Source organism: Wyeomyia smithii, chromosome 2 (assembly GCF_029784165.1).
Source record: "Wyeomyia smithii strain HCP4-BCI-WySm-NY-G18 chromosome 2, ASM2978416v1, whole genome shotgun sequence".
Lineage (NCBI taxonomy): Eukaryota > Metazoa > Arthropoda > Insecta > Diptera > Culicidae > Wyeomyia > Wyeomyia smithii.
In genome coordinates this window covers 123849064-123901034 of record NC_073695.1, presented here as the reverse complement: position 1 = coordinate 123901034, position 51971 = coordinate 123849064, and the positions used below count along the sequence as shown (strand labels likewise).

Genomic DNA, 51971 nt, shown 5'->3' with positions numbered 1-51971 from the left:
TCTGTCTGTCTGTCTGTCTGTCTGTCTGTCTGTCTGTCTGTCTGTCTGTCTGTCTGTCTGTCTGTCTGTCTGTCTGTCTGTCTGTCTGTCTGTCTGTCTGTCTGTCTGTCTGTCTGTCTGTCTGTCTGTCTGTCTGTCTGTCTGTCTGTCTGTCTGTCTGTCTGTCTGTCTGTCTGTCTGTCTGTCTGTCTGTCTGTCTGTCTGTCTGTCTGTCTGTCTGTCTGTCTGTCTGTCTGTCTGTCTGTCTGTCTGTCTGTCTGTCTGTCTGTCTGTCTGTCTGTCTGTCTGTCTGTCTGTCTGTCTGTCTGTCTGTCTGTCTGTCTGTCTGTCTGTCTGTCTGTCTGTCTGTCTGTCTGTCTGTCTGTCTGTCTGTCTGTCTGTCTGTCTGTCTGTCTGTCTGTCTGTCTGTCTGTCTGTCTGTCTGTCTGTCTGTCTGTCTGTCTGTCTGTCTGTCTGTCTGTCTGTCTGTCTGTCTGTCTGTCTGTCTGTCTGTCTGTCTGTCTGTCTGTCTGTCTGTCTGTTCTGTCTGTCTGTCTGTCTGTCTGTCTGTCTGTCTGTCTGTCTGTCTGTCTGTCTGTCTGTCTGTCTGTCTGTCTGTCTGTCTGTCTGTCTGTCTGTCTGTCTGTCTGTCTGTCTGTCTGTCTGTCTGTCTGTCTGTCTGTCTGTCTGTCTGTCTGTCTGTCTGTCTGTCTGTCTGTCTGTCTGTCTGTCTGTCTGTCTGTCTGTCTGTCTGTCTGTCTGTCTGTCTGTCTGTCTGTCTGTCTGTCTGTCTGTCTGTCTGTCTGTCTGTCTGTCTGTCTGTCTGTCTGTCTGTCTGTCTGTCTGTCTGTCTGTCTGTCTGTCTGTCTGTCTGTCTGTCTGTCTGTCTGTCTGTCTGTCTGTCTGTCTGTCTGTCTGTCTGTCTGTCTGTCTGTCTGTCTGTCTGTCTGTCTGTCTGTCTGTCTGTCTGTCTGTCTGTCTGTCTGTCTGTCTGTCTGTCTGTCTGTCTGTCTGTCTGTCTGTCTGTCTGTCTGTCTGTCTGTCTGTCTGTCTGTCTGTCTGTCTGTCTGTCTGTCTGTCTGTCTGTCTGTCTGTCTGTCTGTCTGTCTGTCTGTCTGTCTGTCTGTGTCTGTCTGTCTGTCTGTCTGTCTGTCTGTCTGTCTGTCTGTCTGTCTGTCTGTCTGTCTGTCTGTCTGTCTGTCTGTCTGTCTGTCTGTCTGTCTGTCTGTCTGTCTGTCTGTCTGTCTGTCTGTCTGTCTGTCTGTCTGTCTGTCTGTCTGTCTGTCTGTCTGTCTGTCTGTCTGTCTGTCTGTCTGTCTGTCTGTCTGTCTGTCTGTCTGTCTGTCTGTCTGTCTGTCTGTCTGTCTGTCTGTCTGTCTGTCTGTCTGTCTGTCTGTCTGTCTGTCTGTCTGTCTGTCTGTCTGTCTGTCTGTCTGTCTGTCTGTCTGTCTGTCTGTCTGTCTGTCTGTCTGTCTGTCTGTCTGTCTGTCTGTCTGTCTGTCTGTCTGTCTGTCTGTCTGTCTGTCTGTCTGTCTGTCTGTCTGTCTGTCTGTCTGTCTGTCTGTCTGTCTGTCTGTCTGTCTGTCTGTCTGTCTGTCTGTCTGTCTGTCTGTCTGTCTGTCTGTCTGTCTGTCTGTCTGTCTGTCTGTCTGTCTGTCTGTCTGTCTGTCTGTCTGTCTGTCTGTCTGTCTGTCTGTCTGTCTGTCTGTCTGTCTGTCTGTCTGTCTGTCTGTCTGTCTGTCTGTCTGTCTGTCTGTCTGTCTGTCTGTCTGTCTGTCTGTCTGTCTGTCTGTCTGTCTGTCTGTCTGTCTGTCTGTCTGTCTGTCTGTCTGTCTGTCTGTCTGTCTGTCTGTCTGTCTGTCTGTCTGTCTGTCTGTCTGTCTGTCTGTCTGTCTGTCTGTCTGTCTGTCTGTCTGTCTGTCTGTCTGTCTGTCTGTCTGTCTGTCTGTCTGTCTGTCTGTCTGTCTGTCTGTCTGTCTGTCTGTCTGTCTGTCTGTCTGTCTGTCTGTCTGTCTGTCTGTCTGTCTGTCTGTCTGTCTGTCTGTCTGTCTGTCTGTCTGTCTGTCTGTCTGTCTGTCTGTCTGTCTGTCTGTCTGTCTGTCTGTCTGTCTGTCTGTCTGTCTGTCTGTCTGTCTGTCTGTCTGTCTGTCTGTCTGTCTGTCTGTCTGTCTGTCTGTCTGTCTGTCTGTCTGTCTGTCTGTCTGTCTGTCTGTCTGTCTGTCTGTCTGTCTGTCTGTCTGTCTGTCTGTCTGTCTGTCTGTCTGTCTGTCTGTCTGTCTGTCTGTCTGTCTGTCTGTCTGTCTGTCTGTCTGTCTGTCTGTCTGTCTGTCTGTCTGTCTGTCTGTCTGTCTGCCTGTTCCATATAGGCTCGAAAACTACTGAACCGACCGGCGTGAAATTTTGTATATAGGGCTTTCAGGGGCCCAGAAAGGTGATGAGGATGGTTTGAGACCCCTCCCTCTTCTGGAAGGGAGGGGTCCCATACAAATGAAACACAAATTCATGCACATCTCGAAAACTAACCAAGTAAATGAAACCAAATTTGGCATGTGGATGTTTTAAGGAGTAAAAAATATGCCCATGTTGATTTGACACCCTTCCCTCTTCTGGAAGGGAGGGGTTCATAACAAATGAAACACAAATTTCTGCTTATCTCGAGAACTAACCAACTAAATGGAACCAAATTTGGCAGGTGATTGTTTTTAGGGCTAACAAATATATCCATAATGGTTTGACACCCCTCTCTCTTCTATAAGGGAAGGGTCCCATACAAATAAAACTCAAATTTCGCACAGCTCGAGAACCAATCAAGCGAATATAACCTAATTTGGCTGGTGAATGTTTTTAGGTGTAACAAACATGTCCATAATGTTCCGACACCCTTCCTTCTTCTGGCATGTCTCCAAATACCATTTCGAAATTCAAGATGGCGACTTCCCGTTTCTGAAAAATAGCGGCAAATGACCAAATACCACCCAATATGGATATTTCCGGGATTGTTATGATGCACTTAAGCCACAAATTGACCTCAAACAACATTTTGAATTGTAAGATGGCGACTTCCGGTGTCTGGAAAACAGCCGAAAATGACCAAGTACCATCCAATATAAGTGTTTCTTTAACCAGATTGACGCTCAGAGGCCAAAAGTTGTCTCCTAATGCCATTTTGAAATCCAAGATGGCGACTTACGGTTTCTGAAAAACATTGTCAAATGATCAAATACCACCTTATTTGGGTATTTCCGGGATTGTTATGATGCACTGAAGCCACAAATCGACCTCAGACAACATTTCTTATTGTAAGATGACGACTTCCGGTGTCCGGAAAACAGCCTAAAGTGATCAAATACCATCCAATACGAGTATCTCTGGAACGAGAATGAAGCTGAAAATTGACCTCAGACACCATTATGAATTATATGATGGCAACTTCCGGTTTCTAAAAAACAGCCAAAAATGGCCGATTTCTATACAATATGAGTATCTTCGGAACCAGAATGATTCACAGTAGCTAGAATCGACCACCGACACCATTTTGAATTCGAAGATGGTGACATTCGGTTATATATATATATATATATATATATATATATATATATATATATATATATATATATATATATATATATATATATATATATATATATATATATATATATATATATATATATATATATATATATATATATATATATATATATATACATATATATATATATTTGTATATATATATATATATATATATATATATATATATATATATATATATATATATATATATATATATATATATATAATATAACAAAAGAAACTTGGTTCTGGCTTCCTGCTATCAAGTTTCGTTTTTTCCATATGGGTCATTCCATGTCAAGTGTCCGAGGAAATGCATCGACCATCTCGGGACCCTGAAGAGCTACAGGTGATATTGACATATCATTCTGAAGGGTTTTGGATGTAGAATCGAACTACGTGATCAATTTTTTCTGCAGTGTTGCCAACAGTGCATTTTTTCCGATTCAAAACTTAATTTGCAATTTCCTCAAAAAACCCCCCCCCCCTTCGATTTTGATTTAGACCACGCCAATGTGTTTAGCAGACGATTTTTTCATAGGAATCACCTATCCGCAAAAAAACAAAATGTAGAGTTCCAGATAACAGCATTTTCAAAATTGCAAGATTTTGAATCAATGAATCAATCTTAATGATATCCTAGCAGGTGTTTGTGAATTCGAATAGTTGTTCCTTAGAGGAGCATCTTTTAATGATGTAACGCAAAAAATTTAGTTCTAGAATCATTTTCACGAAAAGTTACAGAAGAGTTTTGGTTACACTTTCCACATGAATCTCCATTTTATTGGTTTATCACATTGTAGAAATTATCCTCTCTCAATTTAAAACCGTTTCCTAACAGGCGAATGGTCATGTTTTTTCCTGATTTAAGGTTTGCTATGATTTCAAAATTGTAAACAATGTGTCTCATCACGGGTGCAGTCATTTCATTCTTGAAGATGGTGTGTTTAATTGGATTGTATTTAAAACAAATTTGTGTCGCTGGAAAATGGTATTGGTTATCACAGCAGCTTACGTGATGAGGTTTACTAGCTACTAAGGGAGCATGCATAAATGACGTAGTTTTTTTCTGAATTTTGTTTTACCCCTTTCCCTCTCTTCCACCATAGCATTCCGTCACAAAGTCAGACCTCTATAGATAATTTCGTAGAATTATAACAAACTCCTTACCCCGCACCCCCTACCCTCACCTCACCCCAATGACTTTTTTTTGTAAATGTTATTATTAAAAACATACATTGTATCATAAGTGAATAAGACAAGACAAAGAAATAAAAATGACCATAAACAAACGAAGTCGTGAAAAAAACAATTGGAATAAATCCAAATTTTTTAATTTCATATTTGCTACGTAGCTTGGCTTGACCCCGTAGCCTCCCCCTCGTCAAATTTCGTCACAAAACTGCTAGTCGTTGCATGTTCGAGTCTCGGCTCGGGAGAAGACTGTTATTATCAGTAGGAATCAGTGGCTGCGAAGCCTGTGTCAAATAAACAGAACAGAAAAATCCACCTCTGCTCTAATCCTGGGTAAGAAGAAGAATCCGAAGAAGAACATAGGCGGATGAATGTTATGATAGGCTTTCTTGCTCTATGACGTGCTATGATATGAGCAAATTGAGATATTCGGTTATGATAAAATATTTTGGATGCGTTCGCAGATTTGTTTGAACATGTGGTCTTGAATGTAAATATGCAAAATTATGAAATGGAATCTGAAATCAGCATTTTTTTCACGTTATTAACAATGTCACAAGTTGATTTCAAAATTCGAATCATGGACTAATGTCTACATTTAACAAAAAACAGTTTGAATTTAAATACAAGAAGTGTAGCCAAAACTCTCCTGTAACCTTTCGTGCAAATGATTCTAGAGCGGGATTTTTTGCGTTACATCATTAACGGATGCTCCTCTAAGGTACATCTCTTCGATTACACAAACGCCTGCTAGGATACGATTGAGATTGCAGCAATTTATGTAGAAGCGCTTTCGTGCGTAGACAAAATCCAAAATCTTGCAATTTTGAAAATGCTGTATCTCTGGAACGCTACATTTTGTTTTTTGCTGACAAGTGATTCATATGTAAAATCGTCTGCTAAACACATTGGCGTGGTTAAAATCAAGATCGAAGGGGGGGTATTTTGAGGAAATTGCGAATTAAGTTTAGGAAATGCATCGACCATCTCCGATTTCGACCAAAATGTGTGAGTCGCTGTATTTTGGGCCGGAACTTATAAGTACAAAGTGTTGTACCGATTGGTGGACCCCTCGGCCAATGGGACTGCCTCCACTTTTTGCGAATTTAGCAAAACACCTTTTTTTTTATTTTGTGAATATCTCGGGACCCCGAAGAGCTACAGGTGATATTGACATATCATTTTAAAGGGTTTTAGATGTAGAATCGAACTACGTGATCAATTTTTCTCTGCAGTGTTTCCAATATTGCATTTTTTCCGATTCAAAACTTAACTTGCAATTTCCTAAACTTAATTTGCAATTTCCTTAAAATACCCCCCCCCCCTTGGATCTTGATTTTAACCACGCCAATGTGTTTAGCAGACGATTTTACATAGGAACCACTTATCAGCAAAAAACAAAATGTAGCGTTCCAGAAATACAGCATTTTCAAAATTGCAAGATTTTGGATTTTGTCTACGCACGAAAGCGCTTCTACATAAATTGCTGCAATCTTAATCGTATCCTTGCAGGCGTTTGTGTAATTGAAGAGATGTATCTTAGAAGAGCATCCATTAATGATGAAACGCAAAAAATCCCGCTCTAGAATCATTTTCACGAAAGGTTACAGGAGAGTTTTGGCTACAGGAGAGTTTTGGCTACACTTTTCGTATTTAAATTCAAACTGTTTTTTGTTAAATGTAGACTTTAGTCCATGATTGGAATTTTGAAATCAACTTGTGACATTGTTTATAACGTGAAAAAAATGCTGATTTCAGATTTCATTTCATAATTTTGCATATTTACATTCAAGACCACATGTTCAAACAAATCTGCGAACGCATCCAAAATATTTTATCATAACCGAATATCTCAATTTGCTCATATCATAGCACGTCATAGAGCAAGAAAAACTATCATAACATTCATCCGCCTATGTTCTTCTTCGGATTCTTCTTCTTACCCAGGATTAGAGCAGAGGTGGATTTTTCTGTTCTGTTTATTTGACACAGGCTTCGCAGCCACTGATTCCTACTGATAATAACAGTCTTCTCCCGAGCCGAGACTCGAACATGCAACGACTAGCAGTTTTGTGACGAACTTTGACGAGGTGGAGGCTACGGGGTCAAGCCAAGCTACGTAGCAAATATGAAATTAAAAAATTTGGATTTATTCCAATTGTTTTTTTTTTTCATGACTTCGTTTGTTTATGGTCATTTTTATTTCTTTGTCTTGTCTTATTCACTTATGATACAATGTATGTTTTTAATAATAACATTTACAAAAAAAAGTCATTGGGGGTGAGGTGAGGGTAGGGGGTGCGGGGTAAGGAGTTTGTTATAATTCTACGAAATTATCTATAGAGGTCTGACTTTGTGACGGAATGCTATAGTGGAAGAGAGGGAAAGGGGTAAAACAAAATTCAGAAAAAAACTACGTCATTTATGCATGGTCCCTTAGTAGCTAGTAAACCTCATCACGTAAGCTGCTGTGATAACCAATACCATTTTCCAGCGACACAAATTTGTTTTAAATACAATCCAATTAAACACACCATCTTCAAGAATGAAATGACTGCACCCGTGATGAGACACATTGTTTACAATTTTGAAATCATAGCAAACCTTAAATCAGGAAAAAACATGACCATTCGCCTGTTAGGAAACGGTTTTAAATTGAGAGAGGATAATTTCTACAATGTGATAAACCAATAAAATGGAGATTCATGTGGAAAGTGTAACCAAAACTCTTCTGTAACCTTTCGTGAAAATGATTCTAGAACGAAATTTTTTGCGTTACATCATTAAAGGATGCTCCTCTAAGGAACAACTATTCGATTTCACAAACACCTGCTAGGATACCATAAAGATTGCAGCAGTTTATGTAAAAGCGCTTTCGTGCGTAGACAAAATCCAAAATCTTGCAATTTTGAAAATGCTGTATCTCTGGAACGCTACATTTTGTTTTTTTTTTTTTGCGGATAAGTGATTCCTATGAAAAAATCGTCTGCTAAACACATTGGCGTGGTCAAAATCTAAATCGAAGGGGGGTATTTTGAGGAAATTGCAAATTAAATTTTGAATCGGAAAAATGCACTGTTGGCAACACTGCAGAAAAAAAATGATCACGTAGTTCGATTTTACATCCAAAACCCTCCAAAATGATATGTCAATATCACCTGTAGCTCATCAGGGTCCCGAGATATTCACAAAATAAAAAAGGTGTTTTGCTTAATTCGTAAAAAGTGGAGGCAGTCCCATTGGCCGAGGGGTCCACCAATCGGTACAACACTTTGTACTTATAAGTTCCGGCTCGAAACACATCAACTCACAAATTTTGGTCGAAATCGGAGATGGTCGATACATTTCCTCGGACACTTGACATGGAATGACCCATATGGAAAAAACGAAACTTGATAGCAGGAAGCCAGAACCAAGTTTTTTTTTGTTCTATTTGAGGCCCCAAATAATTCTAAATTTATCGGAAATCGATTGGTTTTGTTTTCGCTTGGCGCATTGCATTTCAAATTTATATGGAGATTTGTATGGAAAAAACAACTTTTCTGCATTTTCCATTCTAAAGAGCTCAAAATGGCCCAAACCATAGGTTTCATGACTTCAAATGGTAGGTTTTTCGATGCCTTACAACTTGGCCGAAGACACTAAAGAGCTAGGCTGTCCCAAAAAAATACTAGACCTGTTCAAAGTTGATTATGTCGAAATTTATGTTGCAAATCATGTTTTCTGGCAACACTGCCAGTGTACCGGCGTCATTCAGATTTCCATCAGAAGTAACCTCTGGAACACTTTGTAGATTCTACCTACGCCTAGAATATTGACCTAAATTTGTTTGCTTGAACCAGCTGAGTGTATAAACTCGTTACGACAGGTTACTTCTGATGGGAATCCTACTGACGCCGATACATTGGTAATTTTGGCAGAAAACAAGATTTTCTGCATTTAAATCGACATACTCAACTTTGAACAGCTATAGCTCTTCTTAGGGATATCCTAGTTCTTCAGTGTCTTCTGCAAAGTTGTTAGGCATCTAAAATACTATACTTTAACATATTGTAGTGCTCTCTAGAAAGGTAAATGCAAAAAAGTAGGTTTTCCCACATAAATTTTCATACAAATTTGAAATTCAAAGCGCCAAGCGGACACAAAACCAATCGACTTCAGGTAAGTTTGTGGTTGTTTGGGACCCCAAAAGGAACCAAAAAAACTTGGTTCTGGAAAATCGATCACTTTTCCCCAACCTGCTCATTATGGATATGACTTTGTTAAAAGTCGTATTTGAGGACACGTAAACATTATCTAGTGTTGCATGATCAGTATCTTTTGATCACTACATGTTGGTACATTTTATCACAAATTTAAGCTGATCATTTTCACCACACTGACCCATTCTGCGGTACTAGGCATTAGTTCAACTTTGCAAAATAATAATAGGGTACTCGTACTTTTATAGCTGATATTCGCGGGAAAAGTTTATCGACTCAATTATAATAAAACTATTTTCCAGAAAACAAACAAACTGTCCACAAAAAATCATGGTGCAGAAAACTCGGAACAACTCCCTGGATAAGGATGTTTTCATCAAATAAAACAAATACTTTGAAATTATTCCATCGTGCGGATAATTTTTTATACTTTTCCTTTTTTATTTTTCGTCGTCAAGAGAACGTTAATGGAATACTTTTCAAAGTATATTTTCCCGAATTGCTGAAAATGTTTCATGGCAAAGTTTTATACTAATTTTAAACGATGCCCGGTTCGTGAGTGGTCGTATTTTTTCTTCTCAGTTTTTAATATAGGTATTTAGTTTTCAGTTTGTTATAAATAATAGGTTAAATCACTTCGGAAACTGAACGGGAGCTGCAACGGAAGCCCCTGTTTATTTTTCAAGGACAATATAAAAACGAAAATTACTTACCAATAATGGGAATGAGCTCTTCATCTTATTTCTGCTTGTGCTGCATATGTTTTTTTCACACTGCAGAAAAGATTTATATCTTCAGCCAAACGTGATGAAAACTCACAGAATTTCAGATATTTTCCCTTATGCAACCAGTAGAAGGTCCAGTTATCGCGTAATATTTCATATTAATCAGTTTTCGTTTTTTTGGTTACTTGAAAATTAAATTGAAACCACAACCACAAGCTGGACTTCTGGGCTATTTTCCCGCCACCACACTTTTCATTTCTTCTCTTCTATATTCGTCGCGTTCAAGCCACACGTTATCCTGGGCCGTAGACACCCGTCCCTTCGATTTTCCACACCAATGATCACAACTCCTGAATCTTCCACTCTGCAAAGGGGTTATCTAAACCACATGAGTATCCTAAAGCAGCCAGGTCAGCCTGGTGTCTGAATGTCACCGTTAAACTATTTGCAGGGTAGAGGGTAGATTTAGATATCAGTCAGGCGGTAAACATTTTGCACTTCCTTGACCCGGGGAAAATTAGAGGAAAAAATACAAGAGCTGCATATAGAGAGAACAATGATAGGCGCACCAGATGGTAGGAGCTGAACTGATTATCTACTTTATTTGTTGACTTGATAACGAGAAAATATGCACATTTTTCAACGGTTTGGAAGATGATGTTCTGATTAATAAAATAGTTCCTTGAAAATTGCAACTGCACCGAAAACACTCCACAAGCACGTCCTGCGTCCCTGGGAGCTGAAAATCAACTAAACCAAGTGAAGAGAGTGCAATCCTTACAAGCGCTGTTTTACCTTCGAGTTGCGATTGTTTTGAAGATATCCCGGGTTATATTCGTGAGTAACTGCTTTCGTCCTACCAGATGATAAGCTGAATCGAAGAAGGATGTGAAAACGCAACTTATTTATGTTGTCTCATAAAAGTCAGGTTTAAAATTTTATTGAATAATCTAGTTTACTTAAAAAAATTGTTATGCTCTCCACTTTACACTTCTTATCCAAATTACTTCAGTTTTACTACTAGTACTAGTTTAAAGTCGAACGAGACATTTGAAAATCTGTCAATCGGCCAATTGTTGATTCCGAATATAATCTTTTCTTAACAAGAAAGCTTTTAAACATTTGACACCAGTCCAACAAACTGTTGCCCTGGAGCAAGCATGCTATGGCACAACCTCAGCTCGGACCGACGATAGCTGGTAGACATGGACATGCGCAGAAACAAGTCAACAGTCGGGCCGCATATCAATCGGTTTATTTCGGATTTCAATTCGACAGAGCAATAGTCCGAAGCCTCTCTTCGTTCTGAATAGTTTATTCCTGTATGCACTTGAGCCGCCAGTCGTAAGGCGTCCTCGTGTACCATTTCCAGCTTGCTGTACTGAGAAATTCATACCGTTCCAATCCTAATATTGATCACCTCAGGGTTTTCGGAACTTTGACCGCATATGCCTTTATAAATCTTTGGAATTTGGCCATCGTTCGGCATATTTTGATTACAATTAGGTAGGTTAAAAGTATTCTTGAGTGCAGTGCATTTGAAGCAAATACAAAAAACACAGGGACAGGATCATAAATTGAGTTTTTATGCAAACTGAAAACAAAAATAAAAATAAATAGAGGCAATATGAACAACAGTGGATTTATTTTACATGTTAAAAAAGGGTATGTCTGTCAACTTCATTTTTTGTCCTACTTGATGTTGAGGGTGAATCCTTTCAAATAGAATCAAATAGAAAGCATCAACAATGTCAACCATTTTTGAGAGAAGTGTGGGTAAAAGTTATAGGAATACTTTAGAGAATTGATCAAAACTTGATTACCTTCATCATCATTCTGTCGCGTTAATAAATAAGAAGCGGCAGAGCATTATTATACAAAAACCTGCCGGAGAAAACCACTGTCGATGACGTTCAATACCCCATTAGAGAACAAACGTTGTTTTTTTATTATTATTTTACATAAAAAATGCTACATTGAACTATTAGAAAATCCTTTTTTGAGCTTACTATACCACATAGGTCTATTCGTTTGAATAGTACATAATTACAATTCGGTCCTTTATTATTTGATGCTGCACACAAATATTTAGAAACCGTAATACCACAGACAAACAGACGTACCACGAGATTTAATTCCGTGGATCAATATAACGGTTATTTCAAATGAGTTTCAGTTATGCGGAATATTCCCGCCGCATCGGTGGTGGCGCTGATGTGCTTTTTCCTTTGAACTCAGTTCACAGTATTCGAGCACCGTGCTGCCAAAATCAGCAGAAAAGCTGAAAGTTTGTCTTTCGTGGAATATGTCCAGCAGGTGTCGCACAAGTAAGTCGGAACCACAATTTTCTTAGAATTTAGTGTGCAGTAGTACGCAGACTTGGTAAAAGCACCGCTCCGAGCCGCTCGGTGACATCACCAAACTCTAGGCACCCATCACCACGAGCGTATTATCTTTTCATGCGACATTCGTAGCAAGCCCCAGCTCGGCGCAAGAGCTAAGAAGCTACGAATGCAGTGCTGTAACCTTGTGTTTGTCACCGGGAGGCACTTGGAACGTTTTATCTTTTTCGTTCTGTTTTAAAACCGTCACTCGTCAGTGCGTCAGGTCGGCTGGACTAAGGCCGCTCGCGCACGGCATTTGATGTTTACTCTGCTGCAGTGCTGCATGTGGATTGACGAGCAGGGAGGGATGATGGGTGAGTGTTTGCTTGTGTAGTTGAACATGATTTTGCATTGCCGTTATTCGTTTTGATGTAATTCTAATTTGATATGGCTCCCTAATAAATGGTGAACATGTCTTGCTCTTGCAAAAATGTTTTTTTAGGTTTCGGGTACAAAGTTTGTTCTATTGGAATTCAAAACATTTATTATCCTTAATATCCACCGTAATATCGCAATTGTAAGCAGAGCAGCGAAAACAAAGCTAGATCAACGAGAAAAAAATAAGAATCCGCCAACTTTGATGATGCGTGGTTTGTACTTTTTAGTAAACGAGTACACAATGCAACAATGATTTCCGCTAGTGTCAACCTCTACTGCTTAAAGTACCGACAGTGAATTATCCAAAACAATATTATCATTTCAACAGCGTGATATTTACTCGTATGAAAAAATAAATCTATTGATTTATAACAATTAATGCAATACGGGTGATATCATTTACCTTCGTTACGGATCGTGAGCTAACTGCATTTCGTCTATGCTATTTGTAATCAAGATTATGCTTCCATAAATCAAAAGCTGTTGTTATAAACGTTAGTCAATTTGACGACATTTGAGATTTAATGAATTAATAGATAGTTTTAGCGATATAAGTAGATTGTTTTTTTTTTTATTTGCATTACATTGACTGAGCCGGTAACAATGTGATGGCAAACATGTTTTTTTCAATTCGGCTATTAGCTTATGTGCAAGTTGCTTGAAAGCACTTTTCTCTTCCGTTCAAGCCTTCAATTCATTTTCGATACTGAGCCCTGGTGAATATTATTATAATTTGATTAGTATGCGAAAGTTTTATCATATCAAAGAATATTCATTAATGGAGATTAAATCAAATGAAATATACCTAGTTATGCCTCGCTTTTTCAATCAGAATTAACACATGAGTAGCTGGACTGATGATAAATCGCAGCTCTGAATGTATGTACTGGTCGGACTCAATTACCCGAAGCTTTGAATAATATTTCACTCCGGATAACCGAATTCTTCAGATAATCGAACCGTTCATATATTTTGTTTTTTTTTTTCTATTTTCGCTTGTCAAGAACAGCTAGATTGCTAATAAAAATAAGTGTAAATGTGCCGACATAAATATTTAAAAATGGTCTAATGGTCGATGTCGATGTTTATCGTATAAACGACTTTCAGTTTATTTATCCCGGAGATGTCTGAACGGATTTATACGCAACATATTAAATTTGAAAGGTATAGCTGCATTTAAATTTTAATAAACTTTATCGTAATCGGTCAATAGATTCCAAAATAAGTTCCAGAATAATTATAAAGGAAACATGAAGCCGCTAATACACCTTGATACCCTTTTTATTTGTCTCTTATTGGTAATTTTATAAGCGTTGCGGCTAGATAAGCTGCGGATCAGAGAAAGCAACTAAGATTTATTCAGAAGCAACCCATCCATGCGACGGGTACGCTGACCATCAAAATAGTGGAAATTCAATAATAATAAGTTGAACCAAAATCAATCTTGTTACTTCTCTTTTTGCATCATTGAATTGACTACGCAGTATATAACGCAAAATACTGAATTGAAGTTGGTATTTCTAGGTAGAATAGTCAAAACGCAAATGTGGCAGATGTTAACAAAATCCGAGATCGAAGAAAAATAACGACTCGAGATAGATCGTGCCTCCAGATAATCGAGTCCGAACTGTATTGCAATATGCGTATGTACATTGGGTTTAAAATTTCTTATAAGGTTTTTCGACAAATCCGTGGGTGGCAAAATAACTCACGAATTTGTTATATCCCTCAAATGTATTTAAATAACTTTATTTCTTCGAAAATGCAGGACATATTTGAGTTTTTTTTTACGAAAACCATCCTTCTTTTCAACATAAGCAGCATATTCAACTAGTAAATGAACTAAAAAGGAACATAGATAATAAAATGCGCTCTTTAGTATTTTGTTTTTATTTGCGATTGTTGTACATTCGAACATTTTAATCTTAGTACGAAAAATAGTTGGAGATCGATATGAACCTGATATGTAGAAGGTTCATTCAATATTTTAATAACTAACAGGTGAAAACCAAAGCATCTAGCCCGAGTGCGTCTGCTCGAGATGCTGTGCGGGCTTTACCAAGTTTGAATAGGAATTTTGTAATATTTTTTGAAATATAAACTCGTGTTGTGAATTGATGATCGATGATTATGCTCCCTGAAACGACGGAAAGTATCAAAATAGTGTCTTGATCATTCTCTACTGTATTCTTTGGCTAAAGGCTTGAAAATATAGCAATAAAGCAATTCAAACCTCATATTACAGGAAATATTTACCAAAACGTATGCTTTCTTTAAAACTGTGTAATGCGCCTCGATTCTTAACCCTATAACTAGATTTCTATATTTAAAGAGCCTAGATTTCTATATTTAAAGACAGGGCCGGCGTTTCATGTGGGCAGTATGGGTAGTAGTACCCACTCGGAAAATATCCATGTGGGTATTTACCCACACGGAACTATCGGACAAAATAAAAAAAAATGTAATGTTGCGAGCGACAGATTTTTTGATGGATATCGTTCAGCGAGAGGTTATAAATCTACAGATTTATGTACAGTTGTAACGTTTCTTAGAGAAAAGAATTATTTTTTTAATTGCTTCATTTACGATAGAGAGTTTCATTTACGATACAGTTCCAAAGTTTTGTTTTCTAGTAAAAATTTTCCATGCCAAGTTTGAGCTCAATCGGACTTCGGGAAGTAGAGCCTCAAAGCGGTCAAAGTTACAGTTTTTTAATCGATGAAAGAAATGTTCGAGCTGGGAGTGTTTCTTGTGTGTTCTGGTGTAGCTCGAATTTTTGTTTTTAAAACAAATTTTTATGAAACAACACCAGATCTCAATGTTCATGCGTTTCTGAGAGATTTGCTATCAAAAAAATTCGATTTCGGAAACTTCAAGATCTACACTTGTGCATTTTTAGGTTGGTCAAAAATGTAAGACTTCCACGACTGTAAGTGAAACCTTATCAGAAATTTGATTAAGCTTTAATTTTGGATGGAGACAAAATTGCTGAGCGTTTGCATTAAAAAAAAACTCAAAAAATACCGATTTTTCATGAGTTTACCTTTACACGCACTGACGAAACTACCCATGCAGCATCAATTGTAGTAACCCATGAGTCAGCAGAAAAAATTGACTCGAACTCTAACAGTGATGGCGAAAACAGTGAAGCTGCTCCGTTAAGAAGTGTGCGCGGTTAAAGAACGTTACCCCGCCGCGTTAAAAACAGACATCGTACGGAAAAGGGACGCCAGTTACGCCCTTTCCGGTATCTACAACATCTTGGCACTGTTGGACTACAATCAGAGCATCGATAGTAAGATCGGTTCCGGACAGCCGACGACCCTGAGCGACAAGAAGCTTCGAAGAATGCTAAAGAGGAAGACCGAGGGAAAAGTGGCTACATTGCTGCGTGCGCTTGATCGGGAGGTCGGTTCAACCGGCCAAACAGTGGAAAAGTACCTGGCGAACATGGACATCAGAAAGCGGCAGTCCTGTCCAATGATCTCGAAGCTGCAGCCGATGGATAAGATGGTAGAGTCGATTTTACCGGCGAATCGCGACCGACGTGATGGTGGTGGTCGATGCCGAGAGCTATCTCACCCTAGATGACAACGACTGGCATGACACTCTGTATTTTACTTTCCCCACGAAGGAAGTGACCTCTGAGGTGAAATTCATTTCACACACCAAGTTCTTTAAGAAGGTGCTGCTGTGGCTGACAATCAGCGAGAAGCTCCGTTCTGGTCGTGAACGGGAAAATTTATAGTACGAAGTGCCCGCCGGAAGTTCGGTCGTTCATCAACAAATATCATAGCGTCTTCGCGGTGCTATGGCCGGACCTGGTGTCGGCCCACTACTCGAAGCAATCGTTGGAGAAGATGAAGCGGCTGAAAATCGATGCGGTACCCAGGTCGGCCAACCCACCCAACGTTCCCCAGCTGCGACCCATCTAGAGTTTCTGGACAACCAGAAGCGTAAGACCTACTCCAACAATTTTGACGCGAAAGTTGAGAAGGAATTGATAAATAAAACGTAAAAAAAAGAACTCAAGAACATGCCGACATGCATGTTTTCGTTCACCATGGCGAATGTTCCGATAAACTCTCGGAAGGCCACTCGCAAGGGTGTGGAATTGCTTTTGCAAATGACCCTGTATAATTATCTTCCATGGGAAATTCATGGAAAACATTACTACTGAACGAAATTCGAAAATCTAATTTCTCTTGAACATTCCATTGGTACACTATTGTTGATGCACTGTTGATTTTTCGTAAAATTATGTTCAGGTATCAGTAGGTCGCCCCCCGGCTACGCCTTTGTCACCCATGAACCTTCCCTATTCCTTACTTCCCACTCGGAAAAATAACGTGACGCCGGCCCTGTTTAAAGAGCAACACTTCGTAGAACACCTTGCTTTTATTCTTGCTTCATTTTTTCAAAAGAAGTCAATTAGCCTCCTGGTTTGCGCGTGTGGACAGTACACGTGTGAAAAAATTTCAAATGTGAGAACGAAACAAACAAATCCAAGTAATTGCAACTGTTGCAATAAAAAAATTTCACCGCATGTTCTTTTGAAACTATAAAAAGAAATAGAAATCAGTTTAGACTACTGATTATCACTTGAACACTGTTTTCTATCCTTGGCTACACCGGTGTTGTTAAACAGAGCATTATTTTGCTGCCTAATTATAATGAATTTCATTTCATTAAATTCATGAAATTTAATTTTAAAAACAACACAAATATATAGTCACCCATTCACCCGCAAACGTCGTCAGCGCTCGCTATCATCGACGCCGTATCGCCGTATCGTCGACCGAAGCAGCTAGCTTGAGTGCGTGTTACCTAGCAAGCAAGAGCTCAATTTGCGTTCCGCTCCTAGTGCGGCGCGTGCTTTACCAAGTCAGGCTGGTACGTCTGTTTGTATGTGGTAATACCTTGAATTTATTCCTATAAATTTGATGGTTCGGAGCGCTACGTTTTTTTTCTGGTAATATCGAATTACGTCTGTGTTTTCTAAACCGGGTCACATTTTGTAAAACTGAAAATGAAACTGGCAAATGTTCAGTTAGATTTCAAACGGTAATAACAGCATAACCCCAAGATGGATAACAATAACCAATCGCCTGCAGGGACAATATCTCCAAGAATATACACAAAATCTATTTGAGTGTTGTTAAATATTTAAAAACAAATACTAGGGTGAAACAGTGTTGAAGTCACAAATAGTTGACTTTGAACCACCACTTCGAATTTTCAAAGGCACAAGACCTGGTAAATGTTAATGCGTCACCTGTGAAACCTCCCTTGGCGAAAATCAAATCCGGACGCCATTCAGGGAAAACAGCAAAAAGTAACCGAGGATCATACAATATGCGTATTTCCGGAATCGGAATGATGCATTTGTCGAACTCCAGATGTTTCTTCCGATATCTGTGAAGTGGTTATATTTAGAGCTAGGATGATGTTCAGCATAGAATGACCAAATACCATCCAATTTTTCAATTATCGGAACCGGGATGATGCCCTGAGGACGGAATTCAACAACGGAAGCTATTTCGAAAGCCAAGATGGGAACATTCGGTTTCTGGGAAACAACCAAATACCAAATACGGTTTTATCTATTAAAAAACCAAAAATCAACTTCAGAACCTTAGACGCGAAATGAGTCAGATAGAGTGCGATCTACTGTCATAACATTCCCAAACATAACGATAAATACTACAAGAGCGTTTGCATATAACACAGCTGAAAAAAAACGTGAAAATTCCTTACTTTTTACAACCGTTTCAGTTCGATCTAATCATGCATGACATGTCATCGAATCAAAAAATGGAACTCGAGCTCTTAACAATCCATGAATTCGATTTTATTGAAAATTCTAGGTGATCTATGAAAATTCACAATTTTCCAATCATATATAATTTAACTTATTATCACTAAACTGTATAGCGATAAATTATTTTCAATTGCAAATGCATTCTACTTTTATGTTACAGCAAGCAGATTACTTCCCATGAATTAGATAAGCTAATGTTAGAGTTAATAAATCGTATTGAATCCTAATGGTTTGAAATAGAAAAAAAAGTGTTGTGCTCATTTTCCTTTGGGTAAAATTACATCTTCACATTTCAATATCGAAAATCATGTCGCTTTTAAACCCAATATCACTCGAATCAGACCGTTGTACAGTTTTCCGAAGTAAAGATTTAGTTTTTTTATCCTTGACATTCTTCTTACTATTTGGGACATCAGTTGTAACCAACTGACCAATACTAATAGGTTTAGTAATTGCATTATTCTGTTCATTCTTCAAATTTGTATCCTTCTCAAGAATCTGCCCTGCATCGGAGTCTAAAGAGATTCCACTATCATGTTCCGGTTCAGATTGTACCTCAAGAATGTCAGGTTTGCTATCGTTTAGGAGTTCCTGGAAATCAAAAGCATTATTGAAATCGTAGCTAACCTAATCGCCAATTGTTAAATTTACCTTGTCATCGTTATCGGTACTTTCACCTTCACTTAAGCGCCGAGACTGAGCACGACGCTTGCTCTCATTTTTCTTTGCATTTTTCTTTTTCTGTGCCAATATACTGGAATTAGATCTGTGAAATAATAAAAATAATAAAGTATGACGTTCGTGAAAGTTCTTCTAACAAACCTGAAAATTTTGGTTTTAATTAAATCGTTAAAGCGAACAGTTTTCCTGCAGTACTCAGAAAGCTCTCCGTGCGAGTGATCAATTGACTCAGCTAAACTTGAGCCACCATCCATTGAAGTAGCCAAATACGTGTGATCATCGAACGATGAGCATTCACTTATACTTCTTTCGAAACAAGAACGCTTCAAGATGCCTTTGCACTTTCGGTTGAACTGTATTAAAGCAGATAAATTATCCATCGATGTTGAACCGGAAGCGCTATGATCGGAGGTATTGGTATTGAATGAAAACGATTCCGATTTACTTCGAGGTTTACGCTGTGTTACGTTAGCTACTGCACCTAATGGCTTTTCATTTTTCAGATCCGAATCCTCCTGAGAACTTATATTGTTAGTTCGTTCCAACTTGGAAATCTCATTTTCCATTATTACCTGTCGAAATAAAAGATAGAATTTTATTCAATACAATTAAAAGTTATACACAAGGTTGAATGAATGATTTTATGAGCCCCGCACTTTAATAGCACATCATCCAATACTGTTCGGATCTTCAAACAATCAATGGATCAATAATGACTGCTTACATCAGGTATGTTTGGCATAAATTATATTTTTCTTATGAATTTTTTTTATGAAAAAAATTACAAGTGACTAACTTAAGAAGAACCTATTTTTGTGTTGGAAGTTGTAGGACCTGCTTTATCATTAAAATAACATATATACGAAATGTTTGTTAAAGATTATTGGAATTATTAATTATTTTGACAAAAGTCATTTTTAGGAGTAGATCGAAAACGCACAGATCGAAATTTCAAAACTTTTTAGACACATCGTTTTGCTAGTGCACAAATTCCTAGCCTGGATAAAAATTGCAATAGTGTCACAACCTTAAGATCCAATAGAATACATTAGGTAAATTTTACCATTAAGGCTGATACAAATTTCGAATTCTTTTTATGTCCAAGATTATCAAAGTTGGCAAAGGGGGTGGCAAAAAATAATTAACACCGAGACGAAAAAAAGAAATATCTTTGATCAAAGTTTGTGTGCAAGTTATGACGTTTGTAACTTGCACTCAAATAAACGTTGAAAAATAACACTTTATTATTATTATTATTTATTTCGCTTGCCTTTTAACGACACTCTCGCTGTTACTGGACTTGTTTGTTGCTAAATAAAGCATTTATGCTGTCGGAAAACCATTGAAATGAACAAAACGGTTTGAGCTTTTTTTTCTTCCCCTTCCAATATTCAAGATTTTTAAAGGGGGGGGGGGGGCGGTGACATAAAAGAAAAGAAAATTTGTTACGGCCTGAATTTCGAAAAAGCAGTGATGTTCAAGTGAAAGCAAAAGGAAAAAACGAATCACATGTCTTTGCATTTTTAAGTTTATGAGAGCAATTGCGAATAAAGTTGTGACAATGCCGAAAAACACAAAAATCTGGATGCGGTATGTTTTTCCAGGTCATATTTTTCAGTTCGCCTATTTTTCGCTTTCTTAACTGCATACACTGTCTACTTTAAAGAACATGAATGTTGACAAATAAAAATTTGTTATAAAAATAAAAATTAGTTTGAGAAAATTCATGCTAATGGAGCACAGCAGTAGGTGTGTGTAATTAATCAGGGCGATCAAAAGGCTAAGCAGCTATGGAATGTGATATCATCTTAGACGTTGGAGGGGTACCACCGTCCCAGTGGTTTCATTGGATAAAGCACCATGCCGGAAACAAAAACATTGGTCCCTAATAGCGCCCATTTTGATTTGTTTTGTTGTTTAATAAACTAAATAGTCTATTTAAAAACCTAATTGGAATAAAAGTAAAATGAATGTTTCTTTAAATGACTTTTCGTTCTGAACATATTTTTCAGTGTAAATTAGAGAAAAAAAAGGCATAAAGTCTTAGGCGACATGTACGTCTAGCAATTTTTTATCTAAATTTCCTTACCCATTGTCACGTTTCACACACATTGGCAACCCCGTTAGAATTAAAAATTTAAGGACTGTCTTGTATTGAGTATTGACATAAAACAATAAGCAAACAGAAAAATGTGATATAAATTGGAATAATATATCTCATTATGACGGGATTCGAACCAGCACAATCTCTCTGTCTCCGGAATGGTGTTTTTCCAATTAAACTATTAAGTTATATAATAATCATGTCACTTACTTTCAATAGTGAACTTGCTAATAATTACAGTGCGGAATACAGCAAACTCCTGAACGATATCAATGAACATCGAGGTATTCAGCAATTGTTTTTCTTTTAAAATTTTCCACAACTTTGCTGTAGGAAGCAATCCAGTATATTGAAAATTAGAAAAAATATTTTTTTTATCTAACTGTTAGGTGGATTGATCGAAAAACCAAAAACGCCAAAAGTAAGGCCTTGTTCTATGAAACAATTTTGCTGAAGACATTGAGTACATAAAATCAATTTTTCAGAGCCAAATCTAGAATGATCACGATTTTTCGAACTTAGGCCACTGTGCATTGTGGGATTTTCAAATAAAACTTTCCACCAATTGTAAATGTCTTGAAATATAATACTTGGAATGTGTAGAAACTATTTTGGAAGTTGTTTCATAAAATTGCGGTGAAAAACGTGCTTTACATTGAGTATTTCGTCGTTTTAATATCCCTTTTTTGTACTTTTCGACCTTCAAAAGGGCATTTCTCAAAAATGTACCGTACGATGATTTTGAAATTTTGACCAGAGATTCTGGACATCATAACGAATCGAATGGTGTACTCAGATTCTTTGGTGCATTTTTTTTTATAATAACGGTCTGTGGGAGCACCGTGCCCCGTGTATATCAAAGTGGAGCTCAAAAAAGAAGATTACATGAATAAAAAAATCAAAAACTCGTTAGTGCCTAGCAAAAATTATTTTATTTAAGGGTTTATTTGAGCCTAATGATCTCGAACTGGAAGTCTTTTTCGAAGATGAAACTGATGAAAATAGGTTGCGTACGACTATGAAGAATGAAAGGCTGTCAAACTTAGCATTGTTAAGTTGAAAGTACAATATTCTGAAAGAGTTGAATGTTGATTATTCAATCAATAAATTCTCTGCAAAAAAAACTCGTAAGAAAAAATTATAGCAATTTTTTGGTAACTTTTCAATAACAAATAAATGTTTTTAACTCGTACGATAAAAAAACGGTTTTGTTTTATTTTGGGGCCCCCACTGTAAACTGGGCCCCGGGCCCCCTTAATCGTAAATCCGGCTCTGTCCAGACATCAGCATGCGGACTCCATACCATGATGAGTAGAACATGGTGTAACGATTTGACCAAAAACTAGGCGCGGGGTGAGGAAGCGTTTTTTCACTTTGGAGGGTTGGAGACGAAGCATCACTATGCAACAGCGAATAACTTTTTCGTGTTTGTTGATATATCCTCACTAACTAGGCAATTAAAGACCGCAAATTCAGGTGTTTTAAGTTGGAAATTGTTACTTAAATTAATGAATATTGATAGCAAGGTATGTAGCATTGCCATATTTATAATTTAAATGCATCCAAATGATATATTTTGAGATGCGATAATTTTTATGCCCTAGTTGTTTATAAACAAACCTACTGGCTGGCAATTTTTTTCTTCAATATGGCCGATTCTGCTTTTGACATATCGTTACACCATGTCTTTATACATCATGCTCCATACCACAGCAGCATAGTGAAGCACACGAAGAAAATAAGGGTCTGAAAATTCTTTGGAGATCCTGATTATAAACCCTAGATTTCGATAAGCTTTAGCTATCACAGCGGAATAGTGCTCCCTAAAGGAGAGCGTCGTATCAAGATGCACTCCAAGGTCTTCGATCACAGACTATAACAGACTATCTATAATCAATTCTTAAGCGATTCCCTATCTATCTTAATCACAAAATACATTTTTGAAGGTATTAACACCGTAACCCCGTACAGGAGAACGAATGGTGATATACCGTGACTCCCTTTTATTATTTGACCTAACGGTGGGACGGTGAAATGGCTACGAACCAGGAGAGTATGTGGAGTATTTGCACGGTTGGGTGCAGTGCAATAGAACTATTCAGAGCAAATGTTCAACCCACACTTGCAACTACATGAGCAGTGTAAGAGCAAGCCCACCAGTGGCTAAATTGAAGTTTCTAAAGCTAGTTTGGCAGCTCCCACCATAACGCGGCAACCGCACCGGGCGTTGCTATGTTGGTTTGGGAATTAGCAATCCCCACCTCGGGTAGTAGCGAGTTATTAAATTTGGCAACGCGATAGCAACGAGCCGAATCGTTGCTATTTGATGAAATGTCAAACTGTTGTTTTTTTTTGTGCTCGATAGTGAATGTTCGTAATAATATTACGAAGATGATGAGTGTTTTGAATGCGGACTCAATTGGACGGCCTCGGAAGACGAAGTGTTTTGCCTCGCTTGTTAAACATGTCGTAGGACGCAAGTGTCGGCGTGAACCACTACTCAATTTTATTTCCGATTGAGCTGAAATTTTGCACAGGGTGTTTTTCGGGCAGGTAAACATTTTGTATAGGTTTTTTATTGAGATGACCATTTTGGTTGGCATTTTGGTCTGCAGCCTAAACGATGCGGAAAGCTCAAATCCTCACAAGATTGGCCAATATTATTCAATGAACCTGGAAGGTTTAAGCAAATCTGTTCGGGAGTATTACCAACTATTTTCCCGTTTCGTTTGGTCGTTGTATAAAAAACCACTTTTCTCCTTTACCGCTGTTTCAAAAACAACCTAAGATGCGTTCGAAAGCGGCGCAGGTCATATTTTTCAGTTCGCCTATTTTTCGCTTTCTTAACTGCATACACTGTCTACTTTAAAGAACATGAATGTTGACAAATAAAAAGTTGTTATAAAAATAAAAATTAGTTTGAGAAAATTCATGCTAATGGAGCACAGCAGTAGGTGTGTGTAATTAATCAGGGCGATCAAAAGGCTAAGCAGCTATGGAATGTGATATCATCTTAGACGTTGGAGGGGTACCACCGTCCCAGTGGTTTCATTGGATAAAGCACCATGCCGGAAACAAAAACATTGGTCCCTAATAGCGCCCATTTTGATTTGTTTTGTTGTTTAATAAACTAAATAGTCAATTTTATTTCCGATTGAGCTGAAATTTTGCACAGGGTGTTTTTCGGGCAGGTAAACATTTTGTATAGGTTTTTTATTGAGATGACCATTTTGGTTGGCATTTTGGTCTGCAGCCTAAACGATGCGGAAAGCTCAAATCCTCACAAGATTGGCCAATATTATTCAATGAACCTGGAAGGTTTAAGCAAATCTGTTCGGGAGTATTACCAACTATTTTCCCGTTTCGTTTGGTCGTTGTATAAAAAACCACTTTTCTCCTTAACCGCTGTTTCAAAAACAACCTAAGATGCGTTCGAAAGCGGCGTTGGAAATGGTCATCGGTATAGACCGTTGTTGAAACGCTGGATGGCACCTTCCTCCGTATGGCGTTTTTTTTTTGGGTATTTACTATGCTGAGAGTCGCCCCGAATCTTTCCAAAAACCATTTTCTTAATCGCGTATAAGGAAATTTGTTTTGCGAAATCACTTTCCTCATCTATAGAATCAATCAAATAATCGAAAACAATTTACGCGTTCTATATTTAAGTTCTTTTTGGCGGCAAATTTTCAAATAATAATAGCAAACTGTGGGAACCGAGACAGCATGAAATACAGAATACAACTAATGACAGTTCGCCAGCTTTCAGTATAATAGTCATTTAAGCCAACGTTGCGGGACGTGCCCAGTTTTACGGAATTTCTTTAAATAAACATATAAGGATGAAAAAATTTATGTACGCACAAGTAAAAAAAATCCATTCCGCGTCGAACACTTGACAGAAACGGACGTGCAAAGTGGTCGTTCTATTACAATCCGGTCCGTGTGTACGAATAGCCAAACAAAAGAGTGTATTATTCACGCTAAAGGCCAACTAGATTGTGAGTTGTGTCGCTACGTTCTGTACCCGGCTCGCAACTTTGGCTGTATTGGTGCAAAATACCAGCTGCAGTTTTGATCTGTGCACAGTGAATAGATCTTTCGAGTTCAAGGCCATCAGTTGACAGTCGAGTCGTGTCGCTGTGCTGAGTTATCTCACACCCGGCTCACTGCTGGTGGCTGTATTGGTGCTGCTGTACTGGTGCTGCTGGCTGCTTTGGGTGCAGCTTCGAACGATCGGACAACCACTGCTGGAAGGAAGAAGTAAAGAGGTACGTGTGCTTGTCGGCGCTAGTGCGCTACATTTAGCGCGATGGATGTAGATCCCTCGCCTCCTGTGCCACCATCCCCGAACCCCCCTGACCCTGACCCTTCTGTTACCCCCTCCCCTGTTCATTCTCCAGTCCCCCCTCGCCCCAGGCTTTACCCGGACGGATCTCAACAGGGCAGCTATACTAAAAAAAAGTTTACACTCCGTAAAAAAGTAAAAAAGTTTACACTCCGTCAGACTCGTTTCGCGTTACGTTTGCCGGATCTGCACTCCCTAGCCACGTCTCGATCGACCGGGTTCGTCTGCCTGTGCGATTGTATGTACCCCGTGTTATGAATTGCACCAATTGCAAGCAGTTAGGCCACACAGCCGCCTACTGCTGCAATAAGGCAAGATGTAGCAAGTGTGGGGAGACTCATGCGGAAGATTCTTGCAGTGTTAATGCTGAAAAATGTATTCACTGTGGGGAAAATCAGCATGAGCTCTCCACATGCCCGGTGTACATGCAGCGCAGAGCGCGGTCACTTAAGGAGCGTTCAAAGCGTTCTTACGCTGAGATGCTGAAGAAGACCGTGACCACTTCTACCATAACATCGAACCCCTTTGATCTGTTGTCCTCTGATGAAACCGATTCTGACGATTCATCAGCGGGGACATCTTATGCCAATCCTGGGGAGTCTAGGAAGAGGAAAAATGTTTCTTCTCCTAAACTTCCCCGTAAAGGTCCTAAGATTTCCCAAAGTGTAATGAAAAGTACGAACAAACCAAACAGTGCTGCGGAAAAACCGAAGCAAACTCCTCCTGGGCTTGCAAATTTAACGTCCCAGAAGGAGTTACCAGCACTGCCAGGAACATCTAAAACCCCAGTTGTTCCTTTTGCACATCCAGTTGATGAAACAAACTCTGGATTAGTGAAATTTTCTGACATTGTGGACTGGATTTTTGAAAATTTCAATGTACCCGATCCAATTAAAATTTTTCTTACAGCATTCCTCCCAACAGTTAGATCATTTTTGAAGCAGTTGACTGCCCAATGGCCCCTCCTTGCAGCGATTGTATCCTTCGATGCCTAATTCAACTGCGTATATGAAGGATTCTATCTCTGTCTTACAGTGGAATTGTAGAAGTATTTTACCAAAAATTGATTCGTTTAAAGTTTTGATAAATAAAAACAAATGCGATGCATTTTCCCTTTGTGAAACTTGGCTTACTTCAAATATTGATCTCAACTTCCATGATTTTAATATTATTCGCCTTGATCGAGACACCCCATATGGAGGAGTACTTTTAGGGATTAAAAAGTGCTATTCTTTCTATCGTATTAACCTCCCCTCGATTCCAGGCATCGAAGTTGTCGCATGTCAAATGACAATACAAGGTAAAGAGCTTTGTATTGCCTCAATATATATTCCTCCCAGAGCACAGGTTGGGCAACGGCTGCTCTTTGATTTAATAGAACTTCTTCCCTCGCCACGTTTGATTTTGGGAGACTTCAACTCTCATGGTGTGGCTTGGGGTTCCCCTTACAATGATAACCGCTCCTCTTTAATCTATAACCTTTGTGATGACTTCGACATGACTATTTTAAACAACGGTGAAATGACACGTATCCCGAAACCTCCAGCGCGCCCAAGCGCTTTGGATCTATCCTTATGTTCGACGTCGCTACGGTTGGATTGCACATGGAGGGTAATCCTCGATCCTCACGGTAGCGACCATTTGCCTATTCTTATTTCAATTAATAACGGGTCAACTCGCATGCGACCAATTGACATTCCGTATGACCTCACACGGAATGTCGATTGGAAGTTATACGAGGAAATGATTTCAAAAGCGGTCGAGTCGATTCAACACCATCCACTACTTGAAGAATACAACCTCCTCGCGGGCTTGATTCTCGACGCCGCGTTGCAAGCCCAAACGAAGAAATATCCCGGCTTAACGATCAAAGAACGGCCTCCCACTCCGTGGTGGGACCAAGAGTGCTCCGATGTCTACACGCAAAGATCCGACGCGTTTTTGGCCTTCCAGAAAGGAGGTATACCTGGCGACTATTTACGGTATTCGGAACTTGATACCAAGCTTAAAAGTTTGGCTAAGGCAAAGAAACGCGGATATTGGCGTCGGTTCGTGAACAAGACGTCGAGGGAGACATCGATGACCACTCTTTGGAACACAGCCCGAAGAATGCGGAATCGCGTAACGGTCAACGAAAGCGAGGAGTCTTCAAGTCGGTGGACATTTGATTTTGCCAGGAAAGTATGTCCGGACTCTGTTCCTGAGCAAAACATTGTTCGCGATGCGTCTCCGGGCCACGACGCGATAGAATCACCTTTTACGATGGCAGAATTTTCAGTTGCCCTCCTGTCCTGTAACAATAACGCGCCTGGGTTAGATAGAATCAAATTCAACTTGTTGAAGAATCTACCCGGCAATGCCAAGAGGCACTTGTTGAACTTGTTCAATAAGTTCCTGGAGCAAAACATTGTACCGCAGGATTGGAGGCAAGTGAAGGTGATCGCCATCCAAAAACCAGGGAAACCAGCTTCTGATCACAACTCTTATAGGCCGATTGCAATGCTATCCTGTATCCGGAAATTGATGGAAAAAATTATACTCCGTCGTTTAGACCATTGGGTCGAATCAAATGGTCTACTATCAGATACTCAATTTGGCTTCCGCCGTGCCAAAGGGACAAATGATTGTCTTGCGTTGCTTTCAACATATATTCAGCTGGCGTATGCTCGCAAAGAACAAATGGCGTCTGCGTTCTTGGACATTAAGGGGGCTTTTGATTCCGTTTCTATTGACATCCTTTCGGGTAAACTTCACCGACAAGGATTTTCTCCAATTTTGAACAATTTTTTGCACAATTTGTTGTCCGAAAAGCACATGCATTTTACGCACGGCGATTTGGCAACTTTTCGCATTAGCTACATGGGTCTTCCCCAGGGCTCATGTTTAAGCCCCCTTCTTCACAACTTTTATGTAAATGACATCGACGAATGTCTGGCAAATTCATGCACGATAAGACAACTTGCAGACGACAGTGTAATCTCTGTTACAGGAGCCAAAGCTGCCGATTTGCAAGGACCGTTGCAAGATACCTTGGACAATTTGTCTGCTTGGGCTTTACAGCTAGGTATCGAATTCTCTCCGGAGAAGACTGAGATAGTAGTTTTTTCTAGGAAGCATGAACCTGCTCAGCTTCAAACACAATTAACCCGGGACGGAACTTGTTTTTTGAAAATGCTTGTTCTCAGCACTGGAACCGCCGATTTGGGAAAACTTGGAATTTTATTCAAGGGGAATAGTTGATCTAAGTTTTGGTAAAGATGCCACCCCTCTGGACCCCTCCCCGTTTTCGTAAGACGCAAATATGTCTGTGTTTTTTTTTTCTAATTTTTCAAACAGATTGAGCAAACACTGGGAATTGTCATACGTAATAATTGCTCCATGTATCAAATCATGTCAGGTAGATGAAATATGGTATGTAAGAGTGAATTTTGGAGTTTCTAAATTATTTCAGTACAAAATCACAAAACTACGTATTTTCATAAAAAATCAAATAATAAAATCGTTCTTCAAATTTTAAGCCTTACATTTTTGAAGTAAGGTCTCCTGAATCAATACTCGATGAAATATTTATTTTAGCATGCAAATATTTTGAGAAAAACGAGTTTAAATTCACTAAAGTACGTATTTTCATGGAAACCTGATTTTCTCAGTCTCCCACAGTAGGTTTCAACTTAGCTCTTCAATCTTCAAGCTCTATATTTCTAGAGTAACGTCTTCTGATTCCAAAGATGCTGAAAGATTTATTCTAGCATGCACAGATTGAGATAAAAACGAGTTTGAATTCACTAAAGTACGAGTTCTTATGAAAACTTGATTTTCTCCAAATCTGTGCATGTTAGAAAGAATCTTTCACCATCTTTGGATTCAGAAGACGTTACTCTAAAAATATAGAGCTTGAAAATTTAAGAGCTATGTTGGGAGACTGAGAAAATCAGGTTTCCATGAAAATACGTACTTTGGTGAATTTAAACTGGTTTCTCTCAAAATGTTTGCATGCTAAAATAAATATTTCATCGCGTATGGATTCAGGAGAACTTACCGCAAAAATGTAGAGCTTAAAATTTTAATAACGGTTTTGTTGTTTGAATTTTTATGAAAATCCGTAGTTTTGTGATTTTGTACTAAAATAATTTGGAAACTCCAAAATTCATTCTTACATACCATATTTCATCAACCTGACACGATTTGATACATGGAGCAATTGATACGTATGAAAATTCCCAGTGTTTGCTCAATCTGTTTGAAAAATTAGAAAAAAATACAGACATATTTGCGTCTCACAAAAACGGAGAGAGGTCCAAAGGGGTGGCACCTTTACCAAAACTTAGAGCAACTATTCCCTTGAATAAAATTCTAAGTTTTCCCAAATCGGCCGTTCCAGTGCTGAGAACGAGCATTTTCAAAAAACAAGTTCCGTCCCGGGTCTTTACGGGTTAATGGGTAAAACGATTTCTTAGGTTTTGGTACACAAATATCTTGGTGTCTGGTTCGACTCTAAAAGCACCTGGGGTTGTCACGTGAGGTATCTGATGAAAAAATGTCAACAAAGAGTGAATTTTCTTCGTACAATAACCGGACAATGGTGGGGAGCCCACCCAGGAGACCTTATAAGGCTTTACCAAACAACGATACTGTCTGTTATTGAGTACGGGTGTTTCTGCTTCCGCTCCGCAGCAAACACACATTTGATCAAACTGGAGCGAATACAATATCGTTGTTTGCGTATCGCCCTGGGTTGCATGCAATCGACCCATACGATGAGTTTGGAGATCTTAGCTGGAGTACTACCATTGAAAAACCGCTTCTGGAGCCTGTCTTCTCGAATTCTAATCAAATGTGAGGACTTGAACCGTCCCGTGATTGAAAATTTTGAAAGGTTAATCGAACTTAATTCTCAAACCCGTTTTATGACATTGTATTTCAATCACATGTCCCAAGATATTAACCCTTCTTCGAATATTCCTAATCGTGTCGACTTATCAAATACTTCTGATTCTACTGTGTTTTTCGATACATCCATGATAGAAGAAACTCGTGGAATCCCGGATCATTTACGCGTGCAGCAGATCCCCAAAATTTTTTCCAATAAATATCGAAACATCAACTGCAACAATATGTTCTACACTGACGGATCACTTCTTGATGGGTCCACTGGCTTCGGTATTTTCAATAACAATTTAACCGTCTCCCATAAGCTCGATAATCCTGCTTCTGTTTACGTCGCAGAATTAGCTGCAATTCAGTACACCCTAGGGATTATCGAAAAAATGCCCACGGACCATTATTTCATCTTTACGGACAGTCTCAGCTCCATTGAGGCTCTCCGATCGATGAAAGATGTTAAGCACTCTCCGTATTTCCTGGGGAAAATACGGGAACATCTGAGTGCTTTATCCGAAAAATCTACTCAGATTACCTTAGCGTGGTTCCCTTCTCACTGCTCGATACCGGGTAATGAGAAAGCGGGCTCTTTGGCTAAGGTGGGTTGTTGCGGTGATATTTATGAAAGACCAATTGCCTTTAATGAATTTTTCGCATTTGTACGTCAGAATACGATCATCAGTTGGCAAAATTCTTGGACCAAGGGGGAACTGGGAAGGTGGTTACATTCCATAATCCCCAAGGTATCGACGAACCCGTGGTTCAAGGGGTTGGATGTAGGTCGGGATTTCATTTGCGTGATGTCCCGGCTTATGTCCAATCACTATAGATTTGACGCGCATCTCCGTCGTGTTGGGCTCGGGGAGAGTGGTATCTGTGCCTGTGGTGAAGGTTATCAAGACATAGAGCACGTTGTTTGGTCATGCCCTGTACACCGTGACGCCAGGTCTAGATTAATAGCTTCCCTGCAGGCCGAAGGTAGGCAGCCGGCTGTTCCTGTTCGTGATGTCTTGGCGAGCCGTGACCTATCCTACATGTCCCTTATATACGTTTTCCTGAAATCCATCCACGCCCCAGTTTAGTCCTATCCCCTTCCGCCTACATCCAACCAAACGACAAGAACACGTTAAGACCCCGGATCCGGAAACAGCAATCAGACCCGCACGATACTCTCAAGGCCCGATGGAAACAACCCAATATGCCAGTCCGTAATATCTTGGCCCAGCAGCGGAACAAATTTGATATGCTGCTTACCTATGGCAATGAAAACCATCAAACAGCAAACCTGTGCTTTTAATGCAAAATATTCTAGCTTTAAGTTAGATTTAGTTTCAGCTCGAAGTCGGCAGCGAGGATAAAAAATTTGCTTTTAGTTATTAAGATACTTTAGAAAGTAAGCTACCAGATATAATTGGCGCCGTTAAACATTGAATTGTATTTGTGCCGTGTCAAATAAACTATAGATGAAGAAAAAAAAAGTAAAAAAATCTGCAAAAGAATTATGTTATCGATAACTTGGCAGAACAGAAACAAAGTTATGTGAAATGGGGGGAACGTTTTATGAAGTAGAAAGAACGTAGATCATTCCGGAAACGATTGACTGACGGATAAGTTGGTTATTACTAGATCCGCAAAAAATAATCGAAATACATCACAAACAAACATTTTGCCAACGCTGGCTAATGACGGTCTTCAGAAATTGGTAATCCTACGGTAACTACGGGACACCGCGGTTGCACGGGAGTACGCGCAGCAGCTGGAAGCAGCATTACCAACGGAAGAACAGCAGCTTGGCGCAGCTACTCTTGAAGATGGCTGGAGGGACATTCGATCAGCCATAGGTAGTACTGCTGTAGCGGCGCTTGGTACTATGGCTCCGAACAGGAGAAACGACTGGTTTGACGACGAGTGCAAACAGTTAGTGGAAGAGAAGAATGCAGCAAGAGCGAGAATGCTGCAACACCAAACGAGGGCGAACGTGGAGCGCTACCGACGCGCACGGAACAGGCAAAACTCGGTCTTACGGAAGAAGAAGCGCCAGGAGGAAGATCGAGATCGCGAGGCGATGGAGGCACTGTACCGTGCGAATGACACACGAAAGTTCTACGAGAAGCTAAACTGTTCCCGCAAAGGCTTTGTGCCACAAGCCGACATGTGCAGGGACCTGGGCGGCAACCTTCTAACGAACAAGTGTGAGGTGATTGACAGGTGGAAGCAGTACTACGATGAGCACCTTAATGGCGATGTAGCAGAGGACGACGACGGAGTGGTAGTAGATCTCGGTGTACGCGCAGATGACGACAGAATCCCAGCCCCTGACCTCCAGGAGGTTAGAGAGGAGATCGGCCGGCTGAAAAACAATAAAGCCGCTGGAGCTGACCAACTCCCCAGCGAGCTGTTAAAACACGGTGGTGAATCACTGGCTAAGGCGCTACACTGGGTTATTGCCAAGATTTGGGAGGAGGAGGTAGTACCGGAGGAGTGGATGGAGGGTACAGTGTACCCCATCTGCAAAAAAGGCGACAAGTTGGATTGCTGCAACTACCGCGCAATCACGTTGCTGAACGCCGCCTACAAGGTACTCTCTCAAATTCTGTGCCTTCGACTATCACCGTTTGCAAGGGAATTCGTGGGGCAATACCAAGCGGGATTTATGGGTGCCCGCGCCACCACGGACCAAATATTCGCGGTACGGCAGGTCTTACAGAAGTGCCGTGAGTATAACGTGCCCACACATCACTTGTTCATCGATTTTAAATCGGCATACGACACAATCGTACGAGACCAGCTATGGCAGATAATGCACGATTACGGCTTTCCGGATAAACTGACACGGTTGGTCAAGTCGACGATGGATCGGGTGATGTGCGTAGTTCGAGTTTCGGGGACACTCTCGAGTCCCTTCGAATCTCGAAGAGGGTTACGGCAAGGTGATGGATTATCGTGCTTGCTATTCAACATCGCTTTGGAAGGTGTGATACGTAGGGCTGGTATCGACACGAGTGGCACGATTTTTAGAAGGTCTGTTCAGCTCTTTGGCTTCGCCGATGACATTGATATTGTAGCACGACCCCTTGAAATGATGACGGAGACGTACATCAGACTGAAGGCTGAAGCCGGACGAATTGGACTGGCCATAAACGCATCGAAGACCAAGTACATGAGAGGAAGAGGTTCCAGAGAAGACAGTGTCAACCTCCCGCCACGAATTCATATTAGCGGTGATGAAATCGAGGTGGTAGACGAGTTCGTGTACCTGGGCTCACTGGTGACTGCTGACAACGACACCAGCAGAGAAATTCGTCGACGCCTTATGGCAGGAAATCGTGCCTACTTTGGACTCCGGAGGACACTCCGCTCGAAAAAAATCCGCCGCCGCACGAAGTTAACCATCTACAAAACACTGATCAGACCGGTAGTCCTCTACGGCCACGAAACCTGGACTACGCTCGTGGAGGACCAACGCGCCCTTGGGGTTTTCGAACGAAAGGTGTTGCGTACCATCTGTGGTGGAGTGCAGATGGAAGATGGATCATGGCGGAGGCGGATGAACCACGAGTTGCATCAGCTGCTGGGAGAACCACTCATCGTTCAAACGGCGAAAATCGGGAGACTACGGTGGGCTGGGCATGTCGTTAGGATGTTGAATTCACTAAAGTAAGAATTTTCATGGAAATTCGATTTTCCAGTCTCTCACAGTAGGTTTCTATTTTGTTTTTCCATTTTTCAACTTTGCATTTTTAGAAAAAGGTCTCCTGAACTCGAATATGGCGAAAGATTTATTCTAGCATGAACAGATTTTGAGAAAAACAAGTTTGAATTCACTAAAGTACGAATTTTCATGGAAATTCGATTTTCTCAGTCTCTCACAGTAGGTTTCTATTTTGTTTTTCCATTTTTCAACTTTAGATTTTTAGAAAAAGGTCTCCTGAATTCAAATATGGCGAAAGATTTATTCTAGCATGAACAGATTTTGAGAAAAACAAGTTTGAATTCACTAAAGTGCGAATTTTCATGGAAATTCGATTTTCTCAGTCTCTCACAGTAGGTTTCTATTTTGTTTTTCCATTTTTCAACTTTACATTTTTAGAAAAAGGTCTCCTGAATTCAAATATGGCGAAAGATTTATTTTAGCATGAACAGATTTTGAGAAAAACAAGTTTGAATTCACTAAAGTACGAATTTTCATGGAAATTTGATTTTCTCAGTCTCTCACAGTGAATTTTTGTTTTATTTTTCCATTTTTTAACTTTGCATTTTTATAAAAGGTCTCCTGAATCCAAATATGGCGAAAGATTTATTCTAGTATGAACTGATTTTGAGAAAAACGAGTTTGAACTCACTAAGGTACTAAGGTACTCACTAAGGTACACTAAGGTACACACTAACACAAACGTTTTGCGGTGCCAGTGCTCACATCGATTTTTTTTATCTTCGTTGGTTTGGTTAGTTATTCGTAGTTCTGACCGTAGTCTCCGTATAAATTGTCCAAGAAAACAAAAAAAACTCTATCGTCCGCTTTATTTACTCTAAAGACTAATCACAAGCCACGTGACTCTTTTTTTTTGTTTTAAAACTTGAAAGGTTTTAATTTTTTTTTTCAGTTCGTATATTTCTAAGCCAACCCGAGATTCCGTATGGTTTATAAATATACGAATTCTGCTCTATGCTATAAACCAAAACTTTGATACCGAGTTGCTGGTATCTAGTTAGATACAGATATAATTAGGGTAAACAGGTATAATACGCCCCCCCTAAGGAACATCGTCAATATTGTAGCTATGTTTATCACAAACAACAAAGCTTTCATGCAGTTGGATACACTATTTAGTTGGTAATGCACTGCTATTATTTTGTTTTGTAATTACTGTTACACAAAAACGCCATAATTTTATTAAAAAATAGGACTAAGTTGCAAGCTTTCCAATCTACCGGGGCAAAACGCCCCAGATGCAGTATAATATGCCCCATGCGGTAGCTTCATATGCCAGCTCAGCATGCGAAGTGAAACAGCGCTTGAAGTCTCAGAAGCAAACGCTAAAACAATGAACAAATCAGCCGGGCTAGCGGTGGGGCATATTGCCCGGGAACTGTAATGAAGCTGAAAGCATTGAATACTTAAGCAAATTATACAATTTTTATCGTTTCTTCACTAGATACAGCTGCCTAGAGGTTCATTTGAGATATATAAGTGCAAATACCAGATAATAAACTTTATACATTAGTGGAAAAACGTTACGGAAACACTGCAAAAAATTAGATCTGAAGCAGCTCAAATCAAAATTGATTTTTGTTTATTTTTTGCTGCTAGTGACAATTATCAAACTTGCACAGAAGGTTGGTTTTATGACCCGTCACGGATTCCCAATAGTCTTATGTCTTATTTTTTGTGTGTTTCCGAATAAATGGACTGGGGCGTTATGTCCCGGGGGGCGTTTTATACATATTTACCCTACTTGTCTAAGGCGTACATACTTTGATAATTTTAACCATGTTTCACTCAAAATCTGTTCATGCTAGAATAAATCTTTCGCCATATTTGAATTCAGGAGACCTTTTTCTAAAAATGCAAAGTTGAAAAATGGAAAAAAAAATAGAAACCTACTGTGAGAGACTGAGAAAATCGAATTTCCATGAAAATTCGTACTTTAGTGAATTCAAACTTGTTTTTCTCAAAATCTGTTCATGCTAGAATAAATCTTTCGCCATATTTGAATTCAGGAGACCTTTTTCTAAAAATGTAAAGTTGAAAAATGAAAAAAAAATTAGAAACCTACTGTGAGAGACTGAGAAAATCGAATTTCCATGAAAATTCGTACTTTAGTGAATTCAAACTTGTTTTTCTCAAAATCTGTTCATGCTAGAATGAATCTTTCGCCATATTTGAATTCAGGAGACCTTTTTCTAGACATGCAAAGTTGAAAAATGGAAAAACAAAATAGAAACCTACTGTGAGAGACTGAGAAAATCGAATTTCCATGAAAATTCGTACTTTAGTGAATTCAAACTTGTTTTTCTCAAAATCTGTTCATGCTAGAATAAATCTTTCGCCATATTTGAATTCAGGAGACCTTTTTCCAAAAATGTAAAGTTGAAAAATGGAAAAACAAAATAGAAACCTACTGTGAGAGACTGAGAAAATCGAATTTCCATGAAAATTCGTACTTTAGTGAATTCAAACTTGTTTTTCTCAAAATCTGTTCATGCTAGAATAAATCTTTCGCCATAATTGAATTCAGGAGACCTTTTTCTAAAAATGCAAAGTTGAAAAATGGAAAAACAAAATAGAAACCTACTGTGAGAGACTGAGAAAATCGAATTTCCATGAAAATTCGTACTTTAGTGAATTCAAACTTGTTTTTCTCAAAATCTGTATATGCTAGAATGAATCTTTTAACATATTTGGACTTAGAAGACCTAATTCTGAAAATGTAGAGTAGAAAACTTGAAGGACACAGCTACAATCTCCCTCAGTAGAACATCTTTTTTGACTTTCTATGAAAATACGTAGTTATGTGATTTTGCACTGAAATAATTTGGTAACTTCAAAATTTACTTTTGTTAATCGTATTTCATCTACTTGACATGATTTGATGCAAAGGACATTTGATACGTATGATAAATCCATGCGTTTGTTCAATCAGTAGGAAAAAATAAAAAAAGGCACAGACATATTTGGGTCTCACATAAACTGGGAGGGGTGGCACCCTTACTAAAACTTAGAGCAACTATTCCCCTTGAATAATATTCCGAGTTTACTCAAATCGGCCGCAGCATCGCTGAGAACGACCATTTTCTAAAAAAAAGTTCCGTCCCGGGTCTTTACGGGTTAAAGAAAAGACAGAGAAATCAAAAACTATTTGTTACTCTTTTTTGTTTTTTTCATATATTGCAAGGTGTTTGTTTGCATAGTTATAACTGGAGAAAAAAATTTTGTAGTCAGGTTTTTTACGCGGAAGATGATTACCTTGCAAAAAAGGCGTAAAAACACCGCGTAAAACAAAAATCCGCGTTTTTTCAGAAGCCCGCTTGGAAAAAACGCGTTAATTCAAAAGTCCGCGTTAAGTAAAACACAAAGAAAGGCTTTAAAAAAACTCCAAGAAAGGCTTTAACTCAACAATTTTCGTATGGAAAAAAGTGACCAGAAAATTTCAAAAAAAAAAACCCTGTACAAAATGTTCACCTGCTCGAAAAAACACCCTGTGCAAAATTTCAGCTCAATCGGACTTAAAATGGGGTGGCGCAAAGAGATTGAAGTTTGGCTTTTTTGAAAACCGAAAAATCACCCAAGGGGGTGGCGTACGTGAAATTTCGGTTTTCGAAAAAAAATTTTTGATGCCAAATGACTTGAAAACGCATGAAACGTCGAGAATTGGTGTCATCTGAAAAAAAATTTTTTTTTTTGCAAAAATTTACTCTCTGGGACTTAGTCGTTTTTTTTCAATTGTGGAAGGCGGAGTTCAAAATGTTTAGAATTTATCTTTTGAAATTGATCACTAGTCTCTCGAAATAGCTTGTATAATGATATATACTATAACTAGCATCGAATACATTATGTTTCATTAGGGTGGTTCATTTATTCGACATAGGGTGGTTCATAATATTGTGTAAAAATGAGTATAAAATGAAAAAAATCACTTTTCACTGAATACCAATAGAAAAATTCTTGAAAATATAATATTTGTTATATCATTGTCGTTAGGGTGGCAATGTTGAATTGGAAAAATTATAAGTAAAATGGCAAAATATTACAAAACAAATTTACAAAATGTATCAAACTAGGTACTCTGTGCAAAAAAAATTAACTCAACCAAAATTAAGATTGTGTCTCGTGGAAAATGTTGAATGCTCTCATGTCATTTACAAAACCACACACGGGAGGTACATGGAGTTTAAATATTTGAAAAATGTTTTCGATTCCAAGTGTCTTAAACTTTTAAATGAAACGGTGGAAACTGATGGAATATGTTATATTACTTTGTTTGAAAAATCTACTCTCTAAGACACTTGCACTCGTATTTCGAATGTTGTACCAGACAATTTATTCGTTTTATTTACCACGATAATGCCCTTTGCCAACACTTGATTGAACACACAGTGCTCTGGCTTATATAATCGGACAAAAGACTGTATCTATGTTATTCAGTGATAATGAGAGTATAGGGATCTCAATCAGATACGCAACACAATTGACTCGTTGTTTCTGGGTTTGCGTCGTTTTGACAATTCGACCATACATTTTCTGTTAAGTTTACATCATCAGAACGTGAACGTGCCCATTGGCTGAAACTTTGCATAGACGTTTTTATAGACAAAAGATGCCATTTTGTGCTATTGGTTTAATTTATTGAAACACAACTTATTTTTGAAAAGGAAATTGCTATTTCGGATAGGTATTGATGATTACAAAAATTTTTAGAGCCAACACGGTTCGTTTGAGCGGTGTGACATCTTCGGCAAAGTTGTAGATATTAGTTTTGTTTTTCAAAAAAAAAAAAAAAATACACTCTAAAAACAAATTACTAATTTAAAAAAAATAAAAGAAAGTTATAAATTAATTATCGAAAACAGCCCATTTAAAAAAACTTATTTTTTTTATAAAAACTACGAAAGTTTACCTGAACAACGAAACCGGCCATGGAGAAATCAGAAAAAAAAGTTATACCGTGAGGCGTCCTAATTCTGCGCGGCTCCTAATTCTGCGCACCTCGTACCAAAATGTTGATGCCGTTTAGTAAGTAAGGAAACATAAGCAGAAAGTTAACAGTTAATATATAGGAAATCACTTCCCAACTTCATTTTTGAAAATCTGATATTTTTTAACATTTAAATACGAAGTGCGCAGAATTAGGAACCGCGCAGAATTAGGGCGCCTTACGGTATTTTTTAAATTATTTTTTTTTTCACAGGGTACATTTTTTTTTTTTTGAGGAACGAAGTTATTATTTACAACTTTGCCACATACGCACTATGCCAATCAAATAAACCGTTTTGACTGTAGAAATATTCTTGATTCCTCATAGAGCGCTCTATTGGAAATTAAAAATATGTCTACAGTCGAAACGGCATAGTGTCTTCGGCAAAGCTGTAGATAATATTTTGTCCTTCCAAAAAAAAATATGCCTTTTAAAAAAAAATAATTGAAAATAATTTTGTTTTTTTCAAATTTTTTTTTTTTCAAAAAATGATAACTTATTTTTCTTGATTTCTATATGATTGGACTGGTTTCATTGTTTTGGTAATCTTACGTAGGTTTCATTAAAAAAAATCAAGTTTTCAAAAAATGATAATTTTTGATCTTTCTTCTAACTATTGAATGAATAATCTTTTGAGTGTAATTTTTTTTGAAAAGACAGAATTATTATCTACAACTTTGTCGAAGATGTCACACCAATCAAACGAACCGAAGTGCTTTTTTTTATTTCATACTCATTTTTCACAATATTATGAACCACCCTATGCCGAATAAATGAACCACCCTAATGAAACATAATGTATTCGATGCTAGTTATAGTGTATATCATTATACAAGCTATTTCGAGAGACTAGTGATCAATTTCAAAAGATAAATTCTAAACATTTTGAACTCCGCCTTCCACAATTGAAAAAACGACTAAGTCCCAGAGAGTAAATTTTTGCAAAAAAAAATTTTTCAGATGACACCAATTCTCGACGTTTCATGCGTTTTTAAGTCATTTGGCATCAAAAAAAATGTGAAAACCGAAATTTCACGTACCTTCCCCCCCCCTTTGGGCGATTTTTCGGTTTTTAAAAAAGCCAAACTTCAATCGCTTTGCGCCACCCCATTTTAAGTCCGATTGAGCTGAAATTTTGCACAGGGTGTTTTTTCGAGCAGGTGAACATTTTGTACAAGGTTTTTTTTTTGAAATTCGAGATGACCATTTTGGCTGGCACCCTAACGCCCAGTATATAAAATTGTCCTCTTTTATGGTCATTCCGGATCGATCGGAGGGTGGAGGGTTTTTTTTTTTGAATAAGTCTTTTACTGAACTTAAAGGTTTTTGGTTCTAAATCCGCGTGAAGATTTTTGAATTACCGGATAACGCGTAAAACACCTCGTTAATTCAAATATCTGCGTAAAAAATCGCGGGATTGCAAAAATCCGCGTGAAAAAACATTGTAGAAAAGGTGCGAAAAAACGCGTAGAAAACATGACTGTACTGTGAACCTTTAAAAAACGTTTCCAGTACACTTTCGAGGACATAACCGATATATGAAATGAATCGCTTTATGGTATGAGTAAGAAACATAGATATCGTTATTTATACTTACTTTTAGATTATCACAGCAGGATTCAGAAAGGGATCGTTTTTTGTTCTTTTTGCGGGAGTTCCGTCTCTGTTTTCTTAATTCTTTATCATCGGTCTGGGAACTCAATTCGTTATCTACTTCAATATATTTTTCATGTTTTGAAAATGAAATTGTACTATTATCTTTGCAGATATTTATTTCGTTCACAGTTTTATCCTTTTTCGAAGGCAGATCAGTCTTACAATTTTGATCGATTGCATTTTTTGTAATGTCATCGTCGCTAGTATCTAAGTCGCACCGTGTCTTGATTTCGATGCTTACACCGGAACTGGTTTTACGTTCACGCTTAGCAGCAGCTTTAGATACTGCTATACTTAGACTGTCATCTTCAATTTCTTTTTCAAACTTGTTTACATTTTGGCTGATGTCTTCTAGTAAGTGATATTTTATCAGGTTATTCTCATCAGGGCCGGCATAATAACAATCAACAAGTGTACTGTCGACTAATATAACTTGTAAAATAAAATTGTTATCCCATTCTTCGTGCAACACCTCAGCAACGTTTGCGTTAGGAAAACGCACACAAAATATATAATAGCAGGGAAAAAATCCGGTGCTAACATTTGTAAATAGACAGCGGACGAACTCGGTATCTGTCTGCAACTCAATTGAAGCAGGATCAACATTTCGAACGTTAAGAGTAAATGCAAACGTGTTTTCCATGCGATTGGTTGAAAATTTAGGAAAGACAATTTTTTTGGATTCCAAGTTTGAAATTACTTGGGGTCCTCCCATAACTTTGAAAGCTGGAGTATTCTGCGTTTCTTCGAGGACAGACGGTGTTTTCACGGGTGTAGTTGCAGGTGAGTTGTGACTGAAAAGATAATTAAAATATCAAAAAGAGTAAAAATGGCATGTTAAATTTTCAAGCTGACATAAGGCCCAACAGCAATCCCTACTCAAATAACAAAACAACTTTTAAAGAAAATGGAACATTACTGATAAGTGAAGCTCTACTTCATATTCTATCGAACTTTTTTTTCGTCAAGGTTTTCCAAAACATGTATTCAAGAGTTTTTTATAACACTTGAAATCTATTCATCCAATCATCATGACGACGAAGAAAAATATAAGAACCTACATCAACTTTTAGAAGAGACTCTAAAACAAAAGAGCCTAATAAAAGCATGAAAGCCATATGAAGTATTTTGTTTCTGAATAACGATTGACAGCCTTTTTTTCAAAAAAGTTTAAATTATGCCCTAAAATATTTTCTACATATTTCCAAGCTATCACGGTTTTTGTTAGGTTGAACCAAGATTTACGAAAATATAACATCTGTCATCTTTTTCACTGAGTATTCAGTGGTGCCGTTCTAGACAATAAAAATACCGCGAATCGGCACTAAATTTTGAATGTGATGGTTATTTTTAAATGATAGAAGACAGAACAAGCTATCGCAACAAATATTTGGTGTTAAAAAATTTTGTGATGCATATAAACATGATTTATATGGAGATAAAAAATGTGCCCAAATAATTGGCTCCGTAAAAGACGAATTTGTATTGTGCCGTATTGAACAAATAGTGTGTGAACGAAAAAACATAGTTTACAATTGGCCGGCGTGCGACCAGACCGGACCAAGCGCCATTATTAATGAAAAATCAGTCAATAACTCCACTGCCGTTCCAAGCAAGGTTGTCCCATGTTCTACACAAACCTTATGTATGCTGGGAGTTTTGCTTGGAACGGCAGTCCAGTGGATGTGAAAATTAACCCTGGAGAGATAGTATACGCCAATTTGACTCCTCGCTTTCAGCATTATTGCCTTTTTTTTCTAGTACAGTAGTTTTTCTCGTTTTTTCTTAATCAATACAAAAATATTTAAACCTGAATTCTGGTGTTTGTTATTTATTCATGTGTTACGATGGTTGTGTTACGATGATTCATTGAAAACTTATGAAGAAAAATTTACATTTTCGATTATTTAAATATCGGGAGTCAATTTAAAGCATGATTATCCTTTTATGAACATCAAAATATGACTATCTTTTCAGGGTTAGAAATCTATCTATCTTTCATAAAAAACGAAATCATTTGAACAGTTTATAATGATATTGTAACAAAAATTATCTGTAGCAGCTCACAAAAAATATGCGGGGTAAAAAGATTTCGAACGCCGATTAGGTACTCGATATAAGGTTTTTGGCGCTCGGTTCAGTTTGGTTGCACGCCGACCAACTATGCAAATATTATACACTTATAGCATATCCAACAATTGTGTGGTCGTTATAGGACAACTTTATTTCACAAAATCGATAGCAGGACAATTTTATCTAAAAAGAATCTAGCGCCATGGACAGAACAATTCAAACATTCGTATTAAAATTATTTACTCACCTATCAATATGATTCAAACTAACTAAATTTTCCAGCATAGTGCAAACTTTTTTTGATGTTGGTAAAGTTATAGTGAGTGTTTTTTCATCGGTGTTAAACTTTGCATGTCCTTCTTTTTCTGAAACTTCGTATGGCAACTTTACATGTAATTTGTATTTTGCTGGATTTTCACTGACTAAATATATTTTTTTATTGGTGATATTCAAATGGCAATCGGCAGCTGATTTTAGTAGCGGCAGTTGGATTGTTAAAACTAATTCTTTTGGAATGGCGGCTTCAAGCTTTGCATCTACTTCATTTGTCAACTCGTGATACTCTATATTTTTTCGATGAATTAGCTTAAAAGCAGGAGTGACATAGGATACTGCTTCTTCATTACATTGAGATTTTTCAAAACTATCACTCGCCTTATTTTTTATCTTTTTATCTTTTGTAGAATCCATTTTATCGATCAAACATTCGTTTTGGAAATTCTGATTATTTAGTTTTTGTCGAATGACGGTCATTTTTGGTACTCCTTTGTACTGTAATTTTGGAAATTTCAAGTTAGCCTTATCCAGTAAAACCTCGAATGACTTCTCTACAGCATCAAGGGCAGTGTCAGTAACCAATTTTCGAAAACTCCTGTTAGAATTAGCCAACTTGAGCGTATCATGATGAAATACAACGTCGTATACTACACACTCTTTCTTTCTGTTATCGTAATCCTTTCTAGGGTGACTTTGAGCATATGGAATACTCCATTTCAGACCTCGTTGACCTGACTCATTTGTTGAGCCTTGACTTATCGGGCGACCGACAAGATCACAATAACAAATATTGACAAAAACTTTCAGGTTTTCCTGAGATACAGTTTTAATTACATAACCCGGCTTAGGGTTGATAAATTTCACATCGTATCCCCTTTCAGCTTCTAAAATTTTCAGTTCATCTTCATACTGTTTCCGATTCGCTGGATCGTTGAGTTCTTCACAATACTCGACAAACAACTTCCGAAATTCTTCATTTTCCAAACACCGGGAAATGTTTTGTAACTCATCACGAGAAAGTTCAAATTTCTCACCGTCTGTGTTAGACATTCTGTTCTTATGTGTTTTTCACTTGGATGTTCAACGTAATTGTAGGTAGCCACTTTGTTTTTTTTTATCAAACTGTTTCGTATAACCGGCAGTACAGCCAAAAAAAAAATACGCCGCAATAAACTTTTTCTCTTTAGGCAATCCAATAGCGATGTCTAGGAAACGTCGAACGGCATATGAATTGCAAAGAATTAATAGTACATATTACAAAATCTATGATTACTACGACTGATCAAACCGATGTTATTTTATGGCCCTAATATCAAATACCGAATACACATACAATGAATTAAATTTTTTTGTAATATTGATTAAACAGAACAAAACACTCAGTGTCATCAGAAGTTTACACAATCAGGCGAATTTTTCTCAATAGTTGAACACTAGCATGAATCCTTTAAAAAAAAAGGTTGGTCTACAAAAAACCACCAAGAAAATAGCAAAAAATTGACACTATCAAATTCACGCAAAACTACTATTGCTGGTAAAGTTGAAATCTAGAATACAGCGGAAAATAAAAATGACAACCACAGCTGCCAAATTGAGAACACTGATAGAAAACATGACGAAGCAATTCGATGAGTTTCATTTTTTTACCAAAACACTGGATGCTTATGTTTAAAACGAAATGGAATGATTTATGAATTAGATGAAGCAATAATGTAAATGAAAATTTAGAAATATGTTTATTCAACATAATCATCTGTTATTTGCGTTCAATCCGATACTGGCATCAAATACACCACCTGATTTATAACCACACTTTCTAAACGCTTTTGTAAATCATATTGTTTGAAATGTTCAACAGCATTTGAAATGACAACCGACAACTCTATTGAACTGTTTTCGATATAGGAGCGTTTGAGATACTTCTTGATGTAGCCAAAAAGGTATTCAATCGGGTTATAGAATGGAGCATACGCAGGCAGAAACACCACATGTATTCCCAAACTGCGCAAGTATTCAACAATTGCTCTATGGCAATGGATGCGTGCTCCGTCCATAACCCAGACTGAATGAAACCCTGGATATTGCCAAACTTTACCGCTATTCGCAAATTTTCTTCAGCATTCAAAAAAAATTTTTCTTGTAAAAGTTCCATCTGTAATAAAAGTTTCCTGCAAACCAGTTTGACCTAGAAAGCATAGAAGAGATGTCCCTGGGCGTCGTTTAAATTCTCCTCGAAACAAAATTCGCTGTCCTATTGGGCCGTAACCCTTATCCCGAAGAATGTCGCGGGAATCAAAAGAAACCTCGTCGAGAAAAATCAGTTGATGTATATCCCAGTTGAGTGACGATAACTCAAAATAGTAGTTTACAATATCTGCATCTCTGATTTGAATAGCTCGTCGTTCCAATGTTTTCCATGTATACCCTGAGGCATGCAAAATACTGGCTATCGATGTTTTGCTGATAACAGTCGAAAAATGCTGTTCAAACAATACTTTGCATTCATCGAGGTAAAATGAAGGGTTTTTGTTATATTTCGCTAAAATCCACTGTCGCTGATCAACAGGAAACTTTCGAAAAATCTTCTCACGTTTTTTCTGCTATAAATACCTTTACTTTCGTACCGTGTTACCCAGTTTGTGATAGTAGTTGGATGCTTTCCGTATATTTTTGCCAATTTACATTCCAAGGCAATAATAGCCATACATGCAATGCATAATGGTATATGACGATGCATGTTTATGTAACACTTCTCTTCTAATTTCTGCCATAGTAAAATTCAACGAACACGATCCCAATTTTCTGTCGTTGATTGCTAAGAAATTTTCGATATCTTCGTTTGAGTTATACGTTTGGGCTGCGAAGAGAATGAGCAGCAAATACTGTGAGTGACACTGAAATTTATCCACCACGTTGTGAACCGCAACTTTTAAAACAAATGCCGCTCTTGGTTGCCAAATCTATTTTATTTTCTTTAGGACGTTGTTAACAATAACCAAAATTAAATTACCTGTTTTTGGCAACCCTTGTCAAAATCAAAACAAACTACGATTCTGGCAGCACGATTCTGTATTTACAGCAAGTCTCAAATGCAGTGAGCTTACTATTCACCATTCGATTCAAAATTGCAAGACTGTTTCTTGTTTTTGAAAATGTCTTATATTATTGAATATGATCCAGAAGTGAGGTGTAATTCTCAGTTTCAGATAAGCCATCGTCATCTGGATCATCATCGGACAACATTGACGTCCTTTTTAAACGGGAAAACCGACCATAGCAGAGGCGAATAATTTTTTATCTTTTTTTGACAAAATATTAAAACGATACTACACTCCTTCATCACTAACAACAACTTTGCTCCAAGGGTGGCTGGATCGAGAATTGTAACTGTATGTATACCGTTATTCTATTTCCGTTACGACGCTTCGTATTTGGGAAAAAGTCAGAGAGTCAGAAAGATCTTAAGGTTGCTCAAAATGTGTTAGAGTTTTTCGGAAACGAAGTGAAGATGCTGAGAGATAGTTACACTACTGTGTCTGCAGGCATGAACATGTTTAATACCCGTATCACTGCGTTGGAAAATAAATTTAAAGAGTATGATGCCATGCTAAAATCTATGGCAAGTACTATCACTCCAGTCGAAACGTCGTTCTCATTATCACTCGCTGAAGAAGTGACAGATTTAGCCGATATTGATCACGAATAATACAAATATAATCATCTGTGCCTAGTGCATTATAATTAACAGTTATTCTTTTTTGTTTCCTAAACTTGAGAACCTTACAACTATCTGCAACTGTTTCAAAAAGTTATGCTAAAGCTTTTTAAATAATATTATGCAAAAAAATATCATCGTCTAAATAACACCGCGAAATTAAAAAAATCGAACTTTTTGCTAACCATCAGCACGATTTCCTCCAGTCATTACGAATTTGGCAGCCGCGGTTGTCTTTTGCGGTTGTCATTTGCGGATCTACTATCGCCGACCGATTCTAATTTTTTACCGCCCAGGCAATAATTTGGGATACATTGATTGATTAACAACACTCACATCACAGATGTCAGATGATTTTAAAAATAATTCCGAACAACTTATTAATAGTGAAGTCAGTGTATTGAGCGTATTGCAGACAAATCTGCACATCTGGTATCACTGACAGGAACCACACTGAAAAAACTGGGCACGCTCCATCCAAGTGTTTCATCATTTGGGTATAAAAATGACTCTGCATCGTTATTTGAAGAATTTTTCTTATCGAATTCCATCATTTTTCACTTTCGTTTCAAGTTGTCACACACATCAACTTACATCTATAAGCCACACTTCATTAACGTATGATTCCAACATCCCTTTCAAGTGAATTGCACTTGAATCTGCCCCACTGTTTCATCACAGTGATTATCATGTGCGAAACACTTTCAGTTGATATGTTTTGTTTTTATATGTCAAATGAAGTTCCGTTTGTGCTGAAAAGTTGGAAAATGGTGACAGAGGAGTCAGCGAGTGTCATGCGGCTCACAGAGCTTCTGATGCTTTCATCTTTACGCTAGAGGCAAGTATTTGTTTTCGAAAATATCAATTGATGAAATTAAATTTATTAAATTCTTTGTTTGCTTTACAGGCTTCTTAAACAGCGAAGGAAAGTTTATCTTTGGTGATTAATTATTATAGTGAAATTTAAACTTTATAAATAAAACAAAGGTTACATTATATGCAATCATTTCCAAACACTGTTTATATTCCAAAATCGAATAAAAATCATTCAAAGCTCGATGAAAAGTCATTTGAGTTTCAAAACCAAACACTTTATGTCTATATGTCATAACACGAGAATTGAAAGTGTTTTCCTTTTGAAAATGAGGTGTTGCACGATAAATAATTCTAAAGTGTTTCGCATATGAATTCTATATGTTTTGACCAGTAGGGCGAATTCAAGTGCAAAACACTTTATAATGTCGTGTCGATTTTTTTCAGTGCATATTTTCGCGAATCGGGATCACGGGGACAGAGATGCCAGATGTTTTTGAAAAATGTCTGCAACTGCTCGAAAAACCAGAAAAATCTTGCATAAATAATATCTACACTCAAAATATTTTTTACGTTATAATTACCGGAAAAGTTATGTGAATAATTTCCACTGTCATTTTCACGTAGATTTCACGTGATTGTTAATTGAGTTCATCATGAACTGGTGAGATGATTTCACTCAAAATATTTTTCACGTTATAATTACCGGAAAAGTTATGTGAATATTTTCCACTGTCATTTTCACGTAAATTTCACGTGATTGTTAATTGAGTTCATCATGAACTGGTGAGATGATTTATCCTATGAATCTTATGCAGTAGACAAAGCATTTCATGTGAATTTCACGTAGAATTCATTTACTAGTAAAGTGAAAAGCATTTGAGTATCCGATAGCTATCACTTTTTATGCAACGTATATTTTTTATTTATTCCTATAATTTATAACAGATCAGAAATGGTTATCAGACAATATCGAAATATATTGCGTAATAAATCTCGGGTATACAAATTCGTCAATTCGTAAATGAATAAAACAACATCAAAACTGATAAATATTACGACATTCATCGGCGATGGTTACTATCCGCTGAAGCTGCTTGTGTTCAGGTAACTCCTCCACCATCGAACTAAAGCGGTGTGAAACCTGAAAGCTAAAGACTGAATATTATTTAGATTTTCCCAAAACTCACTTATTTGCAAACCATCGAGAAATACTGTTTATGTTCTGACCCTGAATCAGACAAACGTTTGCCATTTTGATTTCTGGATATTTTCGCACAGAGAATTCACGCGATACATCATTGTTGCATCCAACACTTCTCGTTCAGTGTATCATATGTCAAAATGCGTAACGGTGGTAACAGGCATACCACTATAAAAGGTTGAAATAAACCAAGAGCAGGTGTCTTTTATCTGGTTACCATCAAGACTGACGTTTCATAGCTGCTCGACATCTCCGAAAGCTCCTGGCTGGTACGTCTCATCTCGTTTTAATTATATTCGCTCGTTAATAGTCTCGGTTCGGTTTCGGCATAGTTTTACATTAGTATAATTACGATCATATTTATAAAAATCATGTTTGACGTTGTCAAGTTCACGTAGATGATACGTGATAAACCATAACATACATGCAGTGGTGGGCACCGCTAACTGAAAATTTAGCGACGCTAATCGCTAAACCGCTAACCGGAAAATTTAGCTCGATAATCGCTGAACGCTAAACGCTAAACCCACATTAGCGGAATTTTCGCTAACCGCTAAACGCTAACCTATTAATATAGAAATAGTCATATCGCTATATTTATTGCTCGTGTTTTGTAAGATTTGGACCACATTCAGCTTGCATTGAAAATGAATAACTTTAGAAAAGTTTTCATATAAATTCAATTATTATTTGAATAGAAAAAGTAGAACCAAAGTTGTCATAAGGTTTTTGAACCTGGTTCGAACCATGCCAAATTTGATCCTGGTTCGAACTGTTACGAAAAATCGCGAATAAACATATTAAATTCAGTTACTTCAGATTAGAACAATTGCATAATATGCTTTCGATATCTGTCTTAACATAGGAATTTTTTCACATAGTGAAAATTACATCCTTAAGTTCAATTATTTACAATTAAAAAGCATTGAAATTGGCTTTGGTTGTTCATATACGACCTGGTTCGTCGTCATTATTATATAGTATCCTAACCAATAATATTCAAGCAAAACAGTTTTTAAACATTTAGTCGAGAATATTATTCCATTCCTGTAACATTTTTTCAATTGAAAGGTTAGTTTAAATAAATTTTAAACAAAAATATGTCTGTATTTTTTTGATCCTGCTTCGAACTACCAATGATCGTGAGCTTCCTTATACCACCGCTAAAGTCGCTACGAATTTTTTATATTTCAGTCAAAGCAGTCCAAATATTTTGTGATTTTTTGGTAAATTAGTATGCCTTCAGGGGTTATCCATATCTGTTCAGTATTTGTTTGAGTCTTTGAAAGAATATTGCATATTTGGAACGGTAAAAAAAACTTTTGCACGATTCAATCAGTAGTTCGAACCAGGATCATAAATGGTTCAAACCTGGGAGAGAGAAACGGATACGAAGCTGTGTGAGTGTCAAAATGAACCAGAATGAGCTGTCATTGACTGTCAATTTGATCCAAGCAAAAAAAAGCATATTTTTGCGATGAGTATTGTTATAACTGAGAGGTATCGCGTTGCTCGAGAAAATATTTATCGCAAACAGTTTTTGTATTTATTGTCGTTTTACAAAATATTATGTTTTGTTTTTACGTAAAATAATAAATTTCATAAGCTTTAAGTGATGAAGAAAAAAAAGCTTCAAGTGATAATCATGCTAGCGTACTTCGATTATTAAACTTGCGCTTCTCGTGATTCAAGGCTTTGGTTACAATTTCGAACACACTTTATCACGGTCGAACTCAAAACTCTGAAAAACTTTTATACAACGGTATTCCTGATGTCACTCAAAACTTCGTTTGAGTCATCCATGCGTAACAGCAAGAAGATAGTTACACGCTATCAGAAAACGATGAATGTGCGTGTTCTCTGTTTTGAGTGTAGTATTCGTTTCTCCCTCCCAGGTTCAAACCACAATCAGCATGGTTCGAACCTAGATCATTATTTCTTTGTCATTAAATTTTTGAGTACTACAATATAATCGTTATAAGTGTGTTTTTACATTAGAAATCAATGTTGGTACATAACTGCCATCATTTATTAGAAATGCTGAGATCAACCCAAGTGTATCATGAAAAACGCTGAAACTTGTTCGAACCAGGATCTAATTTCAAGTGCATTGCAATTTACAAAAGTTCTTGGTGTACCGAAAATTAAATCTAGACCTTGAGCTTGTTATTCAAAATGCTCCTGTGGCTTGTACTATAACTGGAACTCCATTCTAGGCTAAAAAGACTGACTTGCACTTGTGTCGTAAAGAGAGGAACTCTAGACAATTAGGACAATTGAACGTTGTTTGAATGAAACATACGTTCCAAAAGTAACATTTGAAGTGAAGTATGTTCATCTTTTGAAGCAATTTACGTACGCCATCAGCAATTCACAGTTTTTCTGAATAGTTCTATTGTCGCTCCTCTACAAAATTTTGCGAATTAGCGATTAGCGTTTCGAAGGCCAAAATTTTAGCGACGCTAACAGTTTCGCTAACCAGTTTAAAAATTAGCGAAATCGCTAAACCGCTAACTGAATATTAGCGTCGCTAATTAGCGATTAGCGAATTAGCGGAATGGTGCCCACCACTGCATACATGTGATTTTCACGTAGATGTTATGTTTGTCACATAAATCATGCAAAATGACAGAAAATGAACAAATATAGGAACTTTCACGTAACAATAACGTGAAAAATATTTTGAATGTACAACCACATACACACTTAACTGCACAATGGTTTCTCGGTAATTATTAATACCGAACTACTTGAAAACTTTTTAGTTTACGGTTACTCCGTAAAAAAAATTACTGAGAAATCGGAAACCGAACGTGTTTACCGGAATACCGAAAATTTATTTACCGAAAAAAACCGTAAAATAGAGAATTTACGAGTTCAGTAAACTAAAATACCGAAACTCGGAACCCTGAAATCATTTAACCGAGATTTCGTCGAACAAAAAAGCTCTTACCGAGATTCCGAAAAACAGAACTGTCAAAATAACAAGTGCTTCACTAATAGTTTTGTTCGTGTTTCGGTGTAGATGTAAAACGAGCAGGATTTGCAGCTGATTATTATTATGGAAAAATCTGCAGACCAACTTAAATATTGAGTGAGTACACTTTTCTAGATCTTGTTTTTATTTTGCTGCGAAGAATATTTGAAGACAAAAGATTAATTCAATTCTTTCTTCAATCAATTTTGAGGTTATCGACTCGCTTCGCCGGATGGAAGTTGCAGGGTGGTAGTTGCTACTTTATTTCCTAGAAGCAATACAACTGACCTGTTTACA

At 37.8% G+C, this 51971-nt stretch overlaps 1 protein-coding gene and 1 long non-coding RNA gene across 3 annotated transcripts; both read right to left on the bottom strand.

Moving 5' to 3' along the window:
- Positions 1-9663: 9663 nt before the first annotated feature.
- LOC129723046 (uncharacterized) lies at positions 9664-10814 on the bottom strand. Its single transcript, XR_008727707.1, has 3 exons — positions 10630-10814; positions 10466-10541; positions 9664-10409 (listed from the first exon to the last, which is right to left on the bottom strand). It is a non-coding gene; the product is annotated as an uncharacterized LOC129723046 (long non-coding RNA).
- Positions 10815-18261: 7447 nt separating this feature from the next.
- On the bottom strand, positions 18262-44538 carry LOC129723615 (protein kintoun). Of its 2 annotated transcripts, none has more exons than XM_055677943.1 (6): positions 44299-44538; positions 42937-44170; positions 40558-41410; positions 19076-19506; positions 18905-19019; positions 18262-18844 (listed from the first exon to the last, which is right to left on the bottom strand). In XM_055677943.1, exons 2-6 carry the CDS (start codon positions 44013-44015, stop codon positions 18539-18541), a joined length of 2784 nt encoding a protein of 927 aa, XP_055533918.1. In that variant the 5' UTR covers positions 44016-44170; positions 44299-44538; the 3' UTR covers positions 18262-18538. The 2 variants fall into 2 exon arrangements, with proteins under 2 accessions (XP_055533918.1, XP_055533920.1); XM_055677945.1 differs by having other exon boundaries at positions 44366-44538.
- Between the last annotated feature and the right edge of the window lie 7433 nt (positions 44539-51971).

What these genes read in the sequence shown, in the direction of transcription:
- LOC129723615 (XM_055677943.1), bottom strand. Translation starts at nt 44,015, where the DNA reads ATGTCTAACACAGACGGTGAGAAATTTGAACTTTCTCGTGATGAGTTA. An exon ending in AGTTTGAATCATATTGATAG is followed by an intron (nt 41,411 to 42,936) that starts GTGAGTAAATAA and finishes TTATCTTTTCAG; the next exon opens with TCACAACTCACCTGCAACTA. An exon ending in GTACCGATAACGATGACAAG is followed by an intron (nt 18,845 to 18,904) that starts GTAAATTTAACA and finishes TTTGATTTCCAG; the next exon opens with GAACTCCTAAACGATAGCAA.